This window comes from Megascapheus bottae, chromosome X, assembly GCF_031878675.1.
Source record: "Megascapheus bottae isolate mThoBot1 chromosome X, mThoBot2.hap1, whole genome shotgun sequence".
Taxonomy (NCBI): domain Eukaryota; kingdom Metazoa; phylum Chordata; class Mammalia; order Rodentia; family Geomyidae; genus Megascapheus; species Megascapheus bottae.
The window spans coordinates 55,744,301-55,816,389 of record NC_143547.1 but is presented as its reverse complement, the minus strand read 5'-3'; the positions used below and the strand labels follow the sequence as shown (position 1 = coordinate 55,816,389).

Genomic DNA, 72,089 nt, shown 5'->3' with positions numbered 1-72,089 from the left:
GGGCCAGGCCACATCCCCTCCAGCATCTGTTGTTATTAGTTTTCTTGATCCTGGCCATTCTAACTGGAGTGAGGTGGAATCTTAGAGTTCTTTTGATTTGTATTTCTTTTAAGACCAGAGATGTTGAGCATTTCTTCATGTGTCTATAGGACATTCTTATTTCTTCTTCTTCAGAGAAGACTCTCTTCAAGTCTTTGGCCCATCTTTTGATGAGATGGTTGTTTCTCTGGAGATTAGTTTTGGAGTGATTCAATTTTTTGAGCTGTTGATATATTTTAGATATGAGGCCTTTGTCTGATGTATGGTTAGTGAAGATCTTTTCCCATTCTGTGGGATTTCTAATTAATTTACAAGCTATGTCCTTTGCTATACAGAAGCTCTGCGGTTTAATGCAGTCCCACTTATCCAGCCTTTTTCTGATTTGTTGTGTTTCTTGATCCGTATTAAGAAAGTTTTAACCTATGCCAAGGAGGCCTAGTGTGTCTCCTATTTCTTCTTGTAAAGTTTGCAGTGTGTCTGCTTTTACCTCGCGATCTTTGATCCATTTGGAGTTAATTATAATGCAAGGTTACAAAGAATGATCCAACTTCAGTTTTCTGCAGGTGCTTAACCAGTTCTGCCAGTACCACTTGTTGAAGAGGTTGTCTTTCTTCCATTCTATTTTTTTTGCTCCCTTCTCAAAGATTAGGTGGCCATAGGTCTGTGGTTTAGTATCTGGGTCCTCAGTTCTATTCCATTGGTCTTCAGGCCTGTTCTTGTGCCAGTACCAACCTGTTTTGATTATTATGGCTTTGTAATTGAGTCTAAAGTTTGGTATTGAAATTCCTCCTGCGCTGTTCTTTCTGCTAAGAAGTGTTTTTGCTATACGGGGTCTTTTATTATTCCATATGAAATTTTGGATTGCCTCTCCTATTTCTTTAAAGAATGCCATTGGGATATTGATGGATATTGCGTTGAATTTGTAGATAGCCCTTGGCAAGACTGTCATTTTCACGATGTTGATTCTTTCAATCCAGAAGCATGGGAGGTTTTTCCATTTCCTCAATTCTGATTTAATTTCCTTTTACAGGGTTTTAAAGTTTTCATCAAAAAGATCATTTTCATTTTTAGTTAAGTTAATTCCTAAGTACTTTCTTTTCTTTGAGGCTATTGAAAAGGAGTTGCTTTCCTGATTTTTGCCTCATTCCATTCACTGTTGGCATAGAGGAAGGCAGTTGATTTTTGAGCTATACAATATGACGCTAAATGAAAGGACCTCTAGGATATTGATACAAAAGCCATATAATGAGTGATTGTTGTCCTTAATGTAGTATGTTATCTCTCATCTCTTTTGCTGTCCCTTGGTTATCTCATATTGTTACAATATTTCACTTTGTTATCTGATATATTGGATATATGCATATTTGGTTACTTGAAATTGGATAGCAAAGGGGGAAAACAAGATGAAGGTAGAGGTGGGGGGAGGGAAATGGGGACCAAGACATGAGAAATGGTGTCCATGTATGTGAAGTAATGCACCTTCCATCTGGCGAATGTAATGTAATCCTTCCATTAATTACAATAAAATATATATGGAAAAAATAGTCTGTTTTCCTAGCATATGTGAGTATTTGAATTCAATTCCCAGAATTTCTAAAATAAGAAAAAGTAAACTAGTTTATATCCCTTCTTTTATAGAAATGTATATTATATCAAGAATGACTTTTATATATTACTTCAGTGATTGGGATGGTATCCATGGCATTATGGATACTATACCAGTACTCTACCACTGAGCTACACTCCTACTCTAGGGAAGTCATTTTTATGAAAGACTAAAATCATAACTTATAAATCTTCTTACTATCCCCTGTCATTATGTGAAATGTCACAATTTGGAGGTGATATTCCATGACAATTTAAGGTTAAGCTGATAGAAAAAAATATATTTGTTAAAATGTGTTTTTATCAATAAAATCTAAAATCTTCATAAATAATTGCTGACTTTTAAGAATGTACTTTGAATTCCGCTTTGAAAAATTGCCTATAAAACATCATAAGGTGTTTAAATATACAGTTTTTTAGAGCCTCTTCTCAGTTGCTTTTTTTGCCAGTCCTGGGGCTTTAACCCAGAACCTGAGTACCATCCTTGCTCTTTCTCAAGATTAGTGCCCTACCACTTACTCCCAGCACCACTTCAGGCTTTTCTATGTATGTGGAACCAAGGAATCAAACCAGGGTTTTCATCCCATTAAAAAATAGGCCAAGACTTAAAAAGAGACTTCTCTGAAAAAGAAATAAGAATGGCCAATAGACTCATGAACAAATACTCAACATCTCTGACCAAAATAGAAATGCAAATCAAAACAATTCTGAGATTCCACCTCATTCCAGTTAGAATGACCATAATCAAGAAATCGAATAAAAACAGATACTGGCATGGATGTGGCCAGGATGGATCACTACTACACTTTTGTTGGGAGTGTAAACTTGTTCATCCAGTATGGAAAGCAGAATGGAGATTCCTCAAAAGACTAAACATAGAGCCCCCCTATGAGCCAGCAATTCCACTACATGGAATTTACCCAATCATCCATAAACAAGGACATAAAAAGCCACTAGCATAACGATGTTCATTGCAGCACTATTTACCATAGCAAAGGTATGGAACCAACCCCGATGCTCCTCAGTAAATAGTTGAATCATCAAGACGTGGTAATTATACACAATGGAATTTTATGCTGCAATAAAAAAATGATATCACCCCATTTGTAAGGCAATGGAAAGGCTTGGAGAAAATCATATGAAGTGAAGTAAGCCAGATCCAAAGGAACATATAGGGTCAATGGTTTCCCCCATTTGTATTAATTAGTACAAACCTTGGACTCTCCTAACGGAGGATTACAATAGCTCAAAACCTATATACATAAGGCCATATAGGATGAGGCTAAATGAAAGGACCTCCAGGATATGCAAACAAGAGTCATGTAATGTGTGATTGTTGTTCTTACTGTACTATGTTATTTCTCATTTGTTTTGCTGTCCCTTGGTTATTCTCATATTGTCACAGTATCTCACCTTGTTATCTGGTATGTTGTATATTCATTTATTTGTTTATTTGAAATAGGAAAGGAAGAAAACAAGATGAGGGGAGGGGGTGGGGTTGTGGGGAAATTGGAGATAAAAACATGAGAAAGGGTATCAGTGTAGGTGAAGTATTGCATCTTCTATCTGGCGAATACAACTATAAATCTACTAATCACAATAAAAAACTAAAAAACCAAACAGGGTTTTCATGCCTGATAGGTAAGCACTCCGCCAGTAGGCAAAACTACAGTAACTCCTTTGGTTTCTTAAAGAAATATATTGTCTATACACATGCAAAATTTGTACACATTTTCATGCAGTCATACATACATATACACACAAATACAAGTATGGGTCTGACACTAAAAGTCATTTTAGATTCAGACTGTCATTACAAGGATACAATATTTCTAGTGGAAATCCATATGAAAAGGGATGTTTCCCCCTCCAGAAAAGAAAAGGAAGGTCACAAACATATACCATTTTTCTTTAAATAATTGAGCAAACATATGACAATTATGTGAGTCTTTCTAATCAAGTTTTTAATATTTGTGATATACAAAAATACTAGTTCCGTGAATATTGATGTTGTGATATGTAGTGTTTATTTCACACACATATTCTGAAATATTAAATCAAGCTTAAGGGTTTTTTTTTGCCAGTTTTGGGGCTTGAACTCAGGGCCTTACTACTGCCCTTGGGCTTTCTCAAGGCTAGAGCTCTGCCACTTGAGTCACAGCACCACTTCCAACTTTTTTCTATGTATGTGGTACCGAGGAATGGAACCCAGGTCTTCATGCATGCTAGGCAAGCATTCTACCACTAGGCCAAAATCCTGTTTCTAATGGTTAACATTTTTATGTTCTCAAACATCTATTATTTTTTCCTGGTAAAACCTTTCAAAATTCTTTTAGCTCCTTGAAATGTACTTGGCATAATTGTTTTTATATTATATAATAACTTTCCACAGGCTTGTGCACCTCTCCAATTGCATCAGGGTCAATCAGTCTTTTGCTGTCTCTCCCTTCAAGGCCTCATACTTTAGCAATCATCCTTGCAATCTCAATGTTATTCAGAAGGTTAGTGTATGAAGTGTATCAGTTTTGTTTAAAGTATTTTGCTACTAAATAAGGAAATAAAGTTATATCACATGATACAAAGAGATCAGTGCAATTGTATTCAGGATTTTACTTTCTGTTGAACCCATTACTATAATGTGTATGGATGAGAATATAATCTATTAGACCTATTGATCAAATTTCTATTTTCTTTTTTTGCCAGTCCTGGGGCTTGAACTCAGGGCCTGAGCACTGTCCTTTGACTTTCTAAAGGCTATAGTTCTACCTCTTGAACCACAGCACCATTTCAGGCATTTTCTAGGTATTTGTTACCAAGGAGTCGAACCCAGGTCTTTGTGCATACTAGGCAAGCATGCCACCACTAGGCCATGCTCCCAGCACCCCAATTTCTATTTTCTAAAATAACATGTACAAACACTTTATGTACAAGTTACTACTAGACACTGGCATTTTAAAGACAGAAGAACAATTTCTATATACTACAAATGTTTAATAAACATGAAAGGAAAAATTAAATAATAAAGTATTTTACAATATCCCATGGTTATATGTGAATGACAGATATTGGCAGGGATGTGTCCAGAAGGGATCACTACTACACTGTTGGTGGGAGTGTAAACTTGTTCAACCACTCCGTAATGCAGTGGTTCCTCAAAAGACAGAGCATAGAGCTCTCCTATGACCAAGAAATCCCACTCCTGGGCATTCACCCAAATGTCCAAAAAGAAGCCAGTCTTAAACATACCAGCACAAACATGTTCATTGCAACATTATTTACCATAACTATGATTCGGCACCAACTCAGATGCCCCTCAGTAGATAAATGAATCAAGAAAATGTGGTATGTTTACACAATGGAATTCTGTGCTGCCATCAGAAAGAATGATATTGCCCCATTTGAAAGGAAATGGATAGAAGTGAAAAAAGTTAAGTAAGCCCGACACCAAGGAACACAGGCTTCATGGTTTCCCTAATGTATAATAATTACTATACATCTAGGATTTTCCTAGCAGAGGAGCAAGACAACTCAAAAGCTATGTACATATGGCCATATGGGAAGAGTCTTAAGTGAAATAAACTCCAGGATAGGGAAACAAGAGTTTCATCCCTGTGGTGGTTGTTTTTTGGATTTGTTTTTGATTTTTTTGTTTTGTTTTGTTTTTTAGGTGAATGGATTTTTAAAATTGTGATTAATAGAAGGGTTACATTATATTTACCAGATAGAAGGTGCATAACTTCACAAACATTGATACCCTTTCTTATGACATGGTCCCCATTTCCCTCCACCTTCCCCCTGGCTTATCTTGATTTCCCACCTTCCCTATCCAATTTCAAATAACCAATTAAGCACATATAAAATATATCAGATAACAAGGTGAAATATTGTAACAATATGGGATAACCAAGGGATGCCAAGAGATGAGAGATAACATAGTACATTAAGAACATCAGTCACTCATTATGTGGCTTTTGTTTCCTTCTCCTGGAGGTACTTACATTTAGTGTCATACTATTTGGCCTAATGACTCTAGATTTTGTTCTTTTGTAAATCTTTCCTAGGAGAGCCCAAAGTTTCTACTGATTATGACCAATGAGGGAGACAACTGGGCCTATGTTCCTTTCAGTCTGACTTACTTCACTTAATATGATTTTTTCTAAGTCTTTCCATTTCCTTACAAATGGGGCAATGTCATTCTTTCTGACAGCAGCATAGAATTCCATTGTGTATAAGTACCATATGTTGTTCATCCACTCATCAACTGAGGGACATCTGGGTTGGTTCCATATGTTTGCTATGGTAAATAGTGCTGCAATGAACATCATTGTGCTAGTGGATTTAGTATGCCCTTGTTTCTGGACGGTTGGGTAAATGCCAAGTAGTGGAATTGCTGGGTCATAGAGGAGGTCTATGTTTAGTCTTTTGAGGAACTGCCACACTGCTTTCCATAGTGGTTGAACGAGTTTGCACTCCCACCATCAGTGTAGTAGTGATCCCTCCTGGCCACATCCCCTCCAGCATCTGTTGTTAGTTTTCTTGATCCTGGCCATTCTAACTAGAGTGAGGTGGAATCTTAGAGATGTTTTGATTTGCATTTCTTTTATGACCAAAGTTGTTGAACATTTCTTCATGTGTGTATAGGCCATTTTTATTTCTTCTTCAGAGAAGACTCTCTTTAAGTCTTTGGCCCATCTTTTAATGCGATGGTTGTTACCTTGGAGATTAGTTTTGGAGTGATTCAATTTTTTGAGCTGTTGATATATCTTAGATATACCTTTGTCCATTGTATGGTTAGTGAAGATCTTCTCCCATTCTGTAGGCTTACTAATTAATTTACTAGCGATGTCCTTTGCCATACAAAAGCTCTGCAGTTTAATGCAGTCTCACTTATCCAACCTTTCTCTGATTTGTTGTGTTTCTTGGTCCTTATTGAGAAAGTTTTGACCTGTGTCAAGGAGGCCTATTGTATCTTCTATTCCTTCTTGTAAAGTTTTCAGTGTGTCAGCTTTTACCTTGAAATCTTTGATTCATTTGGTGTTAATTCTTGTGCAGAATGACAAAGTAGGATCGAACTTTAGTTTTCTGCAGGTGCTTAACCAGTTCTTCCAGCACCAATTGTTGAAGAGGTTGTCTTTCTTTTATTCTATTTTTTTTGGCTCCCTTCTCAAAGATTAGGTGGCCATAGGTCTGTGGTTTAGTATCTGGGTCCTCAGTTCTATTCCATTGGTCTTCAGGCCTGTTCTTGTGCCAGTACCAACCTGTTTTGATTATTATAGCTCTGTAATTGAGTCTAAAGTTTGGTATTGAAATTCCTCCTGCGCTGTTCTTTCTGCTAAGAAGTGTTTTTGCTATACGGGGTCTTTTATTTTTCCATATGAAATTTTGGATTGCCTCTTCTATTTCTTTAAAGGATGATATTGGGATAATGATGGGTATTGCATTGAATTTGTATATAGCCCTTGGCAAGATTGTCATTTTCAAGAGGTTGATTCTTACAATCCAGGAGCATGGGAGGTTTTTCCATTTTCCCAGTTCTGCTTTAATTTCCTTTTTCAGGGTTTTAAAGTTTTCATCAAAAAGGTCATTTACATTCTTAATTAAGTAAATTCCTAGGTACTTTCTTTTCTTTTTTTCATATATTTTTTATTGTAATTAATAAAAGGGTTACATGATATTTGCCAGATAGATGGTGCATTAATTCCCATACATTGATACCCTTTCACATGTCTTGGTCCCCATTTCCCTCCCCCCACCCCCACCGCTACGTTTCAACTGATAAGGACAAATGAGGGAGACCATTGAGCCTATGTTCCTTTGGATCTGGCTTACTTCACTTCATATAATTTTTTCTAAGTCTTTTCATTGCCTTACAAATGAGGCAAAGTCATTTGACTGAAAAATCAAGCACTAATGACTAGATTGGGAAACATTTTCACCACAGGCATAAACAATTCTTTTATAATGAAACCTTCTAATCTGTGAAAATAAGATTACAAAGCTCTTATAGTGGAATGCTGTAATATGATGAATTTTCTCATTTCTGTTTTTAAAATTTGGTGAAGTTATTGAGTTTAATATGTGTTGTTATTGGGAATGATGTTTTTTCTGTTACAAAAAATAACCACCAGGAAACAGACACATCCAAGAGTGAGAAATGGGGTCAAAGGGCGAAGGATGGAGAAATGTAGAGCAGAGGTATGGAATTCAGTCAAGAATTCATTGCATATCCTACAAAATTAAGAAAAGTGAGGGAAGGATTGGTTTGAGTGGGTGAGGATGTTGAATGAGTGACACTGGTCACAATGCATTGTACTTTCCAGCTGTTTTAAAAGTTACACCTCCTTTATAAAACTAAAGTTAAAAATATATGGTTGACATTTAATATCTTAATGTTTTTCTGAATCAAATGTAGTGCTTAGATGATTGCTTTTTTGTTTCATTTTGTTTTCATTTTTGTTTGATTGTTTTGCCACTCACAGGCTGGAACTCAGGGTTTGAGCACTGTCCTTGGATTTTCTCAATGCTAGATCTATACTACTTGAGCCACAGGGAAATATCCGGCTTTTTCTATGTACATGGTGCCAAGGAATCGAACGTGGGTAGGCAATCACTCTTACCACTAACCCAAATTCCCAGCCCCAAGATGATTCTTATATAACTTAATGACTTTTGTGTTTTTAACTTTAGATGTCGGTCAATGATAAAGCACTTACCAAAAATGCAAAAGGCCCTGTATTCAATACCCAGAACCACAAAAGATATTTTACTTCCAAAAGTTCTGAGTTAAAGATGGATAGCACAAATCTTTAATTACTTTGTTAATTTTATGGGCATAACATTTTAATAACCCTTCTACTTGTTAAATTGCATGTAACACACTTATATACAACAGTTGATTAAATTTCAGAAATCCTTCAATGTTTATGAGCATACTATCAATATAATAGAAATGAAGATTTTCTTCCTGAAATTCTAATTCTACTAGAATTCAGAAATACATTAGAAATCATCTGACCCAAACCAAGTCCAGTCAGACCTTTTGTATACCAAGAATATTGTGTGAAGAAACAAAACAAAAAACAATTTTGAGAAGGATGAAAGATGACACGACATCTTCCAACAATCTCTCTCCACATCAAATGAAATAAATCATGCAGCAATGCATGAGATCTAAAATTATGTGTGAGAACAATGTGCTTGTTTTCAGTATAACTAATTGAAAAATGCTTCAAAGAACGCCCTGGAGTAAGAGTTCTTGTGTTCAATGCTAGCACTCGACCACCTGAACTGTAGTTTTGTTTTTAGCTCTCTGGTGATTAATTGAGTCTCAAAGACAAGGAAAGCCTAGATAGCTTCAAATTTCAATCCTCAGATTTCAGCATCCTGAGTATCTAGGATTATAGGTACAAACCAACAGCAATCAACTGGCTTTACAATTTTAAATTCTCATTCCTGCCATGAAAGATGATGCAATATAACTGAAATTTAAAAAAAATATTTCAAAAGCATTATCAAGATTTCTTAATATAAACATATGTTATTTGTTGCAGCAGCTACCATTTGAATGGCTCGAATTTTCTATTTTGTACAACAATAAAATCTTACTCTCTTGTTCTAGAAGCCTGACTCAGCAGTATTGCACTATTTTAGCAAATGTGAAGCTGCATGTTCAACCCCCAATACTGCCAAATAATCTTTACTGTCAGTATTTAGGCCAGTATTATAACTTTATGTGGAAAAGCGATTGCTGTTTACTCTAGAGTGCAAATTTTCCTGTCTTTTTACTTAATCTTTGAAACGAATAGATTATTACACTGAGATTAGCCAAAAGGAATTTAAGAAGGCAGCTTCAAAAGATCAATATTAAAATACATTTCATATAAGTCCATTGCTACACTTGTCTAGGTTATTTAAATAGATTCATATAATTTTATTTCTGTTCATAACCACATGATGGCAACATAGATTTATCATCAGATTTCTAGTAAAATTCTCAACCAATATGGTTCCCATGGTATTTACATTTTTATTAATTTTACCTTAGTCCATGTATGATATATTAACTTTGCATAGTAAGGGAAAGAGGAGAGTTTAAAAGTTTCATAACTATGATCTATTAAAAGTTAATCAGACAATACAGTCAATGTGTTTTCTGCTTACAGAAGTACCAATTGCAAATGTCACAAGTGGCAAATTCACACAATTGAATAATTAACACCTAAAAAAAGACTTTGATCTTTTTCTTAGGGTATTATTAGTAAAATTGACAGTATTTTAATATTGTCAGTATTTGAACATATGAACTGATTTTAAAAGCCTCCTAGAAACAAGAAGAACAAGAAAGGAAAACATTTGAAGATTTAGAACAATGCATACTTGCTGAATTCAGAGGAAAAAAATAACCTTTTAACTCCAAAGATCAATAATGTAAAATCATCTATGTGGAAGAGAAAAAATGAGATTCTAGGAGGTCCTTTTTCAAACATGTAAGATAGACTAATTACTTCGTTGTATTATGTAATGTGTAAGAATAAAATGTAGAATTTGCAACATTATCTAGACTCAATGATTTTAATGATTTTTAGAAAAATTTCAAATTCCAAATAGTTGTCTTTGTTTTACAGATGACCTGTAAATAATGAAATTTTGAGGACAAGTTCTCAATAAACCTAAAGCTATAAATTTGATTGCTCCACTTATATTTATATAAAATAAATCATGATTTGTTTGGGAGTAGAGTACTGAGAATGGGAAAAGTGACAGCCCAAAATTTTAATCTTGGATGTTTGGGGGCTTATATAGGTAGGGAAAAATTTGTGGTGTCGGGACAAAGGCAAGGTGTTAAAAATAATAGAGGAGAATCTGATCAATAATATTGTACACATGCATGGATATATTAAAATGAAACCTCTGCATAATTGAATAATTAATATATGCAAAATTAAAATTTAAATGGTGAACTATTAAAAAATAAAAAAAGAAAAGAAAGCAAGAATGCCAAAGACTTAGCTAAATCTAAGGTATTTTCATCAAAACTACTATCTATAGCCAGGTGTCAGTGGCTCATGCTGTTCTTCATGTACTAAAGAGCCTTAGATCCAAAAGATTACAATTCAAAGTTATCTTAGACAAACCTAAGAGATTGTAGCTCTACATTAACCAACTAAAACGTAGGTTACAGTTGCATTTTAAGTGGTAGAGCTCTAGGTAAGCAAGCCAAGCAAAAGGCTGGTGCTGGCAAAAATAAAAATATATGTGAATTGTATGAGAAAGAATTAAGAATTTAACAAAAACAGCTGTTAAGTCCAATAATAATCATGCTGAATTTTTGCTATATTATGTATGTAAAACATGTATGTTACATTTGCTTTTCAGTTATACTACAAAAGAAATAAGTGACATGTTCAGTTTTCTTCTCTATGACTGAGAAAGCAAGAAATTAAATACATTCAAAGAAATGTAGCTGAATATTTAAAATCTGGACTTTTCATTGGAGAATTATGTTTAAGTTCTATTTATTTTTGGCATCCATGCATTGCTAAAGGAAACATCTTGCAAGCTATTTAATAAAGTTTCTTCTTGGTTTATTTTTCTTTCAGATATTAAAAAATAGACCTTTATAATGATCGCCTGTGGGGTATTTTGCCAAGGGAATCAGACTTTTGTGAAATAACAACAAAAAGAATACAATTTGGCATAATATAAAAAGACCATAAATCATTTTTGTACTAAATTATCTTCAAAGGTTTCATTAACAACAGATTTCTTATCACCACAGTCAACTTCAAAATTGGAAAACTGACAATGTTCTCCCTTGTGAAAAGAGAAAGCTTTTTGCTTCTCTGTTCTTTTTGTTTTTTAATCCTTTTAGCAACTAGAAATGTAAGAGGGAATCTAGAAAACATTTTTGAAATTGGATTACACTTTGAATTCAGAAACAACACCTAAACTGATGCTATATTTGAAAAGACTTTAATATTGTAAATAATTTTGGAATGTTTCTTCCATTTTAGAAGTTCTGAACATAAAGATTTAGTATTATGAAAATAAAGAACTGTGTTTTTTTCATATTCAATAGTATTTTAACACAGATTTGGATCATTTATAATCATTTCAAAAAATAGCATGCATTCTACTCTTTTTGACTAATAATCTGGACTCAGTATATTAATGATGATTTTAATATGAAACAATAAAATAAAATGATAATGCAAAGGACTGCTATCATTTAAGTAGCATTTATTGGCATATATTAATTTTTAGAGAAAAGTCACTTTTAGTTTTTGCTTTTCAAATACACTAAAATCATCCTAGCAAATAATTCAATTAATACAAAATCACCAAAATTCTATATTGTGAAATTCAATTATAAAAGACAATTTATGTTAGAATGACTTTTCCCCATTATCTCTGAATTCTTGTGTCAATGATGTTATTTTACTTTTTAAGTTTAATTCTCTTTTATTTTAATTAAGAGAAGGGTTGCATTATATTTGCCAGGTAGAAGGTTCATTACTACACAAATATTGATACCCCTTCTCATGTTTTTGTCCCCATTTTCCTTCCCCCACACCCTCTCCTCATCTTGTTTCCCCCCTTCCCTGTCCTATTTCAAATGAACAAATAAACATATATAATATACCAAATAACAAGGTAAGATAGTGTAACAATATGAGAATAACCAAGGGAGAGCAAAAAAGGTAAATAATAATAGAGTACCTTAAGTACAACATTCACTCATTATATAGGTCTTGCTTCCATATCCTGGAGGTCCTTTCATTTAGCCTCATCCTATATGGCCTTATGTATCTAGGATTTGATGTATTGTAAACCTCTGCTAGGAGAGTCCAACGTTTATACTAATTATGACAAATGAGTGAAACCATTGAGCCTGCGTTAAGGATTTTACTATGAAGTTAAGAATGCTATTGTGTGTCTATAAATGTTTTTGAAATTCGAATTCTACCTTATCCAAAATAAAATCATATAAATAGAATTTACCACTTCACCTTTTTAGTTATAAAAATCATTTCTTTTGGGAGAGAATGCAACAAAATATTACATTTTTTCTCAGCATAAAATGTAGGCAGTATTTAAAACTGTGAACATGAAATTTTATTATATCTATTTCAAGCAGAACAAGGAATTATTTCACAAAGTAAACTGTCTTATAAGAGAGCTGAGATGAAACACGTTAAATACTAAAGTCAACAAAGCAAGTCGAATAACAATAACTAATTGAAATAAATGAAGTCAAAAAATATACAATCACACTTACCTACATTATAATATTATTGCCAGGCACTGGTGGCTCATTCCTGAAATTCTAGCTTCTCAGGAGGCTGAGAGATGAGGATCACGGTTCAAAGCCAGGGCGGCACTAAAGTACATGAGACGCATATCTCCAACTAACCACCAAAAAACCGGAAGTCGGCAGTAGCCTTGAGCTAAAGAATTCAGGGAAAACTGCCCAGGCCCAGAGTTCAAAGATTATGACGGACAACATAAGAAGGGCTATCAATGTGTGAGAAATAATGCACCTACTATCTGGTGAATATAACTGTAACCCCTCTATAAATTACCTCAATAATAAAAAATAAAATGAAAAGAAAATTTTGGAACAGAATTGGCCTGATAGTGGGAGAATACGGAACCAATGATGAATAGAGAAATGGCAGTCAGTGGAAGAGGTGGTAGTCAAGCCATACGTGCACAATGTGGATATGAAAGTTGCCCACATTACATTAAGTTCTTTCATTTTCTGTCTTTATTTTTATAAATTTAAATTGAATTTACTTTTACCAAACCCAGTTTGATCTCACAGAATCTCCATTTCTTCAATAGCAGTTTAGGATTGTACCCAAAACTAGAATTGTCTACTACCGAATATTTTGTTTCCTGCAAATGTGAAATATTAGAAATAGCATGGGCTCTGAAATAAGAAAAAATAGAGTGCAACTTCATAACTTATTGGCAAATCATTTTTTTGTATTTTTATTGTAATTAATAGAAGGGTTACATTATATTTATCTGATAGAAGGTGCATTACTTCACATATGTTGATACCCTTTCTCATGTCTTGGTCCCCATTTCCCTACCTCTACCCCACCCCTCATCTTGTTCCCCCCCCCTTCCCTATCCAATTTCAAATAACCAAATACTCATTTATCCAATATATCAGATAACAAAGTGAAATACTGTAACAATATGAGATAACCAAGGGATGGCAAAAGTGATGAGTGATAACATAGTACATAAAGGACAACAATCACTCATTATATAGCTTTGGTTTTTATATCCTAGAGGTCTCTCATTTAGTGTCACAAGTGTATGGCTGTGTGTCTAGATTTTGCTCTATTGCAAATTTCTGGTAGGCGCACCCAAGGTTTCTACTGATTATGACAAATGAGGGAAAGCATTGAGCCTATGTTCCTTTGGATCTGGCTTACTTCACTTAATGTGATTTTTTTCTAAGTCTTTCCATTTCCTTACAAATGTGGTGATGCTGTTCTTTCTGACAGCAGTATAGAATTCCATTGTGTATAAATACCACATCTTGATCCACTCATCAACTGAAGGGCATCTGGGTTGGTTCCATATCTTTGCTATGGTAAATAGTGCTGCAATGAACATAGTTGTGCTGGTGGATTTAGTATGTCTTTGTTTCTGAATGATTGGGTAAATGCCAAGTAGTGGAATTGCTGGGTCATAGGGGAGCTCTATGTTTAGTCTTTTGAGGAACTGCCATACTGCTTTCCATAGTGGTTGAATGAGTTTGTGCTCCCACCAACAGTGTAGTAGTGATCCCTCTTGGCCACATCCCCTTGAGCATCTGTTGTTATTAGATTTTTTGATCCTGGCCATTCTAACTGGAGTGAGGTGGAATCTTAGAGTTGTTTTGATTTGGCAAATCATTTTTTATGAATCTAAATGAAACTATGGAAATCACATGTTGAAGAACTTTATTGATAATGTTACAATTCATGTCAATAAAATCCTATTCACACTGTATAGTATGAAAGTGTGGAGCAAGATCAGGAAATAAAATGAAAATTTTTATTTGATCTGATACTAATGTCTTATTTTAAGTTCTGCATGCAACTATTCTTTCAATTTTGAAAGACAGATGCCCAATCATAGTTGCTTACTTCCTCTGTGGGTTATTATGTGCAAATTCAATGATACTTTGCTTAATAAATGGCTTGAGTTTGTAATAATATAAATAAAAGGGAAGTATACTTAGTGGTAGAGTTATTTTATATGATCATTTGTGCAGTCAACTGATAAATGGATTAGAATGATTTATTTTTTTTCTAGCAAAAATGGTCAGGAGGGACTGATTTGTCTACTGATGACTATATTATTTAAAGATATCCTTACTTTTGCCATTTTTTTAAACCTGGGGTAGTAAAATGTCAGTGTCTGAGCTAGTTATGGTAAAGTATAGAATGTAAAACAGATAAACCATTACCTTGCCATTAATTACACAGGGCATGTTTAGAAGTAAAATAAAAACATTTTGTACAATAGGCAAGCTAAATTGCTGTATAAACACAAATAGTTTATTGAGTTGAACAAAATTTTTAAATGTGCCTTCCTGATTCCAATATTTCCTCATAAATATCACAAATGAATATTACCAGTAAAAGGCTTCTGAACTCACAAAATTTAGACTACATCGAAAATTGACTTGTATATATGACTTCATGCTTCATTTTTTTAAGTTATATTGCTTTGAAAAACTCTGAACACATTCTTACCCTACTCTATAGCCCATGAGAAATACCCAAGCTAAAGTCCTGCTTTAGAAGTTTCCTTAAGTTTTTCCTGTCAATATCCATTTTTTTCTCTTTCCCTTTACCCTTCTTGTTCTGATCCCAATTTATAATACTTTCTTATTCACATTGTGCATGCATGGATTGAATATTGCCTCTTGCATTGACTCCTATTTCTCTATTCATCACTCGTTCCGTATTCTTCCACTATCAGGCACATTCAGTTCCACCATTTTCTCTTTTTTCTTTTCATTTTATTTTTATTCTCTAGGTAATATATAGAGGGTTACAGTTGCATTTGCCAGTTAGTTGGTGCATTACTTCTCACACTTTGATACCCCCTCTCAGGTTTTTGTCCCCATTTCACTCCCCCCCAACCACTCAATCGCCTTGTTTCCCCCTTCCATTTCCTATTTCAAATAAATAAACATATATACAATATACCAGGTAACAGTCAGAAATCTCAGCTAGGAGCACCCAAGGTTTCTACTGATTATGACAAATGAGGGAAACCATTGAGCCTATGTTCCTTTGAGTCTGGCTTACTTCACTTAATATGATTTTTTCTAAGTCTTTCCATTTCCTTACAAATGGGGTGATGCCGTTCTTTCTGACACAGCATAGAATTCCATTGTGTATAATACCACATCTTGTTGATCCACTCATCAACTGAAGGACATCTGGGTTGGTTCCATATCTTTGCTATGGTAAATCGTGCTGCAATGAACATCATTGTGCTAGTGGATTTAGTATGTCTTTGTTTCTGGACGGTTGGGTAAATGCCAAGTAGTGGAATTGCTGGGTCATAGGGGAGCTCTATGTTTAGTCTTTTGAGGAACTGCCATACTGCTTTCCATAGTGGTTGAACGAGTTTGTGCTCCTACCAACAGTGTAGTAGTGATCCCTCTTGGCCACATCCCCTCCAGCATCTTGTTATTAGATTTTTTGATCCTGGCCATTCTAACTGGAGTGAGGTCGTTTTGATTTGCAGCACATTTCATTTATGGCCAGAGTTATTGAGAATTTCTTTACGTTTATATAGACCATTCTTATTTCCTATTCAGTGAAGTCTCTCTTTAAGTCTTTGGCCCATCTTTCAATAGGACTGCTATTTTTTTTGAAGATTTCTTTTGGAGAGATTCAATTTTTTGATCTGTAGATGCATTTCGGATATGAGGTCTCTGTTGTATGGTTAGTGAAGATCTTCTCCCACTCTGTGGGCTTTCTGTTTGGTTTGTTAGCTATGTCCTTTGCCATACAGAAACTCTACAGTTTCTCAGTAAAGACCCAAACACACAACAAATCAAAGACAGTTTGGATAATTGGGACTGTCTTAAACTGCAGAGCTTCTGTGTGTCAAAAGTGCTTTACATTCTCAGTTAAATTAATTTCTAAGTACTTTATTTTCTCTGAAGCCATTGCAAAAGGAGTTGCTTTCCTGATTTCTGCCTTGCTCCTCTTGTTGTTGGCCTACATGAAAGCCATTGATTTTTGAGGGTTAATTTTATACCCTGTACCTTGTCAAACTTTTGAGTCAGCTTAAGCAACTTGGGAGTACAGTCTATAGGTTCTTTAAATACAGACTCATGCCATCTGCAAAGAGGGAAAGGTTCACTTCCTCTTTCCCTATTTGGTTCCCCTTATGCTTATTTTTTGCCTTATTGCTCTGGCTAGGAATTCTAATACTACAGTAAAGAGGAGTGTTCCAGCATTTTCTAATTGCTATTTGTATATGATTTTCTTTGTCTCTTGACTGTCAGACAATTTTTGGAATGGTGTAGAAAGATTTATTATATGGTGGCCACTAGCCATCTTCTGGCATCCAGATGTTTTCCTTATGTTAGATAGAACTAGGGGCATGGATTTAAAACTACATATAGTTAAAAATAAACCTTACCAATAAAATAATCTGTGTGCTTGCTGTTTTCTTTCTGGTAAGTTTTTGAATGTTGTATTAAATTTATTTCATTGACACAGGGCCAATTCAAGTGGATTTTTGCCAGCAGTTTGGTATTTTAATTCTTGAATTTATGTATGCAAATTTTCCCTGTTTTTTTTTATTTTATTTTATTTTTGTCAGGGTAATATAGAGAGGTTACAGTTTCATTCACCAAGTAGTAGGTGCATTACTTCTCACATATTGATACCACTTCTCATGTATTTGTCACCATTTCCCTCCCCCCACCCCATTCCAATCATCTTGCTTTTCCCCCTTCCTTTTCCTACACCAAATAAACAAATAAACATACATACAATTTACCAGGAAACAGTCAGATACAGTAACAATATGAGATTAATTAAATTTCCTTTTATTTTATCCATGTGTATATTATTCAGTGACAATTTCTTTGTTTTGATGTTACAAACTCATTTCATTCTTCTTTTGATCATAAACCACCAACTGAATAAAATCAATCCCAGGAAAAGGAATAATTTCCAACTCTCATGACTATTACTACCATCACTCATAATGGAGGCAGTATCATCACCATCAACCAAGACAAAATCCATTGAAGATGAATATCTGTTGGTTTCAAGGTGAGTGAAGAAATTATTTCAGAGTAAAACAGAAAATAGAGCTAAGTTCCATAGTATACAGCATTGGATGTCTAAAGAGATGCCATTGCAAAAATTCACAACAAAGCTGGAGAATCACATAAAAAGAGAAAAAAAGTATTTTAACAAGCAATCCCCAACATAGTATAATCATTAGATTTTAGCCTTTTTTCAAGTTGTCATTTTACAATTTGTTAAGCCAACAAGGGGTCCAGTGCCTTTTATTTACTTTATGTGATTTTTTTGTATATAAAAAGTTAATCAGTCCCATTTATAACAGATGAATTTTTTTACAGTAACAGCTTAAAGATAAGCTCATTAGCCTGAGAAAATATGCTTGTGTGTTAAAGTTTTTATGCTTATTGATTTCTCATTTATTATGTAATGTACTTTTCTTAAAATACATTTTAAGTTCACAATATGGTCTTAACACTATATCCAGTGTCTCAAAGTAGGCAACCAGAATTTATACACCTTACAAAACTAAATCTTAATAATTTTTGTGAAGCAGCTGTCCATTTTTCCATCTCCATACTTCTTGTAATCTGTTCTTACATCTATTTTAGATATTGCATGGAGCTGTAAGCCTAATTATTTGTCTTCATGCGATTGGCTTATTCACTGAGTATATCTTAGTTTTCCCCATTCCTATTCTAAATGCTCAATTATTATCTACTGATAAGAATTGGATTGTCAAATATGAGGAGTCTCAATGTGTGAGAAGTAATGCCCCTGCTGCCTTACAAATGTAACTGTAACCCCTCTATACATTATCCCGACAATAAAAAAAAAAGAATTTGGATTGTATTTATATACTACCTATTGTGAACAGAACCACAACAAATATAGGAGTGGAGATATTTGAACTAGATATTGACTTCAATACTTCAACTGAATGCTTATATATAGAATTGCTGAATTACATATGACTGTTTTATTTTCTTTTATTTAAGGAAGCTCTATTATTGGTCAATAGCTATTGTATCATTTTGCTTCCCTACGAATGAATGCTTCAATTCTACTGCATTCATGCAAAAACATGTCATTTATTTATTCACTAATAATAGGTATAAAGGGATACTTTGGGGAAATGAAAATGAAATCTATCAAACTCTTCTGATTCATGTATAGCAAATTCAACTTGTATCCTTGATCCAACTAGGATTTCCTTCATTTAAAATATGCTACTATTTAACTTCAATTGAAAGTCAAAATATTTTGTAGAGATAGCATTACTTACAACAGAATACCATTTTCACTCTTGATTCATTCCAGAAGAAATTTACTCTTTCATTTTATACTGTTGTGAATACTTTTTTTTTATCTCAACTAGTTCTACAAAGGAGTCACCCTTTAACAAAGCAGTTCATGACCATAATGCCTCTTGTTCAATGTCACCTTTTTCAACTATCTTATCCACTGCTCCCAACTCATGCTTTTTCTCACTTAATTTTTAGAATATGTACTGTTTTTTGCCATTTAACAAAGCACTTTATGTATACTATGCAACTTGATCTGTGGCAGTCCTTCAACATTTCACTTCCCATTGACCTACCCCCTCCCTTGTTTTTCTCAGTTCTACAGTATATAAAATAAATTATTTTTACAAATATAATTTATTGTTAATTTAGAAGTGGTGTACAGAGGGATTAGTTACATAAGTTAGGTAATGAGTACATTTTCTTTTGCCAGTCCTGGGGCTTGAACTCAGGGCCTGAGCACTGTCCTTGGGCTTACTCAAGGCCTGAACCATAGCACCACCTCCGACTTTTTCTGTGTACGTGGTACCAAGGAATCAAACTCAGGTCTTCGTGAGTGCTAGGCAACCACTCTACCACTAGGCCAAACTCCAGGCCCAAGTACAGTATTTGAACCATGTCATCCCTTTCTTGATCTCCCCCAGCTTTTTCCTCCATTCCCACGCACAAGTTGTATAGTTCATTTTCCACATAGTGTCTAGTGAATACCACTGCTGTATGTGTTCATCCTTTGTCTCACTTTTTTGGTGCCCATTTTACCCGTCTAAAGAAAAATAAACAAAGGAGACAAAAGAAAAAGACAAGAACAGCAGCAACAACACCACAATTCTTCCCATTTCTTGAACTTCATTTCCTATAATACTATATTTGTATTTGTATTACATAGAAATGGTATATGATCATATGCACATAGCTACACAATGAATTACTGTCTGCTTTCTACTCCCTCCCCCTTTTCATTTTTCTACCACTCTCCCTTTGACCCCTGTTGGGGACTGACTGTGGGATCAATGACCTTGGACCTGACCTTGGACCTACACAATGGTATACACAAGGAAGTAACTCTTATCAGGATGACTTTAAGCAATGTCAATCAGTTCTTATCATGATGACTTTAAGCAATGTCAATCAGTTCTTATCATGATGACTTTAAGCAATGTCAATCTGTTCTTATCATGATGACTTTAAGCTATGTCAATCAGTTCTTATCATGATGACTTTAAGCAATGTTAATCCTTTCTCAATTATCCTATATGTGATTTGTTTACTATTTTGTATGAATGTAGCCTCTGGCAACTCCCTAGTTTTAAGAAGAGTATTTAAGGTCGGAACTTAAAATAAACGAGAGAGTCTCTTAGGCGGCAGTCTGGAGCTCACAGTCTTCTTGGACTGCTGACTTGGGCTGTAGTCCTCCCGAACTCCATCTGTTTGTCTCTCTTCTATTTTTTCCTAGTCCTTGCCCCTATTTCAGGAATCCCAATCCGTGAACCCTGGTTTGCTGCCGGCTGGCCCCGGCAATTGGCGCCCGAACAGGGACCTGAAAATCTGGGACAAGGTGAAGGACCCCCCCTGTGGTGAGTAACACGTCGTAGGACTATTAGGAGAGTGTATAGTCAGGAGAAAAAATTATGGGTCAAGTTAATAGCTATATGTCATATTTACCGATCTTAACAGGCCTACTTGAAGCCCACGGAATGTGGGTGGAAAAAGGGGTACTTCAGAGCTTCGTACAGTTTCTCGAGGAGGCATGCCCGAGGTCTATAGAGGAGGAATTCCAAAAAGCCTGGCAGCGGATAGGAAAAAGAATTAAAGATTATTATAATGTATATGGCCCCGAAAAGACCCCAGTAGAGGCTATTGATGTATGGAATTTAGTAAGTGAAGGCATAGATCCTCAACATGAGAATGCTGAACTTGAATTAAGGGAACTTTATGAATTAAAGGACCCTTCTGAAAAACCTGAGGCTGAGCCATATGCCGCAGCCCAAGAGAGTCTAAGTGAGATCTTGAAAAGGGAACAACAACCAGTAGATATTGAGTATCAGAATTCAAATTTTAATATGAGGGAGGAAAGTTATGATGAGCCGATGGAGGACCGGATAGCTACAATAGAAAAGAGGTTAGAAGAAATGCTACATCTACTATCTAAAATGGGGATAGAGCAGAGAGCCCCCGCAGAAGTAGGAAAGAAATATGACCCTCAGGCCACTATGGTGTCTGATTCTAAACCTTATCCCTCACACCCACCGCCTCCGGCTGCAGCCTTACGGCCTCAATCCCTTTTCCAACCTTTCAAGCCTAAAGGCCCTAGCAATAAGTCCCTTTTAACAGGCACTACAACCAGGCACAGTGCATCGCAATTAAACCTGGCTCAGGCTGCTAGAGAGAGGGAAGATATTTCAGAGCCTCGATGCTTCCCTAGTTTAGTTGATCAGGATGAACAAGTATACCATCAACCTGTTACTGTTAAACTATTGCAGGATTTAAAGAGTGCCTGCTCCCAATATGGGCCAACTGCCCCTTTTACTCAAGTAATATTAGAGGCCGCGTGTGCTGGTATTGTATGCCCAAATGACTGGAAGCGGCTTGCCAGAGCATGCCTTAGTGCAGGAGAGTACTTACTATGGGAGACAGAGTTCACTGCACAGTGTCGGGCTAAAATTGAAACAAATAGGTCTAAGAACCTGCCTTACACTTTTGATCAGTTGTTAGGAGAGGGAATCTATAAAAACACCGAAGATCAATTGGGTTATGCAAAGGAAGCCTATTTACAAATAAATGCTGCGGCGAAAGAGGCTTGGAAAAGGTTACGTAATTCCAAACGTACAAAAAATTTAGTAGAAGTTAAACAGGGACCGAATGAACCTTATCTAGAATTTTTGTCTCGATTAATGGAGACTGCAGACCACCTAGTACAAGATGAGAACGCAAGGAATATTATAGTTAGACACATAGCCTATGAAAATGCCAACGCCGTCTGTCAGGCGGCTATCAGACCCCATAGGAATAAGGGAGGAATCACGGACTTTATTTCACTATGTGCTGATATTGGACCCTCCCATGTACAAGGCCTTACTTTAGCCGCCGCTCCTCAAGGAAAGACTGCTACTGAATTTCTAAAATATAGAGGCCAGAGGCCAGAGGCCCGGGCTGCTAGACCCCCAGGGCGTTGCTTCTCTTGTGGACAAATAGGACATTGGATGACGCAATGCCCACGCCAGGCCAGGTTAAAGAGAGAAAAATTACCTGGCACATGTCCACGCTGTGGTAAAGGGAAGCACTGGGCTAAAGATTGCAGGTCAAGAACAGATCGCAATGGCCGCCCGTTTTCGGGAAACTGGAGAAGGGGCCAGCCTCTGGCCCCGCAAAACCATGGGGCAGTCCCTCCCTCTTCTCGGCCACAAGTAAATCTTCTAACAACCCCCCAAAATCAGTCTCCAGCCTCTTCCGTGCCACCCCAGGCAGCGCAGGATTGGACCTCTGTTCCTCCACCTGCTCAGTATTGACCCCAGAGATGGGGACACAAGCTCTCCCCACGGGGGTCTTCGGTCCCCCTTCCCCCGGGAGTGGCTGGATTGCTGTTAGGGCGAAGTAGCTCAGCCCTTAAAGGGATACAGATTACACCTGGCAAAATTGACCAGGATTTCACTGGAGAAATCAAAGTTATGGCCTCTGCCCCGAAACACATAGTATCAATCCCAGCCGGTCAAAAATTAGCACAACTAATACTTGTCCCTTTATCTCATGGGGAGACTGCTAATTCTTCTGCCCCATGCGGACAGAGAGGATTTGGATCCTCTGATATCTATTGGGTACAAAGCATAAAACAAGAGAGGCCTGAGATGACTATATTTATACAAGAAAAACCCTTTAAAGGAATATTAGACACAGGAGCATATGTGTCTGTAATATCTAAAAAGCATTGGCCAGCCCAATGGCCCCTGACAACCTCTATGACTTCCCTACAGGGGATTGGGCAAGCAACTGACCCACAGCAGAGCAGTGCGATCCTTGTTTGGAGAGATGAGGAAGGGCACTCCGGTCATTTTCAGCCATTTGTCCTGGATCATCTGCCAATTAATTTATGGGGTCGTGATATCATGGAAAAAATGGGAGTGTATATGTTTAGTCCTAGTGCTGCGGTCACTAAGCAGTTACTTGATCAAGGCCTCCTCCCCTTTAGGGGACTAGGCCGAGCAGCACAGGGGGAGTTAGAGCCACTCCAACCCCAGTCTCACCCCCCGAGGCAAGGATTAGGGTATTCTTTAACGGGGGCTGTTGTTTGTCCTGCCCCTCATGCTGATCCCATAAATTGGCTCTCGGAAGAACCGGTATGGGTCGAACAGTGGCCTCTTTCTCTAGAAAAGATCATTGCAGTTCAGCAGCTGGTACAGGAACAGATAGACTTGGGACATGTGGCCCCTTCTAACTCTCCATGGAATTCTCCAATTTTTGTTATAAAGAAAAAGTCAGGTAAATGGAGGCTGTTACAGGATCTGAGAAAGATAAATGCAACTATGGAACTGATGGGAGCCTTACAGCCCGGCTTGCCTTCCCCCATGGCAATCCCAAAGGATACTTATAAGATTATTATAGATTTGAAGGATTGTTTCTATACTATACCCCTGGCGCCTCAAGACTGTAAGCGCTTTGCCTTCAGCGTCCCCTCTGTTAATTTTAAAGAACCCATGAAACGATATCATTGGCTTGTGCTCCCACAGGGCATGGCAAATAGCCCAACTTTATGTCAAAGTTTTGTAGCTAGAGCCATTTCTTCCACCCGTGAAAAATTCTCTTCTGTTTATATTGTTCATTATATGGACGACATCTTGTTGGCTTGTTCTGACCCTACCGTCGTACAACAAGCCTTTGGACAACTAAAGCAAGATCTGAGCCGCTTTGGCCTTATAATAGCAGCTGAAAAGGTTCAGGAACATCCCCCTTTTACGTATTTAGGCCATATATTAGGCCCACACTATTTTAAAAGCCAAAAAATACAATTAAAAACTTCACACTTAAGAACTCTTCATGATTTTCAGCAATTTTTAGGAGATATAAATTGGCTTCGGCCTTATTTAAAGCTGTCCACTGGAGAGTTAAAACCCCTCTTTGATCTCTTAAAAGGAGATACCAACCCTACATCCTTGCGCAATTTAAATCCCGACGCCGAGAGGGCCATCCAAATCGTAGAAAAGGCAATTTCCCAGCAACAAGTGAACTATTGTGACTACTCTAAACCATGGGGAGTTTACATTTTAGCTACTTCTCACTCCCCAACTGCTGTATTGTGGCAGGATGGCCCACTTATATGGCTTTATCTACCATCAACACCCGGCAAAGTGCTGACCCCCTACTACGAATTGGTAGCTAATCTGATACATATGTGCCGAGTGGATTCCCGTAAATATTTAGGTCAGGAACCTCATTTTATCTGTGTCCCATATAATTTACAACAACAAGATTGGCTATTCGCCCATTGCGATTCTTGGGCCATTGCTTGGGCCAATTATACGGGAAAAATTTTGCATCACTACCCGTCTAACAAACTCCTCCAATTTGATGCATGTCATACGTTCCTATTTCCTTCCATAGTACAGGCCTCGCCTTTATCTTCTGCCGCTTTAGTATTTACAGATGGATCCTCTAATGGAACGGCTGCTTTGACCATTAATGGGAAAACTTAATCTTGGGTTACAGGTTTTTCCTCCGCCCAAGAGGTAGAGTTAGAGGCTGTTTTACAAGCACTCGTCCTGTTACAAGACGAGCCCTTTAACTTATACTCAGACAGCCAATATGTAATTCGTGCTCTTCAAGTCATAGAAACTGTTCCCTTTATTGGAACTACTAACTCCAATATCCAGACCCAATTTCGCCAAGTACTAACTTTGCTTTGTTCTCGCAACCACCCCTGTTTTTTGGCTTCATTCGAGCTCACACTAATCTTCCTGGCCCTTTAAGTGAGGGTAACGCAGTTACTGATTCTGCCACCAGAGTTTATTTAACTCAAGTCGAACTTGCTAAGCAGTCACATGCCATCCATCATCAAAACAGCCGAGCCTTGCGCCGACAGTTTAAATTATCTAGAGAAGCGGCACGTCAAATAGTTAAAACTTGCTCCAACTGTGTGCCCTTCTCACCAGCTCCTCATTTAGGTATAAATCCACGAGGACTGCTTTCTAATCACATTTGGCAGATGGATGTCACACATGTTCCATCATTTGGCCGATTAAAATATGTTCATGTTACTGTAGATACTTATTCTAATTTTATCCTAGCCACCCCCCTTGCTGGGGAAGCTACTAAACATTGTATTTCTCACTGCATTCGATGTTTTGCTGTGATGGGGATTCCCTCGCAAATAAAAACAGATAATGGCCCTGGCTATGCAGGCCAAGCATTTCAGTCCTTCTGCCATTCTTATAATATCACTCATATTACAGGCATTCCTTACAATCCTCAAGGTCAAGGCATCGTGGAGAGAGCTAATGGATTATTAAAACATCAAATTGCTAAAATACAGAAAGGAGAGTCGTATCCCGCTACCCCTGTGAATATACTTAATCATGCTTTATTTGTTTTAAATTTTTTGAATCTGGATTCAAATAATTTATCTGCTGCTCAGCGATTCTGGGAAAAAAGAGAGCAGCGTGCTTTTGCCTTAGTAAAATGGAAGGATCCCCTAACTGGTGCTTGGCACGGACCAGATCCTGTTCTAACCTGGGGTAGAGGGCATGTATGTGTTTTCTCACAGGAAGAAAATGATGCCCGCTGGCTGCCCGAACGCTATGTTCGGATTGTGGAGAGTGACAGTGGTCATCCAAGCAGCGACCCACTGGACCTTCACCCCCAACCCTCCAGTAATGCATCCAGTAATGCGGAAAAGACCTGAATTCATGTTTTTGTGTTAAGTGTAAAAGTCTCTGTTTCTTTGTCTTGTTCGTGTTACATATTTTTTCTTGTCCAGTTTGGTCTTTGAAATTGGTACCAGTTTTAAATATGGATCCTTAAGGTTTTTCTAAAGTTTTGTTTTGAACCTGGTTCTCACCTGCAAGAGTAAAATTGGCAAAGCTCTCTTGACACAAACTTCCGGAAAATGAATGGCCAATATTAATTTTGTGCACTTTAAAATCTTTGAGTATGAATGTGTGTGAATGAGTGAGTGAACATGTTCAAGGTTTAATCAAGAAAATCATTTAGGTCTGAATTATTGCATTGTTTTAAAGAAGGGGGAGAATGGAATATTAGATCAGCAAAAAAATGAACTTGATGTTCGTATGACAGCTCTTAAGTCCCATTAAGAAGGTCGAATCAGTAAATTGGAGAGAGAACTCCGAGAGCATCAAGGGAGGCACTTAGAGCCGAAAAAAGAGCCTCAAGAACCTACTAGTAAGGTCCCAGAACAGCAGAGACAGATCACGTTGAAAACTACTGCAGCTTCTGAAGAATGAGGAATTGCCAGCACTTCAGATCCACCAACAGCCAATATCAAGCCAACTGATGTTGTTTCTACTCCAAGTAAAGTGACAACTGAAGCTATGGTTGGGAACAAATCAACACCTATGGCCAGTAGCCGTCCAATGGTCACATCTGCAACAGTCACCAATCGAACAAGTCCACAGATCTAAGCCCCAGATGGATGAATTCCCCCCCGAGAGGAATCGCAGTCAAGGATGGGATAAGAGGGGACGCTCTCTGACCAACCTAAGACAGGGCCTTCAGCTTGATCTGAAGAAGTTCCCCATGACGGGTAAGGCAGAGTCAGCGATCCACCCAATCTAAGACAATCAAGTCCGCATCTTTTAAAAGAAAGACGGGGGAGATGTTGGGGACCGACTGTGGGATCAATGACCTTGGACCTGACCTTGGACCTACACAATGGTATACACAAGGAAGTAACTCTTATCAGGATGACTTTAAGCAATGTCAATCAGTTCTTATCATGATGACTTTAAGCAATGTCAATCAGTTCTTATCATGATGACTTTAAGCAATGTCAATCTGTTCTTATCATGATGACTTTAAGCTATGTCAATCAGTTCTTATCATGATGACTTTAAGCAATGTTAATCCTTTCTCAATTATCCTATATGTGATTTGTTTACTATTTTGTATGAATGTAGCCTCTGGCAACTCCCTAGTTTTAAGAAGAGTATTTAAGGTCGGAACTTAAAATAAACGAGAGAGTCTCTTAGGTGGCAGTCTGGAGCTCACATTCTTCTTGGACTGCTGACTTGGGCTGTAGTCCTCCCGAACTCCATCTGTTTGTCTCTCTTCTATTTTTTCCTAGTCCTTGCCCCTATTTCAGGAATCCCAATCCGTGAACCCTGGTTTGCTGCCGGCTGGCCCCGGCAGACCCCTACCTACTGTTGCAAATAACCATTTCCTAGTACTTATTTTGTTGGGCTTTGACTTAGTCTTATTAAACAGTACCATTTGGCTTTTTCTTGCAGTCTATTTTATTTCGGGTTATTCATTTCTATTTGCATACCATCCAGTGTGTTTACTTGTAGATTTATAAGCTCATTCTAGCTGCCACAAATGAGGAAAATCATGCAACTTGTATTTCTGTTGATCTGACTTACTTCACTTAGTATAAATTTTTCCAATTATTTTCATTTCCTTACAAATAGTACACTATCATTCTTTCTGATGGGTGAGTAGAATTTCATTGTGTATATAACCAAATTTTTCTTGCTAGATTTGCGCACTGAGGGGCATGTGGGCTGATTCCATATCTCAAGACATTTATGCTTTTGAAAGTTATTCCTAAATATAAAACTCACTATTAATTGTAATTCCTGCCTACTAAAACATTAAGTGATATATTTTGGATGTAATCTGCAGAGGGATATGACTCATTCTTATAGAAAAGGTTTTAGTTGTCTGTTGTTGCTTCTTAATTACTTCAGCAGGCAAGTTTTGTTTTGTTTTGTTTTTAGTTTCTTTAGATAATTAAATATCACAAAGTATGTTAGCGTTTTGGCAATATTATATTCACAGAAATTTAGAAATACTTCGAAAAGTTGAGCATGAAATTTTTTAGTATTTCTCAGAAGAGAAAATACTGACAATATTTTAACTGAAAAAACTACTTTCTAAAAGTACATCATAACAAACTTCTGCATTAGATAGTAGAGCTAAAATCTCGTTCAAAACTTTGATCAACAAAGCAGATATAATGAATAGTAGAATTGCGTAAAAATATAAATTATCACTGAATTATGCAATTACAACAAATAGTTTTAAGGGTAATAAAGATGACACAGTATTGGGTCATAGGGGACAAATTCAGTCCCCAAAAAGTTAACAATAAGAAGAATGTAATTTTGATTAAAAGTATTTAAAAGTGAGACTTTGAAATGTAGCTTATAATTGGACTCAATTTTTATTTAAAATGAGGCAGGAAGTAGAAACATGACCCCCTTTGTCCAAGATATAGAAAAGGAGTATAAGGGACACTACTGTAAGCAACTTTGCAATATGTACTTACAGTACAGTTGCTACATTTCTTTCAGTGGAAATTCCCATAAGCAAAATGCATGCACAAATTTTGCCAATAAAAAAAATATCCGGGGCCAGGAGTTTAGCCTACTGGTAGAGTGCTTGCCTAGCATGCACGAAGACCCCGGTTCAATTCCTTGGTACCACATACATAGCAAAAAGCTAGAAGTGGTGCTGTGGCTCTAGAGGTAGAGCTCTAGCCTTGAGAAAGCCCATCAACAGTGCCCAGGCCCTGAGTTCAAGGCCCAGGATTGGCAAAAAAATAATTTTCAGTAGACAATACATTGTGAATAGATTTTTTTCTAGAATTTTTAGTATCTAATATCTCATTACCTAAACAGACTTCCTTTCCATTGCCATTATAAGTTTACATACACTAAAAGATAAAATTTTGACTCTCAAAAACTAAACTACTTCATCTATCAATGAACAATGAAGAGTATGGTCCTCATTGCTTTTCTTTCACTAGGATGAGTAGTTTACAAATATTAATTTATGTAGTTTCTTTTGCCACAAGACTGTAATGAAATAAAATGGTAATGAAATAATTCAGTTCCATTTTCCTCTAAGAATTATATCTAAAGAGGAGCCCCCCAAAATCAATAAAAGCAAGGCACTAGTAACTGATTAAAACCATGAGATAAAATAGAAAAAACGAGAACACATTAATAAGTAAACATTTGCTGAATGAAATTGAAAGTAAGTGGCTCATTTCAAAAATAAAAAAGAGACAAAATCTATTTATTAGTGAGAACATGTACCTTGTTTACCTGCATCTGAATTGCCTTTCTTACTATAGTATCCTCCACTCTAATGTCCTCCTGATTTTCATAAGTAACAATATTGCATGGTGTTCATGTCTGAATATTATTCTATTATTTATAGCTACCAGATTTTCTTTGTCCACTTTTCTGCTAATAGACTTCATAAAAATATTGTATTAAGGGTTCAGAAATGGCATGTATTCCAGATGTCCCATACTTTGAGATTTTATATGGCATTCCGTAAATTGGGAATCATTATTTTCAATACAGATATGACAGGAAATACCAATGAATTTACTAGGAAAAGAGCTCAGACTCAATGCCAAGAGCAGGGTTGTTGATCTGGTTTAAATTTCAGTTCTGCTCTATGGTCTTGGTCATATAATTTTACTTTTCATAAGTTTCAATATTCATGTCAGAAAAATTAGGATAATAGTATCTGTTATGTAGAATAATAATGATTGATTTTATATAGAAGAATTGATGTATTGGTTTGCATTTACTGCTTAATAAATTATAACACTAAACTTTATTTACTTCTAATAATTAACAAATAAAATAATAAATTTGCTTTTCTAGCATCTAGATGATCCTTTAAAAATATTGCCAAGTTGTCTAAAGTGATTATACTATTTTAAAACCTTAGCAGTAAATGAACATTTCATTTATCCTATATTTTGATTCTTTTTTTTTGCCAGTCCTGGGGACTGAACTCAGGGCCTGAGCAGTATCATTGAGCTTTCCTTAAGGCCAGTGCATTACCACTTGACCCAAATAGCACTTCCAGATTTTCTATATATGTGGTGCCGAGGAATTGAACCTGGGTCTTTCCTGGAAGCAAGGCAAACACTCTACCACTAGGCCAAACGCTAAGCCGTGATTCGTTTTTGATTTAGCCATTTTACTACTTGTGTAGTCATATCTCCATAGTAATTACTGATGATACAAATAATTTTATAGTTTTGTTTCCTATAAGTATCATCTTTATACTCTTTATTCTAAAATCAGTTTTTGTACTGTCTGTTAGGAACTTGTTCATTACATTTAGCACTGTTAAGCTATTCTCATACAAATATTTCTACAAGCTGATAATAATATAAATCTCTTTTATTCTAGATTTTAATAATTGGTTTTCCTTTCTTGGCCATTTTGGCTACAGTTTGGTCAATTTTTCTGATTTTTTGAAACAAAACCAACTTATATATTTGCTATGTTCTCTCTACAATTTTCCCCATTATTTAAGCTTTTTAAATATTTTTTAAAACTTTATTTTTTCCCTGCTAACTTTTCTTTTTTTAATTTATTTTTTTATTGTAATTAGTAAAAGGGTTACATGATATTTGCCAGGTAGAAGGTCCATTAATTCACATATATTGATACTCTTTCACATGTCTTGGTACCCATTACCCTCCCCCCCACACCCCCCACCCATCTTGGTTTTCCCCCCTTCCCTATCAAATTTCAAATAACCAAATAGAAATAAATTCAATATATCAGATAACAAAGTGAGATACTGTAACAATATGAGATAACCAAGGGACAGCAAAGGAGCTGAGAGACAACATAGTACATTAAGGACAACAATCATTCGTTATATGGCTTTTGTTTCAATATCCTGGAGGTCCTTTCAATTAGCTTCATACTATATGGCCTTATGTATCAAGATTTTGCTCTATTGCCGATCTCTGCTAGTAGAGCCCAAGGTTTCTACTGATTATGACAAATAAGGGAAACCATTGAGCCTAAGTTCCTTTGAGTCTGGCTTACTTCACTTAATAGGATTTTTTTCCAAGTCTTTCCATTTCCTAAAAATTGGGCCATGTCATTCTTTCTGACAGCAGCATAGAATTCCATTGTGTACAAATACCACAACTTGTTGATCCACTCATCAACTGAGGGACATCTAGGTTGGTTCCATATCTTTGCTATGGTGAATAGTGCTGCAATGAACATTGTTGTACTAGTGGATTTAGTATGCCCTTGTTTCTGGATGGTTGGGTAAATGCCAAGGCGTGGAATTGCTGGGTCATAGGGGAGCTCTATGTTTAGCCTTTTGAGGCACTGCCACACTGCTTTCCATAGTGGTTGAATGAGTTTGCACTCCCACCAACAGTGTAGTAATGATCCCTCCTGGCCACATCCCCTCCAGCATCTGTTATTATTCGTTTTCCTGATCCTGGCCATTCTAACTGCAGTGAGGTGAAATCTTAGAGTTGTTTTGATTTGCATTTCTTTTATGACCAGAGATGTTGAGCATTTCTTCATGTGTCTATAGGCCATTTTTGTTTCTTCTTCAGAGAAGACTCTCTTTAAGACTTTGGCCCATTTTTTAATGAGATGGTTGTTACTTTGGAGATTAGTTTTGGAGTGATTCAATTTTTTGAGTTGTTGATATATTTTAGATATGAAGCCTTTGTCCATTGTTTGGTTGGTGAAGATCTTCTCCCACTCTGTAGGCTTCCTAATTAATTTACTAGCTGTGTCCTTTGCCATACAAAAGCTCCACAGTTTAATGCAGTCCCATTCATCCAGCCTTCCTCTGATTTGTTGTGATTCTTGGTCCTTATTAAGAAAGTTTCGACCTGTGCCAAGGAGGCCTAGTGTATCTCCTATTCCTTCCTGTAAAGTTTTCAGTGTGTCAGCTTTTACCTCCAGGTCTTTGATCCATTTGGAGTTAATTATAGTGCAAGGTGACAAAGAAGGATCCAACTTTAGTTTTCTGCAGGTGCTTAACCAGTTCTGCCAGCACAACTTGTTGAAGAGGCTGTCTTTCTTCCATTCTATTTTTTTGGCTCCCTTGTCAAAGATTAGGTGGCCATAGGTCTGTGGTTTAGTATCTGGGTCCTCAGTTCTATTCCATTGGTCTTCAGGCCTGTCCTTGTACCAGTACCAAGCTGTTTTGAGAATTATAGCTCTGTAATAGAGTCTAAAGTTTGGAATTGAAATTCCTCCAGCGCTGTTCTTTCTGCTAAGAAGTGTTTTTGCTATACGGGGTCTTTTATTATTCCATATGAAATTTTGAATTGCCTCTTCTATTTCTTTAAAGAATGACATTGGGATATTGATGGGTATTGCGTTGAATTTGTAGATAGCCCTTGGCAAGATTGTCATTTTCACAATGTTGATTCTTCCAATCCAGGAGCATGGGAGGTTTTTCCATTTCCTTAGTTCTGCTTTAATTTCCTTTTTTAGGGTTTTAAAGTTTTCATCAAAAAGGTCCTTTACATTCTCAGTTAAACTAATTCCTAGGTACTTTATTTTCTTTCAGGCTATTGTGAAAGGAGTTACTTTCCTGATTATTGCCTCGTTCCTCTCACTGTTGGCGTAAAGGAAGGCAGTTGATTTTTGAGGGTTAATTTTATAGCCTGCTACTCTTCCAAAGTTTTGAATCAGCTCAAGGAGCTTGGGAGTAGAGTCTATAGGATTCTTTAAATACAGAATCATGTCATCTGCAAAGGGGGATAGTTTTATTTCCTCTTTCCCTACTTGGATCCCCTTTATGCTTGCTTCTTGCATTATTGCACTGGCTAGGAATTCTAGTACTATGTTAAAGAGTAGTGGAGAGAGTGGGCATCCTTGTCTCATTCCTGATTTTACAGGGAATGGCTTTAGATTTTCACCATTAAGTGTAATATTAGCAGTGGGTTTCTCATACACAGCCTTTATTACATTGAGGAATGTTCCATGGATTCCTACTTTCTCCAGAGCTTTTAACATAAAGGGGTGTTGGATCTTGTCAAATGCCTTTTCCGTGTCTATTGAGACAATCATGTGATTTTTGTCCTTGCTCCTGTTGATGTGTTGAATTATATTAATTGATTAACAAATTTTTGTGACAATCTAGGAGCTTTAACTCAGAGCCTGGGATTTGTCCCTGAAGTTTTTTTTTCTTTCATATATTTTTTATTGTAATTAATAGAAGGGTTACACGATATTTGCCAGCTAGAGGTGAATTAATTCACATACATTGATACCCTTTCACATGTCTTGGTCCCCATTTCCCTCCCCCCACCCCACCCCTCATCTTGTTTTCTCCCCTTCCCTATCCAATTTCAAATAACCAAATACAAATATATCCGATATATCAGGGAACAAAGTGAGATACTGTAACAATATGAGATAACCAAGGGAGAGCAAAAGAGATGAGAGATAACATAGTACCTTAAAGACAACAATCATTCATTATATGGCTTATGTTTCTATATACTTGAGATCCTTTCATTTAGCATCATACTATATGGCCTTATATATCAAGGTTTTGCTCTATTGCAAATCTCTGCTAGGCGAGCCCAAGGTTTCTACTGATTATGACAAATAAGGGAAACCATTGAGCCTAAGTTCCTTTGAGTCTGGCTTACTTCACTTATTATGATTTTTTTCTGTCTTTCCATTTCCTAATAAATTGGGCGATATTGTTCTTTCTGACAGCAGCATAGAATTCTATTGTGTATAAATACCACATCTTGTTGATCCATTCATCAACTGAAGGGCATCTAGGTTGGTTCCACATCTTTGCTATGGTGAATAGTGCTGCAATGAACACTGTTGTGCTAGTGGATTTAGTATGTCCTTGTTTCTGGATGATTGGGTAAATGCCAAGTAGTGGAATTGCTGGGTCATAGGGGAACTCTATGTTTAGTCTTTTGAGGAACTGCCATACTGCTTTCCATAGTGGTTGAACGAGATTGCACTCCCACCAGCAGTGTAGTAGTGATCCCTCCTGGCCACATCTCCTCCAGCATCTGTTATTAGTTTTCAACATCTCTGGCCACAATTAAAATGCAATGCAAAGCAAAACAACTTTGACATTCAACTTCACTCCAGTTAGAATGGCCATAATCAAGAAATCTAATAACAACAGATGTTGGCAGGGATATGGCCAGAAGAGATTGCTACTGCACTGTTGGTGGGAGTGTAAACTCATTCAACAACTCTGTCAAGCAGTATGGAGATTGCTGAAAAGACTAAATATAGACCTCCTGTATGTCCAAGTAATCCCACTCTTGGGGCATTTAACCAAATGTCCATAAACAAGGACATACTAAAGCTACCAGCACAACCATGTTCACTGCAGCATTATTTTTTCATATATTTTCTTTGTAATTAATAGAAGGGTTACATTATATTCACCAGATAGAAGGTGCATTACTTCACAAACACTGATACCCTTTCCAATGTCATGGTCCCCATTTCCCTCCCCCCAACCCCACCCTGCATATTGTTTTCCCCCTTCCCTATACTATTTCAAATAACCAAATAAACATATATACAATATATCAGATAACAAGGTAAAATACTGTAACGATATGAGATAACCAAGGGACAGCAAAAGAGATGAGAGATAACACTCATCATATGGCTTTTGATTTTATATCCTGGAGGTCTTTTCATTTAGCATCATAATGTATGGCCTTATGTATCTAGGTTTTTGCTCTATTGTAAATCTCTGCTTTGAGAGTCCTACGTTTCAACTGATAAGGACAAATGAGGGAGACCATTGGGCCTATGTTCCTTTGGATCTGGCTTACTTCACTTCATACGATTTTTTCTAAGTCTTTCCATTGCCTTACAAATGAGGCAAAGTCATTCTTTCTGACAGCAGCATAGAATTCCATTGTGTATAAATACAACATCTTGTTGATCCACTCATCAACTGAGGGACATCTGGGTTGGTTCCATATCTTTGCTATGGTGAATAGTGCTGCAATGAACGTTGTTGTGCTAGTGGATTTAGTATTTCCTTATTTCTGCATGGTTGGGTAAATGCCAAGTAGTGGGTTTGATGGGTCATAGGGGAGCTCTATGTTTAGTCTTTTGAGGAACTGCCATACTGTTTTCCATAGTTGTTGAACCAGATTGCACACCCACTAACAGTGTAGTAGTGATCCCTCCTGGCCACATATCTGCCAGCATCTGTTGTTATTAGATTTTTTGATCCTGGCCATTCTAACTGGAGTGAGGTAGAATCTTAGCGTTGTTTTGATTTGTATTTCTTTTATGGCCAGAGATGTCGAGCATTTCTTCATGTGTCCACAGGACATTCTTATTTCTTCTTCAGAGAAGACTCCCTTTAAGTCATTGGCCCATCATTTAATGGAATTGTTGATTCTTTGGAGATTAGTGTGGGAGTGATTAAATTTTTTTAACGTGTTGATATATTTTAGATATGAGGCCTTTGTCCATTTATCATTAGTGAAGATCTTTTTCCACTCTGTAGGATTTCTAGTTTGCTAGCTATGTCCCTTGCCATATAGAAGGTTTGCAGTTTAATGCACTCCCACTTATCCAGACTTTCTCTGATTTGTTGAGTTTCTGGGTCCTTATTAAGAAAGTTTCCACCTGTGCCAAGGAGACCTGGTGTATCTCCTATTCCTACTTGTAAAGTTTTCAGTGTATCTGCTTTTACCTCCAGGTCTTTGATCCATTTGGAATTAATCCTGGTGCAAAGTGACAAAGAATGATCCAACTTTAATTTTCTGCAGGTGCTCAACCAGTTCTGCCAGCACCATTTGTTGAAGAGGCTGTCTTTCTTCCATTCTTTTTCTTTGCTCCCTTATCAAAGATTAGGTGGCCATAGGTCTTTGGGTTAATATATGGGTCTTCAGTTCTATTCCATTTGTCTTCAGGCCTGTTCTCTGTTCTTGTGCCAGTACCAAGCTGTTTTGGTCACTATAGCTCTATAGAAGAGTCTAAAGTTTGGTATTGAAATTCTTCCTGCACTGTTCTTTCAGCTGAGAGTTGTTTTTGCTATACGAGGTCTTTTAATATTCCATATGAAATTTTGGATTGTCTCTTCTATTTCTTTAAAGAATGACATTGGGATATTGATGGGTATTGCATTGACTGTGTAAATAGCCCTTGGCAAGATTGTCATTTTCAACATGTTGATTCTTCCAATCCAGGAGCATGGGAGGTTTTTCCATTTCCTCAGTTCTACTTTAATTTCCTTTTTCAGGGTTTTAAAGTTTTCATCAAAAAGGTCCTTTACATTCTTAGTTAAATTGATTCCTAGGTACTTTCTTTTCTTTGAGGCTATTGCAAAAGTAGTTGCTTTCCTGATTGTTGCCTCGTTCCTCTCATTGTTGGCATATAGGAAGGCAGTTGATTTTTGAGGGTTAATTTCATACCGTGCTACCTTGCCAAGGTGTGAAATCAGCTTGTGAGTGGAGTTTATAGGGTTCTGCAACATTATTTACAATAGCTAAGATATGGAACCAACCCAGATGCCCTTCAGTCAATGAATGGATAAACAAGATGTGGTATTTATACAAAATGGAATTCTGGGCTGCCATCAAAAACAATGACCTTGCCCCATTTGTAAGGAAATGACAAGATTTGGAAAAAGATGCTACTTGAAGAAACATAGACTCTATGATTTCTCTCATTTGCTGTAATTAATCTGTGTAGGATTTTCCCATCATCAGATCACAATAGCTCAAATCTATGTACATATAAACCATGTAGCATGGGGCTAAGTGAAATGAACCCCAGGATATAGAAACAAGAAATTTATCTTTGTGTTGTTCTTATGATATTATGTTATTTCTTTCCCCCCCATGGTTTATCTCATTTTGTTACTATATCTTACTTTGTTACCTGGTATATTGAATATACATTAATTTGGTTTTTTTTGACATAGGGTAGGGATGAGGGAAATCACAATGTTTGGTAGTGTGTGGAGGAGAGAAAGTGGGAAAATATGGGAAGTGGTATCAGTGTTCAAGGAGAAAACTACTCACAACCTGACGAATTTAAGTGTAACCCTTCTATAGATCAAACAGACAATAAAATACAAAACAGTAGCAATCCAGAAACCTGTACCCTGAAAAATTATCTTTTAAAAATAAAGTATAAGTACTTTCTTGGACCAATGGAAAAAAATAGAACAATCATTGTTTTACGTGAAATATGCCAGATGGAGAAGAACAGAAGTGCTGTGCTCTCATTTATGGAAACTAGTTATGAGCTCAAAATGAGTTAAGAATTATTTGGAGAGGGATGAAGTGGCAGGTGGAGATGTAAATATGTTCAAAGTATAAAAGCAATAATTTGACCCAGAGAAATTGTTTGTAAAATAGGGTAAGGGTTCTCAATGTGTGGTGTGGGTATGAATTTGATCAAAGTGCTTTATATTTATGCAGTGAAATATCACAAAGAAACCCCCTATATAATCATTATATACTAAGAAAAATAGAATAACAGTTTTAATAAGGGATATTCATTTTAAATAGAAAGGTAGCTACTTTTCTCATACATGTATCAGGTTGTTTTGTTTCAAATCTCTACTCTGATCATGAAAACATACCTGGAATTATGGATCTCCCATTGCACAATGAGATTTGCCAAATTTTAATCCGCCAAGATTGAAGTTATAATGCAGACCCAAAATAGTTTTTTCCCCCTTCTAGTGGCTGCGAGGCTGCTATTTTTTATTTTTGCATCTGGGGTTTATTTTCATTACTACGATGAAGCTGGAGAGAAGATAATGAGAACAGAGAAAATTCTAAGATTTCTACTACTGTTTTAGTTTGTTTTGTTTTGCATTGCTTTTAACAGAATAATTTTTTTCCTGAATAAATGCTTCCCAAATGCTTCAAATCCTTCACTTATGTCTAGTATCGTTAAAAAGTGAAGAATGACTATTTTTTTCAGTCCTGGCTTGAACTTAGTCCCTAAGCACTATCATTGGGCTTTCTCAAGGCTAGGGCTCTACCACTTGAGCCATAGCACCATTTATGGCCTTTTCTATGTATGTAGTACTGAGGAATTGAACCTAGATCTTCATGCATGCTAGGCAAGCACTCTATCCCTGGGTCAAATTCCCAGCTCCTCACTTTTTTGTCGGTCCTGGGCATGAGCTCTTGTCCCTGAGCCTCTCTGTGGTCAAGGCTAGAGCTCTACCACTTGAGCTATATCACCACTTCTGGCATTTTCTGTTTATATGATACTGAGGAATCAAACCCAGAGCTTCATGCATGCTAGGAAAGCACTGTACCACTAAGTCACATTATCAGCCTCATAACGACGTTTTTGTTAAGGTTCTCAGTGTTGTAGTGGAAGAGAAACATTTGGTAGACATTATTCTTTATCTTCATAGCCATAGCCTCATAATTGCACTTTAAATCTGGAAAATACACTGTAGAAACTGTTAGAACTTTGTGCGTGTGTGTGTGTGTGTGTGTGTGTGTGTGTGTGTCTGTGTCTGTGTGTCTGTGTCTGTGTGTGTCTGTGTCTGTGAGTGTGTGTGTTCTGGGGCTTGATTTAAGAAGGACATTTCCCTGAGCCTTTTTGCTCAAGGTTAGCACTCAACCACTTGAGCCACAACTGTACTTCTAGCATTTTGGTGCTTATCTGGAGACAAGTCTTATGGACTTTTCTGTACTAGCTGCTTTGGAACCTTGATCCTGAGATCTCAGCCTCCTAAATAGTTGGGATTACAGCTTTGAGCCACTGCTGCCCAGTAACTAGAGTTTAAAAAAATAACAATGCCTTATAACCAATCAGTCATAAAATGTAACAGCTTATCAGCCATGATTCCAAATAGTTTATGAGTTTTAATTTATGCATTTCTGATAACTGCAGTAATTAGAATGTGTTCCGTTGAAATTCATATAGTAGGACCTTAACTCTCAAATTTGCATTTTGATGTTAATTGAGGTAAGTTCTAGGAAAGTTATTTGGGCTAGATTAACCTATGAGAATGAGGATTCAGATGATTTAGTGCCTTAATACATAGTGAAATCTATCTCTGGTCTGCCTTTGTACAGTACTTAAATATGATAGAAGAATAAAAGAAATACCCGATCTGGAACATTTCCTTCTGACTATTATTTCTTTTTCACACTTAGTCATAAAGAAGCAGAAAAAACTTGACCTTTGGATTTTTCCAGGTTCCAGAACTGTGAAACATGAAATTATTTTCTTCATAATCATCTCCAGTTTTATATTGATTTGTTGTAACACAGCACATACTAACACAATGTTGTTGCAAGCTTGGGATTTCAGGTAATTTCCAAATTGCCTATAAAAGCAATTTCCAGTCCTAGCCAATGCAGAAATGACAGACCATATGAAGATCAGCATATCATTTTGTTGATTTTGAAAAAAAAAAACTATTGGTGGATACCTTTATACTTAGGCTTGAGGCCACTTCCTATAGAGAACATAGAGTAATGGCATAAAATATCATCACTCACCTGACAAATTTAGTCACCAGAGATTTAAGAGGACAAGAGAATCCAAGACAATATATTGCCTGAGAGAGAGAGAGAGAGAGAGAGAGAGAGAGAGAGAGAGAGAGAGAGAGAGAGAGAGAGAAGATAGAGGAAACAGAGGAGAGGGGGGAAGAAAGAGAAAGAAATGTATTTTCTTAGGCAATATCACCCAGTGAATGGCCCATACCAATATTGTACTTGTTTCTCTTATCATAGAGAAAATTGGAAAGAGGGACTAATTATTTTTCACTATTATACTGATCTCTCCTTTTGAATTTAGCAGATTTCCTCTCTCTGATCTTTTTAACGTGATGAATTTAATGTTCCTCCTCTAATCTTATTTTGCCTTCATAAATGAGCTATAATTTTTTAAAAAATACTTCATTTGAAGTTATTTGAAAGTGGAAAACCAAGACAGGGGTGGTATGATGCTACAGGTGGGTGGATAGAAATGGAAGCAAATGGAAAAGGAATCAGGGAACACGTGCAAACTCCATCAGAGTATTTTTTTTTGCCAGTCCTGGGCTTGATCTCAGGGCCTGAGCACTGTTCCTTGGGCTTTCCTCAGGGCTAGTACTCCACCCCTTAAGCTACAGCACCACTTCCAGATTTTCTATGTATGTGGTACCGAGGAATTGAACCCGGGTCTTGGTGCATGCTAGACAAGCACTCCACCACTATGCCAAACTCCCGGCCCCAGAGTATACTTTTTGCCAAATACCCTGCTCCATCATTGTCCCATAGTGACTAATGTCTAGAGCTGAGGCTTTTTTATTCAATAGTCAATGGTTTTCAGCAATTCCTCCTAGAGAGATTTTCCAGTTCTTGAGTTTTGCCCGATAATTTTTCACGTCTCATTAAATTTAGACTTTCATGCATTCACCTCCCCTCAAATCTTCATCTTGGCCCTTATTAGGTAAATATTATTAGAAAAATGATTCCCCATTCCAAGTTCTTGGAACTATCTGCCAATTTCTTAGGAAACTCCACAATCATACACATATCCCTAATATAATAATTATCATAGTCATTATACCCTATCAATAAATGCACCAATGCCTCTGGGCTTGGGGCACTTGACTACTTGATTACTCTTCCTACATTCAGTTTTTTTAAGAATTGAAACACTGAAACTGAATATATTGCAAGTGAAATGATGACTTTGAGCTTTAAGTTCCCTCTTTATTCCAGATTCTAAGTACAATATTTTTTTGGACAAATTAAAATGGACTGCTGGACTCAGGACTCACTTTCTGTTCACCAGCTATTTAGATCTTGAGACATTTTAAATGCCAGTATATGACTACATGCCACAAATATTTTCTGCTATGGGGTTAGGAGGGAAGCTCTATAAATAATATACCAAAGAACACATGGAAAACAAACATAAATTATAGTTAGTAGTCTCTATGTGTGTGCTGGGAGAGGAAGTACACAGGAAGCCATGCTAAAGTTCTCAGTAGCTTTGATTTCTAAAATAATAAGTTTAGTGTTGCTGGACTTCCTGTCTCTGATTGATAAATAATTAGGACAAATGAGGAGTGGGATGGGATTATTTTACAATTTAATATTTTTGGCACCATTCTTTGACAGGGAAAGGGTCCTTGAGATAAAGATATGCACCTGTGACAAAACAATAGATATTAATTAATTACTTAATAAATAAAATCAAATGGTCATTGCTTCCAGGAAAGCAATTGTGCATAAACTACTTACTTTCAACAAAAGCTCTTGCTTTCGACCACATCATATTTTTTAGAATAAATAACAAGAAAATAAATTCTGTTTGTTAAAATAGAATATGTATGTGGTGTAGATATCAGACATGAAAGTAAGTTAAATATAATTTCTTTTTATAACAAAATTATAAGGATTTGGATTCAGAAAACAATCTGTACAAGGTAATTGAATGCTTGAATTGTAGACAGGACTCTAGTGAATTAAAACATTTCCTGATAGCTAAGAAAAAATAATTCTATGGCATCTTCATTACTGATCATTAAATTTAATGTTCTCTAACTTCATAGTATATGCAATTTATTATTACCCACCTTACATTAACTTTTCTTTAAGTAGTAGCAGGCCAGTTTTCTATGGCCATTCATCCAAGTTTCTCACAGAACAGAGTAAATGCTAACTTTCTTCTGGAACTACCTCATTTCAAGTCTTTCTTCTACAACTCAATTTCAATGTCTCTGTAATCAAGTTAATTAACCTTTCTATATGCAGTTTTCTGCTGTGTAAAATCATAATAGTAAGAGTTATGGTACCTCCATAGACTTGAAATGTTTATGAAATTAGCAAATGCCTGTATGAAGCATTTACCACTATGCTTATTAAATAGTGCTAATGTAGTTTTAGCAATAATTTTTCCCATCCATTGTGCTTTCACAGAATTAGTATTACTCTCCAGAACCAACTGTAGCACATAATCCAGACTCATCCAATACATTTACTCCTTTTGTATAGTTCCAAAAATTACAGCTATGGTCCTTTCTTTAAATATAATGATATACATAGGATTTACATCATTTTCAATAATTGAATTAAGGAAATACTCCCTACTAGAGACATATTTGAAGAACATGAATCACTCTTTTTGGATTGGAATGTTGACAATGCCCACTATTCTTTTTTTTGCCAGTCCTGTGCTTGGGCTCAGGGTTTGAGCACTGTCCTTGGACTTTCTCAAGGCTAGCACTCTACCACTTGAGCGTCAGCACCACTTCCGGCTTTTTTGTATGTATGTGGTACCAAGGAATCTAACCCGGGTCTTCGTGCATGCTAGGCAAGCACTTTAACCACTAGGCCAAACTCCCAGTCCCTGCCGACTATTCTTGAAGAAAATGCATCACTCATATAAAGAGCTACTTTATACCTTCTATTCTTTCCCTGAATGATTTAACATATCTATGAGCTAAGGAAATTAATCTTCCTCAAGTTGGGATATGCAACCAGGGGAATCGTTGACCCTTGTTACATATCAGAATCACCCAATATATCTGTAGTATACTATTCCCTATGGAGAACTCAAACAGTATAATCTTCTAGAATGACTAAGTAGACACCCAATGAAGTCAAAACCAGGAAATAAGTACATCCAAAAGAGGGTATGAAGGGGAAAGTGGTATATTAATAAAGAGAGGAAAGAAGGAAATATGTAGTCAAGAATTCATTGAATTTATCCCAAAATGAGAAAAGTTTTTTAAGGGAAGGAGTGGGTAAAAGGGGAATGAGAATATTAAGGCATGGGACCCTGATCAATATTCATTTTTTTGCCAGTCCTGGGCTTGAGCTCAGGGCCTAAGCACTTTCCTTGGATTTTCTCAAGGCTAGAGCTCTACCACTTGAGCCTCAGCACCTTCTGGCTTTTTTCTATGTATGTGGTACCGAGGAATTGAACCCAGGTCTTCAGGCATACTAGGCAAGCAATCTACCACTAGGCCAAACTCCCGGCTCCTCAATACACATTTTATTCAAAAAACTGTTATGTTTTATAGCAACTCCTTTGTATAACTGCTTAATATTATTTGTAAAGTTTAAAAAGAAAATTAAAAAATAAAATGACCAATACAAAGTAATCAATAAAACAAAAAAACTGAGTTTCTAAAAATCCATTCTTAGAAATTCCATATTTGAAGTAGGACCCAGGCAATTCTCCCTTAAGAAGTTTCCAAAGGGATGATGCTATCCACCCATGGAATTTAAGGATAGAAATAAATGTTACACATCTATGACTGAAGAAATCTAAGAAAGTTTACCATTAGGAATGAAAAAGAAATCAGAGTATTTTGGCACATTTTCTGAATGCTGACCACATTTACTTCATTGCTTTTATTACCTTTGTACTTTTCTTAGCTAATTGTTAATTAGTAAGGAATTAGTACCCTAATGATACTCAAGGATAACTGACTGATAATAAGAAAAGTTTTCCCCAGGAAATTTGCCTACTAATACAGAACACTTTCTTTAAAACAATGATTCTGAAGTTTAACTTCCAAGTCTTAGTATGAATAAATGTAATTAAAAAATTAATTTTATATTTTGATTATGTAGTACTAAGGAATTGACCTCAGGGCCTCATGCATGCAAAGCAAGCATTCTACAACTAAGCCACATTCCCAGCTCTTGAACTTCTGAACACGCACATTCTTTAGTGGCTTAAAAGTGTTATATGAGCACAGTTCATTGCTCTCAGCTTTTCAGTTCAGCAGTCCCATATATATTGCTTTCATAATTATTGCTTCAGGACATAGGCATTGCAATTAAATGACTTTGAGTTTTGAAGAGAATACCTCTGTATTCCAGAGTAGAATAAAAGTTTCTTTTAGTGAATATAGACCATATAGCTCTATGATTCAGAATTTGCCTAGCAAGCAAAAGGCCATGAGTTTGATTCCCATCATCATGAAAGAAATCCCAGATGTTAACTCTGCCTCTCATTGCACTGTAGCTTTCCACATGAAACATCATTGGTTATGGTACCATTTATTCCTTACCTAATGCATTTCCTATTCACTATTCTGAATGTAATCTATTTTCCCAGTTGGTTGTTGGTTAAAATGATTTATAACACCAGACACGATTAAAGCAAGCTATGAACTTGTAATTGCTTATCATACTTTTACTTTCCTATTTAATTAGTTGGTGAAATATTAAAGAAGAAAGCTTTATTTTCTTACATAAAGCCATGTTACTGAAGAAAATCAACATGGTTTTATATTAGGTTTGACCATTATGCCTCATATTATCTATGTTAGAGTTTATTAAAATAAGGATTGTAAGTAACTCTTGCTTAGTCACCTGTAAAAATATTTTTGAAGCATATCTATATTGTCTATGGCTACTTTCACCTTCCAACAGCAAAATTGACTAGAGATGATAGAGTCCTAACTCCTGTAAAGATTTATTTTCTGGCTCCATGAGGAAAAGTTTGCTGCTGACCCTTACTCCAAATATATAGTTATACAGCTAATTATTAGGCAAATTACCTTAAGAAAAAACTTTGAATACTGAAGAAAGAACTATGGACAGGAGTGTGACCTAGTGGTAGAATGCTTGCCTAGCATGCCCAAAGCCCTGGGATCGATTCCTTGGTACCACATACACAGAAAAAGCAGGAAGTGGCACTGTGGCTTAAGTGGCAGAATGCTAACCTTGAGCAGAAGTGTCCAAGGAAGTACTCAGGCCCTGACTTCAAGCTCTAGGAGTAGCAAAAAGATAAAATAAAAAGAACTGTTTTTATCTTCCAAATAATAATTAAGCATTCCATTGCTTTGTCTCTGTAACTTTTCCGTATTGTCTAATGAAGCCAAAAGCTAATTATACTAAGTTGAATACCAGTATTTTTGATATCAATTTAGTGGTAGTTCTTCTCTGGATCCTAAGTTGGTGCTTCTTACAGCATGATATTATATAATTTTTTAAAATTACAAAATGACCTTAACTAGAATTATTCATCACTGTCATTATAAGGAAATTATAATAATTTGGAGATCAAAATTCAAGTCACTTAATATTGAAATGGATTTGGATGATAACGTAATTTCAGAGTCAAAGCTTCCAACCAACATGCTAAACTAAATTTAAGGTTTATTAAATTCATAAGAAGCATTTATTAATAATTTCAAGATCTTTTAATATAGCTGACTTTTACCATTGAAGACCTTCTAATCTTGAGACAGGTGTTTTTTGGTAAACTACAAATAGATAATATTCTGATTTTATGTTTGTGAGAGAAAAAAATGGAATCGTGGTGTTTGTGGCGTCACCAAAACACATCAGTTTTTGACTACTTTCTAACAGACTTTGAGATGATTCCTTTAGTGCTATAAACAGGTTCAGTCAGAACCTAAAGTTATAGCAATTTATTTGTAAATCATTAAACTAATTTCTATAGAGAGTTTGGTAGGTACCAGGCAGTTTTCTAAACATGGAGAAAACAGCAATGAGAAAGTAGGCAATAGTTTTTCTCTGACACAATTGGTACTCTATAGAGATTTAAGCAGTAAATAAGGTAAAGTAAAATATATAATGATGACATACTAAAGGAAAAGACGATTAAGTAGAGACATTTTGCATGTATGAGAGAGATAGATTTAGAGGGCAACATTCATAGACATTGAGAAATAGGCTATCACTTCCTATCCCAAATGTCCATTTATAAAATGTAATGCATTCTAGCTTGAGTTCCAACCACCAGTTTTTTCATTACATTGCCAATGGTGGTGCATATTCTATACTGGTTCTCAGATTTTTCCTTGGAGAATAAACTCAAATTATTGTTATTATTTTTTATTGTTGGGGTGATACTGGGATTACAGTTACATTCATCACATAGTGAGCACATTACTTCTTGAACATCGGTACCACTTCCCATGTTCTTTTTCTCACTTACCTTCCCTCCATCCCCTCCCAAACATCTTGTTTTTCCCCTTCCCTTCCTTATTTCAAGTAAACAGATTAATGTATATACAATATAGCAGGCACCAAAGTCAGATACAGTAACAACATGAGATAAACCATAAACCATTAGGGGAAAAAGAGAAAAGAAATAATTTCATATACTACCTTAGGACAACAATCACAAAGATAAACATCTTGTGGGTTTTTTTTTGCCAGTCCTGGGCTTGAGCTCAGGGCCTGAGCCCTATCCTTGGACTTTCTCAAGGCTAGAGCTCTACCACTTGAGCCTCAGGACCACTTCCATGTTTTTTCTATGCATGTGGTACCGAGGAATCGAACCCGGGCCTTCGTGCATGCTAGGCAAGCACTCTGCCACTAGACCAAACTCCCGGCCCAAACATTTTGTTTTCATATACTGGAATTCATTTCACTTAACCTTATCTTATGTGACCACATATATATAGATTTTGAGTTAGTGTGATCCTATGTTAGGAGACTCCTAGACATATACTAATTATTATAAATGAGGGAAACCATGGAGCTGCTGTTTCTTTGGGTCTGGCTTACTTTACATAATATGATTTTTTCCAAGTTCTTCCATTTCCTTACAAATAGGATGATGTCATTCTTTCTGATGGCCGCATAGAGTTCGATTGTGTATAAATTCTGCCTTTTCTTGACCCATTCCTCTACTGAGGAACATCTGGGTTGGTTCCATATATCAGTTATTATAAATAATGATGCAACGAAAATAGTTATCCTAGTAGCTTTAGCTTGTTCTTATTTATGGACATTTGGGTAAATGCCCAGGAGTGTGATTGCTGGGCCATAGGGGAACCTTTTGAGGAATTGCCATACTGCTTTCCAGTAGACTCAAATTATTCACAGTAGCAAATTTCTTGTTACTGTCCACTCCTTGTCTCCCAAAAATTACCTGGAAATAATTTCCAAATAATCTATGTGGTCTGTGAATCTTATCTTCAGATTTCTCTCTATTAGGAATGCAAATCAAGAAAATTGAACAAGGAAAGAATAATGACACTGCTCTAGAAAGTTCTCAGTGAAAGTACACATACTATTTATATTTCATTTTGTGATTTTAGATGTAATTGATGAATATACAATGTATATATTTAACTTGTATAATCTGGTGTTTTGATAAATATATGCACTTTGAAAGTCACCACAATGAGTATAAGCAATATTTAGCAAGTTTCAAATGCATTTCTTATAAGTGTAATCTTGAATTTCTAAGATTTCTTAGACTCCAATTCCTTCACTTGAGCTCTCTAGTCAGTACCACTCTTCTGGTCACTTTTGAGTTTGTTTTAGATTCCATACATGAATGAGATGTGTGTTATTTTTGTAAGTCTGAGTGGTTTAATTCAAATATTTCTTAGTTGATCTGTATTGTTTCAAATAATAGAACATGTTTCCTTTATAAAATTGATATGTTAATATTCTTCAATGTATCATTTATAGTTAATATTCAATTTTAGGCATATAAATACTCCACATGTTCTCCATGTATTCCTCTACCAATAGACATTTCTGTTTTTATATTCATTGTCTAATATGAATGATGGTATTAACATGGCATTAGATAGCAAGGGATTTGGAAAAGGGGAAATTTGGTGCAATATTAGTAGGAATGTAAATTAACACAGACATTTTGGAATAAAGTACCTATATTTATCAAAATATTAAAAAATAGAGCTAGTACATGATACTGCCATCACACTCAGTAACAGTGGCACATATGTTGCAGAGATGATTGTATTTTTGTATGTGTTGCAGCACAATTCACAACTGCTAAGAAATGGAAACTAGGTATTCACCAACTAATGAATGGCTATAGAATCCATGGCACATATACACATTGGAAAGATATTCAATATTATACGTGATTAAAATTTTGTCATCTGCAACAATGTGGATGGAACTGGTAGACCAGTATATAAAGAAAAATGATACAAAAAGAGAAAATCACATGATCTCATCCATAGGTGGACTGTGAATTCATAGAAGTTGAGGGACTATGAGAATCTTCAGAGAAACAGGGTGAGGGAGAGACAGGAAAAGATTGATTACAGAATACTAAGCTATTTTTGGACAGGAACAAGTAATTTGATGTGCTACACATTAGGGGGTGAATCCTATATATTTCAAAGAAACACAAGGAAGTATTATAATTTTTACCATAGAAGGTAGTTAATATTTGGGGAGTTAAATAGGACTAATCAGACTTAATCATTATATAAAATATACATATATACAATAATCATGTTATTTCACAAATGTATTCTATTTTCTTTGTTAATGTAGTTATATAAATTTGATTGCAAGTTGTATACATGCATTTTACATCTCAGTAACAAAAGTAAACAACATAACTTTTAAAAGTAAACATTGCTTCCACATCAAATATGCCAATTTCCAAGTTGGCCAACATCATTAATTATCAGGAAAATATGTGTCAAAAGCACACAAGAACCCGCACACTGGTGGCTTATGCCTATTATTCTAGCTACTTGGGAGAGTGAACTGTGAGTATCAAGACTTGAAGCCAGCTTGTGGAGAAAACCCTGTGAAACTTTTACCTCCAATTAACAACCAGAAAACCATAAGTGGAGCTGTTGCTAAAGGTGATAAAATGCTAGCCTTAAGAAGAAAAGCTCAGGGACAGCACGCAGAGTCTGAGTTCACACAGCACCACAAAACAAACAAATAAACAAGAAGCAGCAACAACTATGACAACAAAAACTCCATGCCATATCAGGTCATGACTGTTCAAATGTCTATTCTTGAAGACTTAGATAAAATGTAAATTTTTTCATATTATTGAAAGGAATGAAAATTTGCACAATCTTTATGAGAAACAGCATCATTGGTCCTTAGAATATTGAGATAAAACCAATTTACCGTCTTGCAATAAAACTTCTGTGTATATATCCATTGAAAATGAAGGAGAAATTTGCACTCCCATGTCTACTCTCTATCAATAACTTTTATATATCTTTCCACCTGAATTATAAATTTTTACTTTAATTAATGGTAAGAGAATATGAAAATTATTAGGCCTTTGTGATATACATCACAGATATTAAGATTTTTCAATTTCCTTATGCATTTGTTCAAGTACTGATTACTTTTTTATATATCAACTGTGCCAATACTTTACTTTGGTTTTAGCTAGCATGAAATACAGGCTTCTTACAAGGATTATTATTAGGATTATATAAGATGAGGAATATGTGTGTATGTATGTATGTAGGTATGTGGGTTTCTAGTAATGTTTCAGGTTATTCATGTGTAGAAAGAACTGGAGATCTGATCATTTTATCTAAATGCTTGCCAAATTTTTCAATAATTTGTGGTTTACACAATGATACTGTTTATTTTAGCAATGATGGAGTAAGTTACAAATAAAGGTAGAATCAAATGCTAGTCATTACTCAATGGCTAATCACAAACTAACCCTTCTGATATACAGAACTTATTCTCCAATGTTCATAATTATACCCCATGGCATATGAGAGTAGCAAATGAAAAACAAGAGAAAATATAAATGAAATTATCTCAGTCATATGTCAGTGTCCCATGCAAAATATAAACAAGTCTCATCTTTCTAATATAGCATATATAATCCTTGCTATTTGTTCACTTTCTGTGTTTTCATTATCTATCTAGGACAATAATAAATTTTTCTATCAGTAAAAAATAAAATTTTCCCTTTGAAATATCAAAATATTCAGACATTTTTATAAGGTTAAAACATTTCAGTAGCTAATTTCAGTAGTTGATTTCACTATTTCCAGTAAAATAGCTCTTCAGTCAACAAAATTTTTCAGTGCATCATCCTAGTAATTTACTCATTAGTTTTAATACTTTTATGTTATTGTCAACTTTTCTTTTATTGAGGGCACAAAACTGATTTACACTTTTACTATCACATTGAAAATTGAGCTAGCCACATGCCAATCACTCAGATCTGTAAGTCAAGCTACTCTGGAGGCTGAGATCTGAGGACTGTGGTTCAAAGCCAGCCTGGAAATGAAACTCATTTCCAATTAAGCAGCAAAAAAAATCCACTAGTAGTGCTGTGGTTCAAGAGGAAGAGTAGTAAACTTGAGCACAAAAGATCCGGAAAACTCCCAGGCCTTAAGTTCAAGCCCCAGGACCGACACCAAAAAAAAAAAAGAATAAGGAAATTGAGATTGAGTCTTTTATTTTAGACAGTGTGACCAGAAATAAATTGGAAATATTAAAATACTGCAGAATTTCATTTACAGTTTAATACCATTAAATTGTTTGCTATACCAGAAAGAAATAGCACACTTCTGTATATAGTGATTATTATTATTAGAAAATTACTAATATGATGGGGTTCAAGGTAGGTCTCAGTTGGTAGAGTGGTAGCCAACAATCAAAAGCATCAGGTACCAAGTTCAAATTCTGGCCTTGGATCTTAAATAAAAAAAGAAAATTATTAGTAGTGTCAAAAATAATACAGTAAGATTAAAAATGACTAAATATAGGGATAAACATTCCATTTAGAAATATTTTAAAATGCTGGCATAATTTGGAATCAAGAACTATGTTGTGGAAGACGGCAGAGGTTCAGGTTAAGCCTAACTGAGCTCTCGCCAAGAGACCAGTTTTTATCATACTAGCAGAGAGTTTATAGCTAAAGAGTGACACCACGTAAGCTGTAATAGCACAGAGATGTCAGTCAGAGAGGAAAAATTAAGGCAGTCTGCTTAAGAAGATAGTTTTGAGCCCAAAACAGCAGCTGCGGTGGCTGAAATTCCCCAGAGCATCTGTGCCAAGACAAAGGCACTAGAGCCTGAGCGCTCAGCTCCTCACTTACCTGCAGCACAGACCGGATGACTGCAAGCAGAAATCTTCATCCTGCCAGCCACAGACAATCCTGACAACCAAGGGGATAGGGGACATGTGAGTACTCACTAAAGACATTCTCATTCCTTCTCACAGCACAGCACAGCATTAGGAAGGTAACCCCTCCCCCACCAGTTGAGAGCAGTGCCATCTTGGCTACTGGCAAAGACCCAGCCAGACCAACTAGATGATGATAACTGTAGCCTGAGAAGTGGGGTCTCTCAAAAGGGCAAGAATTTGCCAGTGTCAGCTTATCCAGGTAATCACTTCCTCCTGGGCAGGCAGCTCTCCTCTCTAGGTAAACAAAGCCAGAGGCTGTTCCACCCCAGGGCTCTCTGCTGAAGTAGCTAAGACAATAGTGGCCCCAGGTTGGATCAGAGTGAGTTCTGAAGCTCAGCATAGACTCCAGATAGAATACAACTCCATCCTCATTCAAGCTGCCCAAAACAGCCAACTTTCTCCTGTAGGAAACATGAAGCTCATTGCCCTGCCAGAAAATTAACCTGGATGAGCAGAAACAAAGACTCCAATTCTGTAAGACAGAAGCAGCATTACGGAAAATTCTCAAAGATGTATTGAAAATCATTGAAAATCAGCACAAACATGATATTGACAGAGAAATGGCACCTCAAAAGCATACCAGGTAATTACAGAAAGAATTGACAAATCACAGGCACTAACAAAATAGAAAAAAATGGCAGGAACTAGTAAATATTTTTCAGTCCTAACCCTCAATACAAATGGAATTACTCTCCAATTAAATGGCATAGTTGGATCAAAAAGCAAGATGAATCTTTTTGCTGCCTTCCAAAGTGACATCTTGCACAAAAAAAACCAAAAACATTTTGAGAGTGAGAGGCTAGAATAAAATCTATCATGCTAATGGCTCCCATAAACAGGCTGAAGTTGCTATCCTCAAATCAGACATAATAGACTTCAAACTAAAAATCAAAGATGGTTATTCCATAGTACTAAAGGGATCTCTCCTTCAGGAGGATATAGCCATTCTAAACACACCTAATACCAGAGCACCCAACTTCATCAAACAGACTTTACTCACACTAAAACCACACATAGATCCAAACACAGTGATTGTTGATGATTTTAACACACCACTGTCACCTCTGGATAGAACAATCAAGCAAAAACTCAATAGAGATATCTCAGAATTGAACATTAATCCACCCAGCCACACCAGAATATATGTCTGTTATTTTTTCAGCAGGACAAGGAATATTTTCTAAAATAGAATGCATTTTAGGGCAGAAAGCAAACCTGTGCAAATTCAGAGACACTGATATTATTCTCTGAAATCTCTCAGACCATAGTGGCAGAAAATTGGAACTCAACACCAAACTCCATCAAGGGAAAACCTGTGACTCATGAAAATTCAACAACACATTGTTGAATAACCAGGGGGTCACTGAAGAGAACATAACAGAATTTAACAGTTTATGTTACACAATAAAAAGGAGCACACAAAATACCAGCTCCTTTGGGACACAGCAAAGACAGTACTCAGAGGAAAATTTATAGCTCTGAGTATCTACATTAACAAATTAGGAAAATCTGAAACCAATGATATATTGGCTCACCTTAAGCTCTTGGAAAAAGAGCAACAAACCATTCCCCAAAGAAACAATTTATTAAAATTAAAGCAAAACTAAAATACTGGACAATTGTATTCAACAATTCATTAAAAAATCATATAGTATGATCAAACAGGATTCATCACAGGGATGCAAAGCTGGTTCAATATACACAAGTCAGTTAATATAGATCATCTCACCAACAGGAGCAAGGACAAGAATCACATGATCATTTCAATAGATGCAGAAAAAAAAGCATTTTACAGACTCAACACCTTCCATGCTAAAAGATTTTGAGAAACTAGGAATCCATGGATCGTTTTTCAGTATAGTAAAAGCTATGTGTGACAAACATACAGCTAGCATTATAATTAATGGCAAAAATTAAAGACATTTCCTCCAAAATCAGGAATGAGACAAGGATACTGCCTCTCTCTACTCGCCTATAATATAGTATTAGAATTTCTAGCCAGAGCAATAAGGCAAGAAGCAAACATACAGGAGATCCAAATAGGAAAGGAGAAAGTAAAACCTTCCCTCCGCACATGACATGATTCTGTACTTAAAGAACCCTATAAACACCACCGCAAAGTTTTTTGAGTGGATTTGTAACTTTGGCAAGGTGGAAGGTTATAAAATTAACTCTCAAAATTCAATGGCTTTCCTGTATGTCAACAATGAGGAGAATGAGGCAGAAGTCAGGAAAGCAATTCCTTTTGCAATAGCCTCAAAGAAAATAAAATAATTAGGAATTAACTTAAATAATGATGTAAATGACCTTCATGATTAAAATTTTAAGAACCTGAAAAAGGAAATTAAAGTAGAACTAAAGAAGTGGAGAAACCTCCCATGCCCCTGGACTTGAAGAATTAACATCATGAAAATGCCAGTCCTATATGGAAAAAAAAAGAAAATCCCAGTCCTGCCCAAGGGCAATCTATAAATTCAATGCAATACACATCAATATCCTAATGTCATTCTTTAAGGAACTAGAGGAAGAAATTCAAAAATTCACATGGAATAAAGATCCTGTTTAGCAAAAACAAGCCTTAGCAGAAAGAACAGCGCTGGAGGAATATCAATACCAAACTTTAGACTCTATTACAGAGCTATAGTAACAAAAACAGCTTGGTACTGGCACAAGAACAGGCCCAAGGACAAATGGAATAGAACTGAAGACCAAAAGGCTCACAGACCTACAGCCACCTAATCTTCGATAAGGGAGCTGCAAAAATAGAATGGAAGACAGACATCCTCTTAAACAAATGGTGCTGGCAGAATTGGTTATGCACCTGTAGAAAACTAAAATTGGATCCTTCTAATGTCACTCTTCACCAGAATTAATTCCTAAAGCAGATACCCTGAAAACTTTACAAGATGGAATAGGAGATGCAACGGATTCCTTGGCACAGGTCAAAACTTTCTTAATAAAGACCCAGAAACAAAACAAATTAAAGAAAGTTTGGACAGGGGCCGGGAGTTTGGCCTAGTGGTTAAAGTGCTTGCCTAGCATGCATGAAGACCCAGGTTCGATTCCTCGGTACCACACACATAGAAAAAAGCCGGAAGTGGTGCTGAGGCTCAAGCGGAAGAGCTATAATCTTGAGAAAGTCCAAGGACAGTGCTCAGGCCCTGAGCTCAAGCCCATGGCAAAAAAAAGAGAAAGTTTGGACAAATGGGACTACATTAAAATGCAGAGCTTCTGTATGGCAAAGAACATAGCTAGCAAGTTAAACAGAAACCCCACAGAGTGGGAGAAGATCTTCACTAACCATACAACAGACAAAGGCCTCATATCTAAAATACACCTGCAAGTCAAAAAATGGAATCTTTCAAAAAGAAATCCTCAAAGACACAAAGGTGGGCTAAATACTTAACGAGAGACTTCTCTGAAGAGGATATAAGAATGGCCGATAGACACATGAAGAAATGACCGACATCTCTGGACATAAAACAAGTGTGAATCAAAACATCTTTGAGATTCCATCTCACCCTAGTTAGAATAGCATCAAGAAGGAATTTAATACCAACAGATGTTGTGACAAGAAGGGAAATTTACACTGTTGGTGGGAGTGTAAACTGATTCAAGCACTCTGGAAAGCACTGTGGAGATTCCTCAAAAGAGAGCATAGAGCTCCTCTATAACCCAGCAATCCCACTCCTTACTATTTACCCAAAAGTCCATAAATGAGGGCATACTCAACCCACTACCACAATGATGTTCATTGTGACACTATTTACCATATCAAAGATATGGAACCAAACCAGATTCCCTCAGTAGATGAATGGATGAAGAAGATATAGTACTTACACACAATGGAATTCTGTGCTGCCATCAGAACAAATGACATCACTCCATTTGTAAGGAAATATAAAGACTTGAAAAGAATCTTATTAAGGGAAGTAAGGCAGACCCAATGGAACATAGGCTCCATAGTTTACCTCATTCATAATAATTAGCAGAGGATCACAATAGCTCAAAAGCTATGTACATATGGTCATGGTCATATTGGATGAGACTAAACAAAATGAACGCTAGATACGGAAACAAGAGGTTTATTTTTGTGATTGTTGTTCTTAAAGAAGTATGTTATTTCTTTTCTCTTTTTTCTCCTTATTGTTAATCTCATGTGGTTACCGTACCTGACTTTGTTATCTGGTATATTGTATACATGTTTATTTATTTGAAGTAAGGAAGAGAATGAGGAAAACAAGATGAGTGGAAGGTGTGAGAAACTGAAAGAAAGTCATGAGCAGTGATATCAATGTGTGAGAAATAATGCACCACTACCTGATGAATATAACTGTAACCCCTTTATATTCTGACAATAAAATTTAAAAAAAGAAAAGAAAACGGAAATTAAAGAACTATGTTGTAAGTGTTGAGGACTGACATTCTTTTCTCTACATTTCCCAGTATTTCCAGTACAAATTATGGGCCAATAAGCTACTTAATTTTATAAGGTATATTTTCTCACTTTTAAGGTTAAGATTAGTTGAAAAGAATTACACATTTGTAAATTTGAATGTATTTCATTGTTAATGATTTAAGTTTTCCTTTAATTATTAATAATTTAATGATGCAAATTGAAACAAATTTCAGTAAAAGTGAGAAAGATAAAGAGAGAGGAAATGGGAGGGATTGAGTTTGGAAACTCAATGAAGTACAATCTTAATTAAACAGGTCATGCCCCCAGCTATTTACCTAAAGCACCAGGTAAAATTGGTTGCAGAGATTTAAATGGTGTAATAAGATTGCCTATTTCACACATTATGAAATCAGATATCAAGGAAAGGGCAAAATAAAACAAAAATAGGTAACAGACTTTATAAAAAATTATGAAAGTATTTATGATTTCCCTAGTTCCTATATAGACTCAGTAAAAAGAGCTTATGACTAAAGAAGGATATTATATAAATGTAATTTGAAATTAATTTTTCGGAAATTCAAGGCTTTTTTCATCATTTTACAAATTCATTATTTATATGTTCATTGAAATATTTTAGGGATTATAATAATGTAATTTCTTCATCCAAAATTTAGAGTCATAATTTTCTTTTTTCTTTTGGAATGATAAATTTTCATAGATGATTTTAAATTTATGAAATAGAATACACACAAATATATTGATGTTGAAATGCAATACTGCATAGTGAATATATATATATATATATATATATATTACAAAGAAGTGCTACCAAAATCCAAAATTCAGGTAAAAAAGTGAAATTAATGAAGAACGAAGTAGTCACTAAAGACTTTATGAAGGAGCTAGAATTTAATATGAACTTCAAGGCAACATTTTAAAAGAGAATAATGAGTGTACAGGAAAACAATAAAAAATGTAGTAGAAGTGGCACTGTAGCTCAAATTGGTATAGTGCGATCCTTATTCTGAAGATCTCAGGAATAGCATCCAGGCCCAGAGTTCAAGCCCACAACCTTTGTTTTTTTTTAAAAAAAAAGAAAAAATTCAAGAAAGAAAAAAAAACAAGGTGGCATGAAATGGATGAGTTAGTCTAGATTTTAGAAGGATTATCCTGCCAAGGCACAAATACTAAGATTGTAATGTGTAATAATTATTATTAATACCCACCAAAAATCTTACATATAGAATTAAGCTTTGTAAATGCATTATTCTACTTCTTATGTATAAATTATATAAATGAAGACCCTATTTATTCAACATTGCAGCCAATGGAACTGAAGCTCAAAGTCACCTAGATAATAAGCATCAAAATAAATATTTGACTTTAGATTTAAGCAAATCCCAAATGCCTTGTACAAAATACTAAGACAAGCAAAGCTAGAGAAATAAGAGAATGTAGGATAAAAAGAGTAATAGAGGAGGTGGAACTTGATAAATTATTGCACATGCATTTATGGAAATATCACAAGGGAATCTCTTTGCTCAATTGTTTTATGGCAATAAAGAGAGATAAAAGGGGGAAAACAGCTCATGGGATTAAGTCAAGCAGTGCTATGAGGGTAATGTATAGCTCTAAGTACTTAAACTAAAAACTAAGAGTGAAGTCATTATAAGCAATGTAATGTGATATGAAAATATAGTCTTTCATTTTTCATAAATATATACAGTTAACAATGTGCAGACCACAATGTTTTTGTGAGAACCCTAGAGAACAAACAGAAACCACATACACGAAATACTTATAAACCAAAAAGATATAACGAAAAGAATAGAAAAATGTCTTTGTATGTGTATTTATGTACTTCCTAATATCAACACTAGCATAATAGGATATATTTTCATATAGCACTGACACTCTCTCAGGTTAGAAATAAAAGAAGGGACAATATGCATAGTTCTATTTTGTGTCTGGGAATCCCTTAGGTTCTGATATCTCTCTTGTCTGACATAGGATATTGATTGGACTAGTATTCCATTTTTTAGGCCACTTGAAAGCAGATGTGATGAATATGAATTATTTCAAAGGAGCATTTATTGTAAGCCTACATGTGAAAGATGCATAATTTTCCTCTATGGAACAATAAAATGTTGTTCTTTTTAGTCTGTTCTGTTTAGGAATCTTAGCAAGAGTAATTAAAGAAAAAGAAGTTAATAACCTTCACATTAGTAAAGGAAGAATGTAAAACATTTTATTCAGATAGCATTGACTTATGTTTACAAAAATACAAAATATATAAACAGAGCTAAAAAATTAAGAAGTTATAACAGTATAATATTTTAATGAATTGCAATTCTGTATACTAGCAACAAGTAATTGCAAAAATTAAATTAAAGAAATAATTTTCTTTATACAACCAGAAAAGAAATAATATTTAATAATAAACTTAAATAAGAAGGATAAAAATTTGAATACAGAAATCTACAAAATAGTTTAAAAGTGTTTCAGAATTATTTATATATTCTAAAGATATAAAATAGTAAAATATTAATTTTCCTGTTTGATTATGACTCACTGAATGTAGTAATCAAACATGGTATTTCATATTTGTCTATAATTATTATATGTCAACAGAAATTTTTTGTTGACAAGATACTGTACCAAGAAATGGATAGACATCTGTTCATTTATTTCAAGATTAATATTAAGATTTTGGTACTACTCCCAGATATTTACAGATAAAATTCAATTATTAGCTTCAATGTTTTGCCAAAAGAGGAAAATGCATCCTAAAATTCATATTAAATCTTCAAAATTCCTCATAGTCAAAATCTGTAAAAGAATCAAGTTGGAGACCTTACACTACTTCATTAAATTTTTCACATTACTATGACAGTATAATGAGCAATAAAATAAAGTACAAAGGCAGACATAGAAACAAATGGGGTAAAATTAAGAACCAATATATAAAACTTCACATTTAAAAATAAATGATTTTCAAAACATGAACCAATATCATTCAATAGAGAGAGGGCAGTGCCTTCAACAAATGACATCAAGAGAACTGGTAAGTAGGTATAACAGATTGAAATTGATCCCTTACAGTATCCCTGTAGAAATGGATAAATAAAGCATATGGTCTGTTTAAAATGGTTAGATGAAAACAGGGGAAAGCCTCATAGCATTGGGTTTAGCATGGAATTCAGGCATCTCATATGCATAGTACTTGAAAAGTATTTGGACTTTTCTTAAAATTAAAGTGGATAAATCGGTAACAATCCACACTTTCAGCACCCAGGCAACAAGTGATCATTTATGACAGGAAAATGGTGCTATCAGTTTGCTATCCGATTTTCCTCCCTGTGTCTTGGGTCACTGCTTTTTAACAGAACATTATAAAGAGGTAGTTATAAGGCATTTGAGTTATAGCAGCTCTTGAATCACTTATTCTGTCTCCTGATGAATGTGAAAGTCAGCAGCAATTGCAAAGTATGTTTTATAAAATTGTAAGAAATGTTTCCACACTAAATTACATGCTCTTTACTTTTTTATGGTAGATGGATAAAGAGCTCTTTAATATAAATAAAGATAAGTTACTTATGTGAAAAATTTTTAAAAGTTGTGGTTGCAGTTGAGCTACTGAAGATCAAAAGTATTTGCACAGCCATCCAACTCCTTAAATCATGTTTTTAAAGATTTTGACTACAGATTCAAGCCACATAAACCTGAATTTCCTGGCTATCTACTTTCTTTCTCTCTTCTGTTTCTGTAAACACATCCCCAGTTTCCCAGCAGGTTCAAACACAGATGGCTGCCTTATTGTGACAGAAGCAAAAATGCAACATTAATGTTTAATGGGATTAAAAATCCTCCTGGCAGCAGTGGCATATGTTGCCAGTTAATTGTTGCACTGGAAACTTCCCTGCTGTTTTAAAACATGGACTCATTTGACATGCTTTCCACAGAACAATATAAAATGTCAAATTTTGGGGGATAAATTTTAAATTTGGTGTGACAAAAATTAGTCATAGAAGAATAAGGTTTTCATTCCAATGCTTTGTAGACCTAAATATAATGGACTGGCAATGTCATTTTTTTGGGAGCCTTAGTTTACTCTATATTCACATAGTTGTGATAAAAATCACAGTTACCTCAGAGATGATCAAAGATTTCAGTTTCTTCACATGAGTTTACATGACTGATACCTTGACTGATTAAGTCCAATATATAATGTAAGCATTTCAGAATGTAAAACAGAATTATTCAAAGTTTACCTGCAAGAACAAATGGCAATAAAATAGTCCTAAATATCATTCCAGCAATGATTATCTGAAATACTGAGAGCACTCTATTATCCATGTGGTCCAGTAATTAACATTGTGCAAAGTAATATCATCCTTTAAAGATCTCTCCTTTCTTATTAACTTTTCATAATTGCCGGGGCCAACCGGCAGCAAACCAGGGTTCGCAGATTGGGATTCCTGAAATAGGGGGCAAGGACTAGGAAAAAATAGAAGAGAGACAAACAGATGGGGTTCAGGAGGGCTACAGCCCAAATCAGGAGCCACAGCTTAAGAAGCCTGTAGCCCAAGACCGTAGCCCCGTTTATTTCCAGTTCTCAATCTTAAATACACTTCTTTAAACTAGGGAACTGCCAGGGGCTACATTCGTACAAACAGTATCAAGTCTGAAATAGGTTAAATGAGAAGCTATTGACACAGCCCAAAATCATGATAAGAGCTTACTTCCTTGTGTACTCAATTGTGCGGGTCCAAGGTCACTGACCCCACAGTCACGGTCACTGACCCCACAGTCAGTCCCCAACATCTCCCCCGTCTTTATTTTAAAAGAAACACAAGTGCAATTTTTTACTCTTTTCTATACCCCTAATTTATCCTGTCACATTTTCCAAAAATGACTTTGGTCCCTTGGTCTAACGGGGATTGATGGGCGGAGATTCAACTTCTGTGACTTCTTCAAGCTGACTCAGGGGTGTTGTCTCTGTGCTTGACCAGGGACCTTAAGAAGCCTAGCCTGTTTTATCAAGGGGTTGCAAGGATTAGATATTAGGAACAATAATTTACTCCAAACTAGAGATCATATTTGACATTTAACAACTGCACAAACCATCTTTGGCTACAATAGTGTAGCTTACATAGCACCCATTTGCAAAGGCTTTTTCTTGATTGTCTGGGGAACTAAATTTCTGCAACCTTAAACAATGCTTTAGTTGTCAGATCCACAAACTTTCCTGAATTTGTGGCTGGAGTCAAATCAAACTTTACTCAGTTAGAACTTTAAACTACCACTATCACAGATGATTGACAAGTTCCTGCCCAGTTATGAAAGGCATGGGCATTAGTAAGGCATGCTTACAAACTATTCTATGACCTCCCGGCTCTGATTAATTTGATTGGCCAAGCACAAGTGACTCTAAGATCTGACACCATTTCTGCCATCCAAGCAGAGGCTTTCCTGTCCCAGTAGTGTCTCTTGATTAGCTAGGCTTAAAGGTATGAGCCATTGACATGAAAATTCCATATGAAAATTGAAATTACTTAGATGTCACAAAATAACTTTTACAGTAATATCTTACAAAAATAGAATAAGAAACTATGTGCCTTCAAAGTTTATTATAAATATACAACAATGAGATAATATGGTGTTGATATAAAGATTCATAGAAAAGAACAGTCTAAACAGAAATTAGTCCTATATATACAAATGTCTGTGTATTTTTTTTGCCAGTCCTGGGCTTGAGCTCAGGGCCTTAGCACTGTCCTTAGGCTTTCTCAAGGCTAGAGCTCTACCACTTGAGCCACAGCAACATTTCCGGCTTTTTCTATGCATGTGTTTCTAATGAATTGAACCCAGGTCTTCATGCATGCTAGGCAAGCACTCTACCTCTGAGTATTTTTAAGAAAGAGAATGAGAATTCAAGTAAGGAAATTTGTGTTTAAAAGAAGTGCTATATGATTAGTTTGGTATCTCTAGGCTTACACATAAACTTTGATCTCAGTAGCGTATAAAATAGCTAAAAATGGATCATTACATAACTTTAAATCGGAGATTTATTTAAATCAATAACTTTTGTTCTATGAAAGATGTTCTTTGAGCCAGGTGCTGATGGTTCATGCTACTCTGAAGATTTCAGTTCAAAGCCAACATAGGAAAGAAAAGTCTGTGAGATTCTTATCTTCAATTACTCACCAGAAAATCTGAAGTGGAACTGTAGATCAAGTGGTAGAACACTAGGATTTAGCAGAAAAGCTCAAGAACAGCATCTAGGCTCATGTTCCTGCATAGCCAATATTAACTTTATGAAAATGACAATACTGCCTAGGCAATCTACAACTTCTATGAAATACCCAGTAAAGAATCAACACCAATGTAATTCTTCTTGAGAAAACAATCACAAAATTCACAAGGAACCACAAAATGCTTCGAATCAGTCCTAGGTAAAAAATAAAAATGTAGCTCTCGAGTCAGCCCCGCGCAACACTCCTCGAGTGCGAGTCCCACGCCGTCCGGGTCCACCTCGTCCAGCACTGTAGCTCTTTCCCCTGCACGATGCCTGAGGAAGTGCACCATGGAGAGGAGGAGGTGTAGACTTTTGCCTTTCAGGCAGAAATTGCCCAACTCATGTCTCTCATCATTAATACCTTCTATTCCAACAAGGAAATTTTCCTTCGGGAGTTGATCTCCAATGCTTCTGATGCCTTGGGCAAGATTCGTTATGAGAGCCTGACAGACCTTTCCAAGTTGGACAGTGGTAAAGAGCTGAAAATTGACATCATTCCAAACCCTCAGGAACGGACCCTCACCTTGGTAGACACAGACATCGGCATGACCAAGGCTGACCTCATTAATAACTTGGGAACCATTGCCAAGTCTGGTACTAAGGCATTTATGGAGGCTCTCCAGGCTGGAGCAGACATCTCCATGATTGAGCAGTTTGGTGTTGGATTTTTATTATGCCTCTCTGGTAGCAGAGAAAGTAGTGGTGATCACAAAGCACAATGATGACGAGCAGTATGCTTGGGAGTCTTCTGCTGGGCGATCCTTCAGTATTCGAGCAGACCATGGTGAGCCCCTTGGCGGTGGTACCAAAGTGATCCTCCACCTCATAGAAGATCAGACAGAGTATTTAGAGGAGAGGCGTGTGAAGAAAGTGGTGAAGAAGCACACTCAGTTCATAAGCTACCCCATTACCCTCTACTTGGAGAAGGAAGGAGAGAAGGAAATCAGCGATGATGAAGCAGAAGAAGAGAAAGGTGAGAAAGAAGAAGGAAAGGATGAAGAGGAGAAGCCTAAGATTGAAGATGTGGGATCAGATGAGGAAGATGACAGTGTTAAGGAAAAGAAAAAGAAGACCAAGAAGATTAAGGAGAAGTATATTAATCAGGAAGAACTGAGCAAGACCAAGCCCATTTGGACCAGAAATCCTGATGACATCACTCAGGAGGAATATGGAGAATTCTACAAGAGCCTTACCAATGACTGGGAAGATCACTTCGCGGTCAAACACTTCTCCGTAGAAGGTCAGTTGGAGTTCAGAGCACTGCTCTTCATCCCTCGTCAGGCTCCCTTTGACCCATTTGAGAACAAGAAAAAGAACAATATCAAACTTTATGTCTGTAGTGTGTTCATCATGGATAGCTGTGATGAGTTAATACCAGAATATCTCAACTTTATCCGTGGTGTGGCTGATTGTGAGCACCTACCCCTGAACATCTCCCGAGAAATGCTCCAGCAGAGCAAGATCTTAAAAGTCATCCGTAAGAACATTGTGAAGAAGTGCCTTGAGCTCTTTTCTGAGCTGGCAGAAGACAAAGAGAACTACAAGAAATTCTATGAGGCATTCTCAAAGGACCTAAAGCTTGGCATCCTTGAGGACTTTACTAACCGGCGGCGCCTTTCTGGGCTGCTGCGCTATCACATTTCCCATTCTGGAGATGAGATGACTTCTCTGTCAGAGTATGTGCTCCTATGAAGGAGACTCAGAAGTCAATCCACTACATCACTAGTGAGAGCAAAGAGCAGGTTGCTAATTCTGCCTTTGTGGAACGGGTGTGGAAGCGGGGCTTTGAAGTGGTGTATATGACAGAGCCCATTGATGAGTACTGCGTGCAGCAGCTATAGGATAGTTTGATGGTAAGAGCCTGGTCTCTGTGACCAAGGAGGGTCTGGAGCTGCCAGAAGATGAAGAGGAGAAAAAGAAGATGGAGGAGAGCAAGGCCAAATTTGAGAATCTCTGGAAGCTCATGAGAGAAATCTTGGATAAAAAGGTTGAGAAGGTGACAATCTCCAATAGGCTCATGTCCTCTCCCTGCTACATTGTGACCAGCATATATGGCTGGACAGCCAACATGGAAAGGATTATGAAGGTCCAGGCACTTCAAGACAACTCTACCATGGGCTACATGATGGCCAAAAGGCACCTAGATATCAACCCTGACCACCCCATCGTAGAAACACTGCGGCAGAAAGCTGAGGCAGACAAAAGTGACAAGGCCGTCAAGGAACTAGTTGTGCTGCTGTTTGAAACTGCATTGCTTTATTGTGGCTTTTCCCTTGAAGACCCCAAGACTCACTCCAACTGCATCTACCACATGATCAAGATAGGCCTGGGCATTGATGAGGATGAGGTGGCTGCAGAGGAGCCCAGCGCTGCCATTCCCGATGAGATCCCACCTCTACAGGGTGATGAGGATGCTTCCCGCATGGAAGTAGATTAGAAAGCCCCACTGGAAAGGAAGCCAGCGCCGCCCTCTGTACAGTGTCCCCAAGCATCCTAGACTGGCCCTGTTCCACCTCACTCCCCTCTGCTGATGTTGTCTTTTCCTGTCCCATGTCCAAGGCAGGAAACAAGGGATTCAAGCCCTGTCCCCCTCCCTCCCTCCTTCTGCCAGCAGGGTTGGGTGTTGTGTATTGTGTATTTTTGTGTTCCAAAATTAAAAGTATGCAAAATAAAAGATGGAGTTTTATACAATTCAAAAAAATTAAAATGTAGTACTGGTAGGATAATAATCTCAGTCTCTAAAATATTATACAACTATAGTAATAATAGCTTCATACTGGCACACACATAGAATACACCTGAGAAATAATTGAACAGAAAATCTGGTAATAAACCCACAGAAGTACAACCGTCTAATATTTGAGAAGAACCAAAATCAAACCAAACCAAACCAAACCAAACAATGACAACAACAACAAACAAGATAGAAAAAAGACAGCCTCCTAAAGAAACAGTGTTGGAAAAACTGGCCCTTACATTTAGCCTAATGTCTCTAGATTTTGCTTATTGTAAATCTCTGCTAGGAGGGCCCAAGGTTTCCACTGATTATGACAAATGAGGGAGACTATTGGGCCTATGTTCTTTGAGTCTGGCTTACTTCACTTCATAAGATTTTTTCTGTCTTTCCATTTCCTTACAAATGGGGTGATGCCATTCTTTCTGATAGCAGCATAGAATTCCATTGTGTATAAATACCACATCTTGTTGATCCACTCATCAACTGAGGGACATCTGGGTTGGTTCCATATCTTTGCTATGGTAAATAGTGCTGCAATGAACATCATTGTGCTAGTGGATTTAGTATGCCCTTGTTTCTGGACAGTTGGGTAAATGCCAAGTAGTGGAATTGCTGGCTCATAGGGGAGCTCTATGTTTAGTCTTTTGAGGAACTGCCATACTGCTTTCCATAGTGGTTGAATGAGTTTGCACTCCCACCAACAGTGTAGTAGTGATCCCTCCTGGCCACATCCCCTCCAGCATTGAAACAGAAACTTTCTAAGTCAAGTTCCAGGGGCTCAGTAAATCAGATGGAACTAACAAATGGGATTGCATCAACTTAAGACATTTCTTTTTTTCTTTTACTTTTTCTTTTTTAATTTTTTTATTGTGATTAATAGAAGGGTTACATTATATTCACCAGATAGAAGGTGCATAACTTCACAAATATTGATACCCTTTCTAATGACATGGTCCCCATTTCCCTCCTACCCTCCCCCCGCTCATCTTGATTTCCCCCTTCCCTATCCAATTTCAAATAACCAAGTGATCACATATAAAATATATCAGATATTAAGGTGAAATATTGTAATAACATGAGATAACCAAAGGATAGCAAAAGAGATGAGAGATAGTATAGTACATTAAGGACAACAATCACTCATTAAATGGCTTTTGTTTCCTTATCCTGGAGGTCCTTACATACTATTTTGCCTTATGTCTCTAGATTTTGTTCTGCACTGAAAAGGACATAGTTATAAATCTAAAAAGATAGTCTACAAAATGGGAGATCTTTCTTATCTATCTCTCAAATAATGGATTCTGCCCCATAAAAAGAGCAAGAGACTAAACCCTCAAAGAATCATCAACACAGTTAATAAGAGTACAAATGAACTAAATAGATCCTTCTCAGAAGAATTAGTGAAAATGACCAATTGATGAAATACTCAATGTCCTTGACCTTTAAAGACTGCAAATCAAAACAACACTGAGATTCACTTTTACCCCAATTAGACTAGCCATCATCAAGAATGAAAATAACAGATGCTGAGGGGATAGCAAACCAAATACACTGTTGATGAAAATGTAAAATTTTTCAACCATTCTGGAAAGCAATTTTGAGGTTCATCAAAAAATTACACATAGGTAGGTGCTGGTGATTCATGCCTATAATCCTAGCTTATTAGAAGGCTGAGATCGGAGGATTGTGGTTTGAAACAGCCTGAGAAATAAAGTCTGTGGAATGTTTTTTTCTCATAAACCACCAGAAAGACAAAGGTAAAGTTTTGGTTCAAGTAGTACACTGCTATCCTTGAGAAAAAAATCACCCTCAAACCCAGTGAGCATAACCTTATTTCAAACTCTAGTACTGGCACACACAAAACCCTAAACACAGATTATCCTATTCTATAGCAATGCCACTTTGGGCATTTATCCAATAGATTACAAATCAAGATACAGTAAAGCCATATGGAGAACCACGTTCATTGCTGCACTATTTACCATAGCCAAGGTTTGGAATAGCCCAGATATGCATTGTTGGAAAATGAATCAAGTTAATGTATTATTTATACACAATGGATTTATTAATCCAGTAGGAAGAATGATATTATATTATTTGCAAAGAAATAGCAGACCTGAAATATTATGTCAGATCCAAATGATAAATGAGGCATGTTTTCTCTCACATCTGTGTGTACAAAAAGAAGACACATATGGGGTTTATGGAAGTATGGTATTTGTAGAGAATTCAAGAATTCAAGGAGAGTAATTCCTTAGAAAAACTAACTCATACTCCAACAAAATCAATATTAGGAAACTAGTCATTCAATAGTATATTGGGGTACTTGAATAGTGAGGAAGGGGTGTCAGAGAAAAAGACAGGAAGTAGGGAGAATTCAGACTTTATATTCAGTGTATATACAATGAAGCTAGGAAAATTTGAAGGGAGGGATTGGACTGTGGAGGATGGGGGAGAATGATGAAAGGGCTGCATTGGATTTATAATTTCTTGACAGGCATCTCCTATGTACTACTACTTAAATATAATAATAAAAGAAACCAAATAATTGTTGAGTACCAGTGGATAATGAAATCAATCCTAACTATTCAGGAGGCTGAGATCTGAGGATCGTGATTAGGACCCAACTAAGGAAGAGAAATCTGAGAGCCTCTTATCTCCAGCTAATGAGCAATGAGCAATAAGTAAAGTTCTGTTTTAATGGTAAATTTTCAGCCATTAGTGAAAAAGGCAAGAGAGCTCAAGGCTCTGACTTACTTCATGCCCCAGCATAGGCATAAAAGCCAAACCAAACCAAACCAAAATCAAATTGAAATAACTAAGAGCTTTGAGCAGATCCCTCATTCATAAAGATATATAGAAGGTCAATTTGGTAAAGATACGTAGCATCGTTCATCATTTGGGAAATGAAAATTAAAGTATAATTCTATATCATTCTACTGTTTTTATAATGTATGTGAAGAAAACCATTCATCTTGCTAAATGTGGAAAAAATGTGAAAATAAACCTCATGCACTGATGATGGGAGTGGCAAAGTACTATCATGTCTTTAAAAGATAGTTTGTCAGCTTTGTAAATGTTCACTGTACAAATCCCATGCATTGTTCTCTGTGGTAGGAATGAAGTCTGGCATCTACTGTATCATCGCTGCCACCTGCTTTCAGTGATGTTTCAACATGTTCTTTTACTAGAATCCTTTGCTGTGATTTCTATATATTTGTAAAATAACTGTGCAATGCTCCTTAAAAATAACCTACTTAGAACTTGCAAACATTGGCTTGTATTACCTTAAATGTAGAAATGTTGGTAGGATAAAGCATTTTTTACTAGAAATCATAACTTATGCTATAATGTCAACTTGCCATATGACATCTATATGATTTTTGACAAATTATATACCTCTGAGGTTTCAATTTCCTTCTCCGAGGAATGGAAAAATTAACTTAATGTTTTGAAGGTATTGGCATTTTATATTCTAAAATCAAAATAGTAGAATTTAAACATAATGGTTTTAAATATTTCCATTTGTCAGAGAAATGGAGAAGAGCTGGTAGCATAAACTAGTGGTACAGTGTTTGTCTAGCATGCACGAAGCTCTGGGTTTAATTCCTCAATATCATTTACACAGAAAAAGGCAGAAGTGGCTCTGTGGCTCAAGTGGTAGAGTGTTAGCCTTCAGAAAAATCCAAGGACAGTGCTGAGGCCCTGAGTTCAAACACCAGGACTGACTGAGAAAAAAAGAAAGAAAACAAAAATGGAGGAAAATATGCCAGTAGCATAAAGCATTCTGAGAAACAAATGGCTACATTGAAAAATATTCTTATTCCTCATACTCCAAGTATTATATCATATGCAGAAATATGAATGAAATATCCTATAAAACTCTATTACCATGATGAAAAAAAATCAGTGAAGTTCTTAATAATACCAAAAGTACAACTTTATCTTCAATGCTTAACACTGACAAAATGCAAATTTGTTGATAAATGAGTAAATGCATGAGGTTCTACCCACAATGTGTGTTCTATTGGAGAGCACAGCTCAGAGAAAGTATCTTGCAATAAACAAATCACACATGATTTTTGTATGCAAAAGTATTTAATACTAATCAGTTTTCTTTGGGGAAAATAAAAGTTAAAAGTAAATACTAAAAACTTGGTCCCATGTTGAAAGAAGTGACATTGATCAAGTTTTACAGTATTAAAATAAAAAAAAGTGATGTATTTGTAACAATCCTTTGTTCAATGGCAAGTCCTACATACAACTACATACAAAAATGTTTTTAATGTATTGTGTTCATAAATTTATATTTAAAATTTTTACTATTATATTTAAGTAGCTGTATAGAGGAGTGGTCATTCAACAGATCAGCTTATGAATGCAATGTATCTTGATCAATATCACCACTTTCAGTATTTATAAATTGACATGCTATATTAACACTTATTACACAATCACTTAAAGATAATAAAAATAATTACATTTTAGGGAAAAGGATAGCAGCCTTTATAGGTTCCCAGTTTCTGAATTTTTAAAGGTTCCATGATACATTCAAGATGTGTCTAGATCATTTGAATCAATATATAGTAAATACCAAATGTTGAAAATGACAGAATAATTTGAAAATTATTTTAGACTAGCCATCAATTAAATCATATAACTAGATTGCAATGGATAAATTAGTACATAAAAATAAAGAATAACTGTTTATGAGAACAGCAATAAATAATAGACCCGCCATTTTGAAAAATTGCCCATGAATTAAAAGCAGATAAGGTCTATGAAGAAATAATGAAGTGGAAAAGTATCATTTAAATCTAAAAGAGTATAAGAATAGACTTCAAGGAAGCTCATTTGCGGGAGTCAAGACTAACTGGAGTAATTCTTAGAAAATTTAAATTAATAATTTTATCTGAAACTTCTGGGAGTATGACATCCACCTTGAATACTTCCATGTTTAGTCTAAGAATAAAATAATATAGTCTGTATATGTGCATATGTCTATACTCTGAAGTAAATTAAGTCAAATAAAAATTCACATGCTCATTTAGTAGCATCTAATATCAATAAATTTTAAGATAAGTTTTAAAGGAGATAATGTTAAATAAGTTAATAAGAGTAGGTTCTATTGCAATGTGACTGGTGCCTTCTAAGATTTTGTTCATTCTCTGAAGAAATAGCATGTGAGAAGACATATTTAAAAAGGTAGCTACCAGAGCCCAACTATGCTGGAATTTTGATCTTAAACTTCTACCTCCAAAATGGTGGGAAAACAAATTTCTATATTTAACAATCAAATTTTGATATGTTTTACTATACCTAAATCTATAATAGTGTATTTATGCACTTATATGCTCAGAGAAATTCATACTTGTTTTTATGGTGCTGGTCCTAGAGCTTCAACTCAGGGCCTGGGCACTGTTCTTGAGCTTTTGTGTTCAAGGCTAGCACTCTGCCACTTGAGCCACAGTCCTAATTCAGGTTTTTGGTAGATAACTAGAGATAAGAATATCATGGGGTATACTTCTTCCATGATAAGGGCCTAGACTCTGACTTCATTCCCCAGACTGGAACAACAACAAGCAAAAAAAAAAATGGAAAACCATAATAAGATGAAAAACAGTCTGTGTATTTGTTAGAACAATGAATAATATAAAAGGTAAAGGCCTTTACTTTTAGTTAAATCCAATCAAAATAAAAGGTATTTTAGTGAAAATTAGTAAGATCTATAAATACTGAAATATCTTGAAGAAGAACAAAAGTGGAAAAATTAGACCTCCAGAGAAGAGGATTTTCATTCACTAAAATTTTATGCTTTTTAGCAGGGTACTTGTGGCTCATGCCTGTTATCGCACTCAGGATGCTGAGCTCTGAGGACCAAAGTTTGAAGCTAAATTGACAGTAAAGTCTACAAGACTCTTTTTCCAGTTAACCACCAAAAGCAAAAAGTGAATCTGTGCTTCCAATGGTAAAGCATCAATCCTGAGGGGGGAAAAAAATCTTAGGGAGAATGTCAGCCTCACCCCATTCTTACAATCCCCCCTCTTCCTGCTGGGCTCTCATTGCCAGTCTGATATAGCAGTGCTGTTCCTTGAAAAATGGTATTACTGTCACAACCACTTTCCAATTACTGCACACATCTTATAAATGAAGATTTTTTCTTTTATACATTGAGAGCCAACCTCTCAAAAACAAAATTAATTTAAAACACATGAAAAGTATTTATTAAAGAAAAAAATAAAAGCAGATACTCTGAAAACATTACAAGAAGGAATAGGAAATGCACCCGAATTCCATGGAACAGGTCAAAACTTAATAAAGACCCAGAATCAAAACAAATTACACAAAGTTTGAATAAATAGGACTGCATTGATCTGCAAAAAAACAAACAAATAACCATTAAAACATGGGCCAAAGACTTAGAGACACTTCTCAAAAAGGAAATAAGAATGGCCTACAGACACATGAAGAAATGCTCAACATTTCTGGCCATAAAAGAAATGCAAATCAAAACAATTTTGAGATTCCACCTCACTCCAGATAGAATGGCCATGATGAAGAAATTTAATAACAACACATGCTGACAGTGATGTGGTCAGGAGGGATCAATGCTACACTGTTGATGCGAGTTTAAACTCATTCAACGTTTATGAAAAGCAATATGGAGATTCCTTAAAAGACTAAACATAGAGCTCCCCTGTGACCCAGCATTTCCACTTCTTGGCATTTACCCAAATGTCCAGAAACAAGGACATACTAAATCCACTAGCACAACGATGCTCATTGCAGCACTATTTACCATAGCAAAGATATGGAACCAACCCAGATGCCCCTTAGTAGATGATTGGATCAACAAGATGTGGTGCTTATACACAATGAAATTCTATGCTGCCATTAGAAAGAATGACATCACCCCATTTGGAAAGAAATGTAACATAGGCTCAATGGTTTCCCTCATTTGTAATAATTAGTACAATCTAGGACTCTTCTGGCAAAGGATTACAATAGTTCAAAACCTAGGTACATAAGGTCATACAGGATGAGACTAAATGAAAGGATCTCCAGGATATGGAAATAAGAGCTTTGTCTTGTGTGATTGTTGTTCTTAATGTACTATGTTATTTTTCTTCTCTTTTTCTGTTTGTCCTTTGGTTAACCTCAGGTTGTTATTGTATCTGGCTTTGTTACCTGGTATCATATATATATATATATATACATATATATATGTTTATTTGTTTATTTGAAATAGGAGAGGGAAGGGAGAAAACAAGATGATTAGGAGGCTGTGGCAGGAGGGAAATGGAACAAATCATGAGAAAGGTTATCAATGTGTGAGAAATAATGCACTTACTACTTGGTGAATGTAACTGTAACTCTCTATACATTTCCCCAATAAAAAACATAAAAAAGAAAACAAATAAAAAATAAATAAAAAGCAATACTGACCCAATACACACATCATATACAAGTGCTCATTGATCCTTTCACCATTCTCAAGGCCAGGGCAGTCAAGGTCCTCCCAAGCAGCAGAGGAATCCTGGGTAAGGGGCCTTGTTCACAGGTTTGCCCACTGGTTAT

The 72,089-nt window shown here is 36.1% G+C and overlaps 2 pseudogenes; both read left to right on the top strand.

The window, feature by feature from the left end:
- Positions 1–62,115: 62,115 nt before the first annotated feature.
- LOC150041127 (heat shock protein HSP 90-beta pseudogene) lies at positions 62,116–63,466 on the top strand (annotated as a pseudogene).
- Positions 63,455–64,211, top strand: LOC150041126 (putative heat shock protein HSP 90-beta-3 pseudogene; annotated as a pseudogene).
- The last annotated feature ends 7,878 nt before the right edge of the window (positions 64,212–72,089 follow it).